Genomic DNA, 72,089 nt, shown 5'->3' with positions numbered 1-72,089 from the left:
GCCTGTAGCATATTTAAACATAATAGGTTGTGGTCCACAGATAGGCACATTAACACTTCTGGTCTCCAAAGCAACCCAGTTTCAAAATATATGAAAAGCTGAAAGGTGCGTTTTTATTTTAGAATCACTGTGATTTGGTGAAATTGTGATTGTGACTCATGTCATAAATTTTGAGACACTGCTCTCCGCCACGTAAGCTGTCTTTATCTTATAGGTTAAAAGTACCAGTATAGTTATTGGTAGTTATTGGCAATACTGGCCCTGTATTTACTTGGTAGCAGATCAATACCAAAATCTGCAGTATTGCACACAACCACTGAACAAACCACAAGACTTCTGGAACAATATCTTTTAAACAGATGAGAGCAAAGTGGAGATGCTTGCGCATAATGCACAGAGCCATCTATGAAGAAATCCAGACACGGCATATCAGTACAAACACGTCTTACCAACTGTCAAGCATGGTGGTGGAAGAGGTGATGATTTGGCCTTGATTTGCAGCCATAGGACCTGAGCACCTTGGACCCATTAACTCCTTCATACCAAAGTATTCTAGAGTCAAATGTGAACTGTCCAAAAGCTAAAGCTTGGCTGAAGTTAGGTCAAATGAACCTAGGAACACCAGAAAATCTACAACAGAATGGCTGAAAACGAAACAAATAAAGTTGTGGCAATACCCAGACCTGATTAAAATGCATTGGCAAGAGAGCTGTGCATAAATAAATCCCTGCAAACCTCAGTGTACTGAAGCAGCTGTTTAGTTTTTGCTCACTGCTTCTGCATTTACCTATTGATGTTTAGAAGAATTGCCAAATCAATTCTTGCAACGCCCTGACACATAAAACACAAATTTCCAAATTTGTGTTTCCAAAACACAAATTTAAAAGGTAAGGTTGGTGTAAAGACTACCCGTTACTGTGGCAGCAGTGATGAGACTAGAGAGATGGAAAAAACTTTAAAAACAGATGCCCGAAGATTGTCTCAGATCTTTTTAATTCAGGGTGATGGTGCATGACCAGTAATTTTTTCCTTGGGCATAGTACAGACCGAAATAAAAAAAAAAACTGGTAAGAATTGCCGAACTCTCTGTTAGGAATGCTTAGAAATCATTACAAATTTGTGTCCATGAACTTAAAAAAATAATCAAAAAACGCAGTTTTATATGTCTCTCCAAGTGACACCACTGCAAGTTCCAGAAAGTTTCAGTTTTTTGTTTTAATTTGACTGGAAACTGCTGTGCTCAGTCATTTTTATATTTGCAACTTTAAAAAGATTTATGGCTAGAATTGGATTTGAGGCAGAGTGCCGCATGTTGTGAAATGGACAAAAGATATTATAGACCAATTCTCATGAAAACAGTCTACAAAGAGTAAAGAGGTCAAATGTAAATTGGCTAAATAAGAATTTTCTGCTTCAGCAAAAACCCTTACTGGAAGTAACTGGCAAAGTTGCTTCTGTTGTAATCCATCAGGATGACATGGAGCCTTCTAGGATGACAGAGGGTTATTACATCACGCTGATCCGGTAAGTAAAGTCTGGAATTTTTGATTGATTTGTATTTCTTCAGTATTTAATCTGTGATAGAGATAAAGACATAAAACTGTCTTCTCGTTATGAGAGTGCAGAATTGAAGATTTTATATTTTGGTTTGAATTAAAAAAAAAAAAACAATATGCAAGTTTGGATTACAAAAAGCAAACAAAAAAAGAAAACGTCATCAAGGAATCGTGCAGACAGAGATAATGGTATAAGCACTACAGTTCTTCCGAGGAACTGGCTCCCAATCAACGTCTTCAGCTAAAGTAACTGATCCATGCCTGAGTGCATTTTCCGTACAGAGATGGTAAGGCCTTTTCTTGGGAATACACTGTTGTCCAGCAAGAGTCTTCTTGGAATTAATTATTATCTCTTTTCTAATAACAAATATAATTTAAATGCATTCCTCTGGGGGTATTTATGCTTTTCTTCTATTTAGAAACTTTCCTGTTCTCCTTATCGTGCTTGATTTTCCCAGTCCAGAGACATGCTGCATCAATGCATGCTAGGAAAAAAAAGCACATTTTTTTAATGTAATTCAATACAAAACCATACCATTTATTCTCCCAGGAGAAATTCCATTTACAAGGCTCTCACTCTCTCGAACATTTACAAATACTGAGCTGATGCAACCTTGTCTCTCTCTCTCTCGCTCTCTTCCCCTTCTCATGGCATCCTTTTCTCTCAAGCTTTTAGATCCCATGTCAGCAATGTTGAGTAGTTGGGGGGCCCTCCAGGAAAAGTGTGTTAGCATCAATTGCTCCCATGGGGAATGTCATCTGAGAAGAGCTCTTTTGCCTTCAAATATACAGCGTGAGTTCAGCAGCTGAATCACAAGACAGAAATGCAGTATAGCTTTTCAGGCATGCTTTGGGAGAATATAAAAGTCCAGTTTGTTATCTTGACCTTCAGAATGTGTTGGATCGGATGATGAGGCATGACTAATTGTGTGTGGATACCAAAGAAGACAGGGATACTGGGTGAGCAGAGCGCTGAGGTCAGGGGCTACTGTCAGGATGCTCTCAAGGGTATGAGATTCATTTCACTTCTGAAGCGCTGGGCATTACATCTGCTTACTCGTGTCTTGCTGTCCTTACCTATCGCTGCCTTTCAACGCTGTAAAATGAGCAAAAAGGGTAATTCTGCAGTCCTGGAAACCGAAAATTGGGATACAGTGAAGCATCCTGCCTGAATAAACAAATTCCACACTGTCATTTCATTTGTTTTCTGAGATTTCAGTACTAAACCAACAAACAATCCTCCACAGCTTTCACTCATCCCTCCCTTACTGACTTTGCTTTTCATGCAGATGTGGGAGGCATCCCAGAGTTTGCAGAATAAGGGACAGAATACTGAAATAAGCTTCGGTGTTACTAGCGTGCTGTTAACATATGCTCTCTCTCAGAGTCGGCCAAAGACAGTGATGTCTGGAGGCTCAAGGAGAGCCCCGGAGCCTGGTGTCAGACCCAGGCATGGTGCCCAGGACTCGCACACAGGCACTCAGTGGGATAATAATCTGATAATAGCAAACACACATTCGGAGTTATTACGCACAGACAAGAGTAAAAGAGAAAAAAACTGCTGGAAGATCAAAAGAAAAAGACAGCCAACCGAGTGGAGAAATAGAAGGGAACTGGCTCAAGCAGAGATTATTTCCTTCTTTTAAAATGTTGCTGAAGGCAACATCGAGAATAGTATGAGAAGCATATATGCAACACAAAAACAAATGTTGATATCAGTGCCTTCAAGCTTAATCTTGAAGTTTTCACACGAAGATGTACATTTCCTCTCATGCTAAGTCAAGACTTCCTTTTCTGCACATTTTCCTATTTACATTTTTTAAAGTTACAAGATTTACTGATGTCTTGTCATTCCCGCTTTGTGATTTTTCCAACACTATTATAACCGTGCAGCTTCTCAGCTCATGCCTGAAAGCAGCTGACCTGAACTAGAAAACAGTGGTCTGGCTTTTTTCAACTTGTGCTTGAGGTTGGTCCACAACACGCTGGCTGGATGTCAGATAGGAGTGTGGTCTTACTTTATTATTGTGTTGCCTTTGGAGGGTTAAACCACCTAATGGTCACAAATATGTTACAAATGGCTTCAGTGATTCACACAATACTGTGGCTAAGAAATATGCTATGCACGCTGTTAGGCTCAGATGCTTTTCAGCATCTGTTTCAGACAGACTGGACCAGATACACAGATTAGAGTTTTTATGGTTTATGTTCACACAATGTCTTTCATGTTTTTTGCCCGAGGAGCTCTATTTGATCCAGGCTGTTAAGAATCACAGTATTATTTGTAGTGAATAAGCTCACACACACGGTGAATGGACTCAAAAGTATGGTTATATGTGAAGGAGAGAGACATAAATTTTTCAGGCATAGAACTTGTATAGGTTTAGTCTGTTCCAGTAATGTAATTTCAATTTTATTTAATGTAAACAACACACAGAGAAAGAGAGAGCAAAATGGGAAACTTGATGGGTTTTTTTTTTCTTTTTGGAAGCTGGTTGCATGTTACATTTTTGCAGCTTCCTGTTCTTGTTATTCCCTGAAACAATTTGCCACAAATGCCTTTGACACTGGTGCGAATTTATTGCTTAAATCATTAAGTTAAATAAAGCTGAACAGTAGGCATTTGAGCTGTTTTCAAACTTCGGCAACGGTAAAATTAGATTGTTTTCTAACAGCAAAAATGAAACACGCAAACTTCTTAAAGCAAATAAACTGATGTGTTAAACCCTAAAGTCCCCAAACAACAAAGCCTAATGACTCTGGCCATGTCTCGCTAACAAGGCTTTGGACAGCTTGAAACGTTTACAAATTCAAGTTCCTTTGGAGTGAACTGTCAAAGGAGTTTGCAAAGAAAAGCGTCTGGACTTCTTTAAGTTGCTTGAAGACGTTTCACCTCTCATCCGAGAAGCTTCTTCAGTTCTAAGGTCAAATGGCCGAGAGTCCCAGATTTAAACCCAGTGGGAGTATCCCCCCAAAGAAGAAGCTTCTCGGATGAGAGGTGAAACGTCTTCAAGCAACTTAAAGAAGTCCAGACGCTTTTCTTTGCAAACTCCTTTGACTACGATGACCTGGATGACTGAGAACCTTCACAGACACTTTGGAGTGAACTGTATTAACTTTGTTTTTTATCTACTCCTGTAATAAAGCCAACAATTTGTTCAGTACATAATGACAAAAATGTTAGCCAGCCTCCAGCCTCAGCTGTACTTCACTGCTAAATACCCTTGAAGCACACTGACCTAATATGAATGATGAAAGAGGGATAAAATCTAGAAAAGGAACAGATTCCCGTAAACGGACATTTTGAGAAGTGATTCACAGCTAGGAACTGAGCTTACTAAGATAATATTAAGCCACACGCTGCCTTCAGAACTACAACAATTCTTTGTGGTAGCAAGGTCCTGGGAACATTCCTCAGAGACTTTGGTCCATATTAATGTGAGAGCATCACACAGTTGCTGCAGATTTGCTGTCTGTATGTCTATTGTGCAAATCTCCTGCTACAGCACACCCCAAAGGTAATATATGGGATTGAGATCCGGTGACTGTGGAGGCTATATGAGTAGAGTGACATGACATGTTATCCTGCTGGAAGCAACCTTCAGAAAATGAGTACACTGTGGTCACAAAGGAATGAACATGGTCAGTAGTAATACTCAGGCAGGCTGCGGGGTGGAAAAAAAAGGCTCAGTTGGTACTAAGGAGCCCAAAGTGTACCAAGAAAATATCCCCCACACCATTACACCACCACCATTTATTTCTGTGTGCCCTTAGTGGGTAGCCACTCTTGATTTTTGCCTGTTTACTTAAATGTTATCCAGCCATGACCTGCCTTACTCCCCTTCTGTTTCTCCATGCCTCAGTTTTTCTCTCTATTATTATAAGGTCTTTATGTTACAATTTAAAGCACGTTGTGATGATTGTTGATGATGATGATCTGGTGCCATGTGTATTGAATTGAATTGAACTGAATTTCAGTTTGTTGGATTTTCTGGACCTATCTACCAAAGCCTCTTTGTTGTTGTTGTTAAATCTGATGCTGCCATTTTGGATCCATATATGGACTCTGCAACAGGAAAATTTTGTAATAAGGCAGGGTGTGGGAACAAATAGTTAAAGTTCTGCTCAGGTTTTAAAGGTTAAGGTTTTGAAAGAGAAATGATAGGACCCTCTCTTTGAACTTGTTAAAAGTCTAGAGGTGGGAGATGGCCTTTTGGCTGGGCCAGGAACATGAGGAATTTTGATAACACGGGTTTGACGAACTGAGAGCATGAACAGCTCTTTCAAAGTTGGCTACAGATTAAAACAATAAAAATAATAAAGTTTCACAATACTACTAAGTTGAATAAAAAATGATGACTGGACTGCCCTGGTGAGCTGTATGTCAAAGCAAAGTTCAGAGTAATGATACTGCAGCCAGAATGTCTGATGTTGAAGGACAGGTTTCCAAGATTCTTTAAGTCATGGGTAAGCTCTGGAAGGACAAATGAAAAGACGTCAGATCTGGGCTTGTTAAACAGAAGTTTGGGAACATCCGTCAGTCAGCAGAACATATAGCTGTGTGCCATCTGTGTAACATTGGAAAATAATATTTCTTCTATGAGTTACATGATCCAAGGAAACAATATGAATAGAGAATAAACTGGGATCTATTATTGAATCTTGTGAGAACACTGCATGTAGAATAAGGGGAAAAAATCCCCTACTAAAACAAGAAAAGATGAGTCAGATAGGTAGGAGTAACACCATGCAAGAGAACTGTCCTTGATACCAGTGCCGAGTTCAGTGAGCTTTAAAGGATATCATACATATCAAATGCAGAAGGTAGGAGAATTAAAACTGAGAAATGACTGGAGTCAGCAGTGAGCAGTAAATTATTTGTAAGTTGAGTAAGAGCTGTTTTTGTGTTAGGTACAATACCAGCTGGGTATTTCATTATTGGTGTTATTCAGAGATGACGACACAACAACCTTTTGAATAGTTTAGGTAGCTGATGGGAAGATCAGGTAGCTGGAAAAAATTGAAATGGGAATAATCCTGTCTAATGTTTGCACTGAGATCTGTCTGACATTATTTAAAGAATAACAGCCTTACCATACCATGTCTGTCTGTCTGTCTCTTTCTTTGGCCGCCAACTCCTCCTACCCAATCAGGATTTGAGCAACCAAACTTGGCACACAGGTACAAACCAGCCAGAATTCTGGCTCCTGCAGATGGACTGCATTCCCATGTGGTATACAAATCAAAATCAATAAATCCATCAGTCAATTACAGATACTCCTGACCTCAGTTTGTTATATGTACAAAACACCCCTGTCCACAGAATAAAAAGGATGAAGATGACAACTGTTGGTGTGATGATTCGGAAATATAAACTGACCATCAATCTCCTCCGGTCTGGAACTCCATACAAGATCTTGCATCATGGGGCAAGGATGATCATGAGAAACGTGGTGGATCAGCCCAAAGCTACACAGAAGGAGCTTGTTGATGATCAGAAAACAGTTGGGACCACAGTCACCAAGAACACCATTGATAACACACAACACCATAATAGATTAAAGTCTTGCAGCCCTGGCAATGTCAACTGTATATGACCCAAAGAACACTGTCCCCAAAGTCTCGCACGGAGGTGGAAACGTTATGCTTTGGAGTTGTTTTTCTGCTAAGGGTACAGGACGACTTGATGGCTGAAGGGCCAATGAACAATATCCCTGATTTGTACATCTTATAAATTTTATATTATATTATATATATTATTATATTATGTAATTTATTGAATGTCATGGCAGTTTTGCACTTTTAATGATTTGTTTGAACTGTTGTGTTGGGGTGGAATGATTGTACTGCGTACATCTTTAACAACTCTAAAAACAAGAATTGATTGCACAAGATCGGATTTTTTTTTTCTCTCGTCCACACTGGTTCCAAATTATACATAGAGTCTCAAATATACCAATACATCTCCACTAATAATTGTCAAGTTGCACCTACAACAGCTGCTTTTGGTAGCCATCACAAAGCTTGTGGCATAATTCTGGATGTTTGGCCATTAAAGTAATTAAAGATGTGCCCTGTACACTGATTCCAGCCTGGAAAAAGAACAGTTCAAAGAAATCATTAAACGTTCAAAATTACCATGATGAGTGTACGTAAACTAGACCACAGCTGTAAATTCATCAAAACTTGGTACAACCCAGAGTTTCATATCATAAATTATGTGAAATAATAGGAACAGGGATTATTCAACTGGAATCCTTGTTTTATAACAGTTCACTCATAAATCTGATATATAACACGGGTTATGCCAAAAAATAAAATTCTAATGAAAAACAGACAACGAGCTGAATTGTTGTCTGTTTTTCTGAATTATGAGATGACCTATGTATTTCAGTTTTGAAACTGCTGAAATGATTATACTCATGTTATCTTTCAGTGCCTGACAGATATTTTTTAAAAATTGTAATAGTTGTCTAATTATCAACTATTATTTAAGCCTTCCCAGCTGTGTGTCTCCTAGGAGATCTTTAAACATTTGAACTGCCACTACCATAAAGGTTACCTTACAGTGGCATTTGCTAAAAGTACTCCTAAATTTGAAAGACAGAAATATCCCAGTTGTACCTTCCATAACTGAAAACATATCAGCTGGAAGATAACTGACACAAAAACCAAACTGCAGAATATTTGGTATATGTGAGTCCATTCATTGATGGTGCTGTGTAACTTATCTATCTATCTATCTATCTATCTATCTATCTATCTATCTATCTATCTATCTATCTATCTATCTATCTATCTATCTATCTATCTATTCTATCTATCTATCTATCTATCTATCTATCTATCTATCTTTATATATATATGTATGTATGTATGTATGTATGTATGTATGTATGTATGTAGGCAGGTGAAATGCTGCAAACAAAGGATGCTTTCATGATAAATGATAAATGTATTCTGCAGCAGGACAACGACCCCAAACATACAGCCAAAGTCATTAACAACTATTTTCAGCGTAAAGAAGAACAAGAAGTACTGGAAGTGATGGTATTGCCCCCCACAGAGCCCTCATCTCAACATCATTGAGTGTGTCTGCGATTGCATGAAGGGACAGAAGGATGTGAAGAAGCCTACATCCACAGAAGATCTGTGGTTAGTTCTCCAAGATGTTTGGACCAATGTACCAGCCGAGCTCCTTTAAAAACTGTGTGCAGGTGTACCTACAAGAGTCGATGCTGTTTTGAGGGCAAAGCGTGGTCACACCAAATATTGATTTGATTTAGATTTCTCTTTTCTTCATTCACTGCATTTTGTTGATTGATTGAAAATAAATGATGAACACTTCTATTTTTGAAAGCATGCTTTGTTTACAGCATTTTTTTCACCTGCCTTTAACTTTTGCACAGTACTGTACATCTCTAATGACTTTAAAAACAAGTGAACATTTTCTCCACAAAGTCACATCGACTTTGTGGAGAAAATGTTCACTTGTTTTAGAAGCAGGAAAAATGGGCAAGTATGGTCAGCATGACAACACCCACATGGTGATGGCTAGAAGACTGGGTCAGAGCATCTCGAAAACTGCAAAAATAATGCTGGTTCTGACAACATAGTGCAGTTTGTTTCATATAGGGCTGCATAGCTGCAGACCAGTCAAGGACCCCATGTTCACCCCAGCACCAAAACCAGCAACTATTGGGTGAGCATCAGAAATGGACCACTGAGCAATGGATGGCTGGTGTGTGTGGATCACTTACCTGGGAAACAACTGAGACCAAGATGTAAAGGCAAGTTGGCGGAGGTAGTGTGATACTTTGGGCAATGTTCTGCTGGAAAATCTTTGGTCTGACCATCTACATGGATGTTACTTTGACACATACTACCTAGCTATCACTGTTGTCGACCATGTAGAGTCTTTAATGGAAACAGTATTACCTGATTACCCTGATTACACAGCAAAAATAGTTCAGGAATCGTTTGAGATACACAACAATAAGTTTGAGTTGTTGACTTGGCCTCCAAATTCCGCAGATCTCAATTCAATCCAGCATCTGTGGACGGACAAACAAGTCTAATCCATGAAGACCCCACCTCGCAACTTGCAGGACTTAAGGGATCTGTTGCAAACATCTTGGTGCCAGATCCCACAGCACACCCCCAGGGGTCTAGTCCATGCCTTGTTGGGTCACAACTGTTTTAGCAGCAAAAGGGTGACACAATTATCTAATAACATTAGACAGGTGGTCATAATATTATATTGGATTTTTGCATGTTTTCCCCTAAAGACTTGCCAGGGGTCACCATCCAGTGTTTAGGTCCACTTTTGTGAAATTGGATTTCATTTATGTAAGCACAACAGGTTCTTTTTTTTAATTCAAGAAAAAAATTTGAAATAACAGGCAAATGCCTTTTCGCCAAATAAGGCAACGCAGATACGTTGCAAATACGTATTGCATAACAACGGGTGTCATGTTTACATACTTTAAGGGGCAGCTATGCACGCAAGATCCTTGTTTCCACTACTTTCAAACCTTTCATCTCTGTATTTAATAGAAGTTCACCAGTGGCAGGGATTACTTGTAATGAGCTACACATTGGAATGAAACTCTTGTTAATGTTATTATTCACACCTGTGTTCTTATTCTCAAGACTGCTGGCACACAAACCGCTTCCAAAGTCGCTTGAACAAATCTTTTTGAAAGCTGTTTGTTCTGTTGTTTATTAAAATGTTTATTATTAATATTATCATTATTTGTGAATTGGGTGAAAATTTGAAACCTGTTTTTCCAGTAATACTTATTCCTGTATAAGAATGCATTGCTGTGAAAGACGATGATAAAACTGCATCTTTATGCCTTTCCAGCACAAGTCTGTCACATGGTTGACTAAGCAATACTAACCTGCGGCTTCCACCCCTTTTCAACAACCAATAAATCTGTCAGATCACTCAGAAAGGGTGGTCTCCAGCAGCTAGTGGTGACTGTTTGCCAGAGGTCTCTGCAAACATTGCACAAATCCTAATTACATGGACACCTTCGGTCCCATTCCAGAGAGGTGAGCTAGTCTGGATTGAGGCTGGAATAATAGTTCCCATGTTGCAAGCAAAAATCATCATTCATGCTCACTCCTTGTCACTGTGCAGATTGAACCATTCTTTGTGTGTTTGTACATGATTTACACGTCTCAAGTCACTGAAAGAGCTGCTCTAAAGACTTTGATATTGGTAGGACTTCACCTGATTTGTCCTTCCATTAACTCAGAGCATGCATTATTCTGTTTGTGGAAAATAAGGGGAGTAAAGAGCTGGTATTCGGATGAAATGATTGTGGAGGCAGTTTTGCTAATCACCGTCACCATCAACCCTTAGCTATAAAATTATGATTGAAAAGTTTGCTTCACCTGAAGGCCTAAAGTCTTACAGGAAATTTATCTCACCCAAACTTCATCTTCCTTGACTCCGGCATCTAATAGCAAACGTGTATCTGTATCTTACATGAAGGATAACTTCTTTCGTTCCAGTCAAAAGGGAAGAAGTGGAGTGTGTGGCTTTGAATCCCTATTAGACTGAAAATAATATTGGGAGATATTGCATTTCAAAGGGGCTTAAATTTTTTTTTTATTTGACTTCACAAAGTGTCCCTGAGTGACACATTTATTTTTCATGCTGAGCAATCACCACAAGTTTTATCTTGTAGCGTACAAAACAGCAGCTGCATGAATTATTGTAACAACAGTGCATAATGATTTCAAAACAGGGCGTAATAACCGGTGTAATTGTGGCCTGCAGTAGGAGGAGCAGCAGCAGCAACTCTCTCGACATTTAAAAGCTACTTCCACAGCACCCAAAACATGCTCAGCATCTCCTCACACACTAAATGTCTGGCACCAAATTGCAGACAGATGCAGTAAAAAAGATTTGGTGGTTTGGATTATCTGACAGCGAAAGTACCTGAAATTTTCCTTAGGGATTACTAAACATGTTTAAATAAGCACAATGAATAATACATTTACATTATTTGGACATCAAGACACACAACCCTTTAAAAAACAAAAAAATGCAAAGTACCTTAGATGAATGGTTCTCGTTTTGAAGCATAACTCAAACTTGCAAAATTTTCTTCATTTTCTTTCCCTTTGTGCAGATAAAAATGTATTTTTAATAGTTACCCTTCTGATACAATGATGTATAGTTAAACAAGCCAATCTTTGTGCTGGCCATTTAAAGCAGCTTTATCAGGAAGAATTTTCCATTTCTTTGCCTTTGGGTTGCTTTTGCGGCATGCTTTGGATAATTACACAGTTCTGCAAAAAAAGAATTCAACTGCATGGGATATTTTAGGTAAATTTTATGTTTTTTTAGGGTGCTGAATCCAAAAATGATCTCCATTTCCCGTTTTTTTTTTTTTTTTTTTTTTGCAGAACATGAGTTTACTTTAAAAGAAGCACGACAGCGATTCTGAGATCCCTTACCTTTCGCTATTCAATTAAATTCTATTCTATTTATATAACGCCAAATCACAACAGCAGTCGCCTTAAGGCACTTTATATTGTAAGATAGACCCTACAATAATACATACAGAGAAAAACCCAACAATCATATTCAATTCAATTCAATTCAATTTTATTTATATAGCGCCAAATCACAACAAAAGTCGCCTCAAGGCGCTTTATATTGTACAGTAGATAGCACAATAATAAATACAGAGAAAAACCCAACATCATATGACCCCCTATGAGCAAGCACTTTGGCGACAGTGGGAAGGAAAAACTCCCTTTTAAGAGGAAGAAACCTCACGGCTGAACCAGGCTCAGGGAGGGACAGCCATCTGCCGCCCTTCCCTTCCCTGATCAGCTTTGCAGCTTTTGTTTAAATCTGAGCACTGAATCAATTCATCCTCAGCTGTCACATCATCAGTAAACAGATCCACCTGCAGACAAACTGTACATGTCACAATCCTGGGTCATTTTGAGTTTTAATGTATTTTGATGTTTATGGTTTATGTTTAAGTTCTTTAGGTTATCTAAGTTCATTTCTATTATGCCTAGGTTGCCGTTATTGTTCATTGTTTCTTAGATTCTTCACCCCTGTGTTCCCTCACCCTTCATGTGTTTCATGTCTGTGTGTCTTACGTTGTCAAGCTGGTGTTGTTATGTCTGCATCATTATGTTTCCTGTTTTATTTTGAAAGGGTCTGGTGTTTCTATGTTCGGTGTGTTTAGTTTTACTCCTCCCCTGTGACGTCGTTATGCTCATTATGTTCATTTCCCCATGTGTTTCCACTTCCCCTGTTCACCTCCTGTCTGCTTTTAGTCCGAGTGTTTGTTAAACTACCTTGTTTTCATGTCATGCCATGTCTCCAGGGTTATGAATTCATGTCAGGTGTCCACGTCCATGTTTAGGGTTTTATTATGTTTAGCTCACCCAGGTTAGGTTATGGTTTAGTTTTGCCTTTTGTTTTATTCTGTTTCACCGGCCTTGAATAAACGAGTCGTTTTGTTTAGCTCAAGTTTTTTGCTATTTTGTGTGTTTGCACTTGGGTCCACCTCCTCACTCCACACAGTCAGCTTCGCAGCCAGACTGTGACAGTACATGTTCGTGCCATACCATTACCTCCTGTTTGACAGATGTAGTATACTTTAGATCCTGGACTGTACCTTTCCATCTCAAGAGAGTTCTTGACCTGTTTAAATGCTGTGAAGTTGTTTATTCTAACTATTGAAATAATTCTGCACTTTAGTTGTATTCTGTAGTCTTTCAGACCTGTTGGGGTTGCTGAGCTGGACACTGCATTCTTTCATTTGAAGAATGTTGACTTTGCCACTCCTAAGGTTTTCACTATCACTCTGATAGGTTTACTTTATTTTTATGTTTTTTCAACCCAACGATGGCCTCCCCCGCACACACTGACATCTTTTTGGACGCCATTTAAAATTATCACGAAAAGCTATAAAATACAAATTCAGGTCTTTTAAATCAACTTCAGGTATGTGTGCTTCATTTGCCATGAAATAATAAGGGAACAGACCTCACCTGGCCATGTAGCGGCTTGTCAATCAACTGTCCAATTAAGCCTCTTTAAATGGGGGGATGTGTATAATCATTGGTGTCATTCATAGAAAGTTTATGCAAAAGTTTTCTTAAACCCCTTGAAGTGAAGCTGAACGTCTGCACTTAAGTAACATTTTGGCCGTTTGATTTAAAATCCACTGTGGTGGTGTACAATGACAAAATTACAAAAATTGTCTATCTTTCCCACTATTTATGGACCTAACTGTATGCAGTTGACAGAGATAGTATAAGATAAATGAGCATCAATCACAGTAGCATCAAACACTCTGAATTAATCTGTATTGTGTATTGATAAAACTCTTTTTTTTAATGAAAACCAAGTGCTTAAAATCACAGAGATTTATGCCTTCCATGTCAAATTATTCATTTATATATTTTTTTTATTTTCTTTCATCCTTTCAGACATGTTGAATATTTGCACAAGCACAAATCCCTTCCACATTTTAGATTGCATGGATTTAGAAAAAAAAAAAAACACTCCTAAACTTTACACATGCAGAAAGAGCTGCTTCTCCGTGCAGTTTTTCCTGTTTCTAGCATCACCCTCATTTTGGTGTAGAGTGTTTACACTCTATTCTTCTGTATGAGGAACAAATTTCTTATTTGTTTAGCTGTTTAAATCTGTAACCCCCTGCCAAAAAATGTAAATAATAATAACAACTGGAAAGTCTGCAATGAAGATACAGCGGTCATTTTTCATTTTGACAAGGAAATAAAGTTACCATTTAAAGTTTGTTAAATCTGAAAACCCTTTTGCACAAACTGCAATTTAATGTTCCATACTGGAGGAGTGAATTTGTGCAAATCAGGGCAAAATAAATAAATGACAAAGCCAATTTTTTTTGTAAATCATCGCTCTCCATTGCATGATAAGTGCATTCACAACATCTGGGAGTGAAATATTGCATGATGGTATTGTCAGTTTCATTTTGCCGACTTAAAGTTGGCCAATTACATAACCATTACTGGAACCCGAACTTACATCCTCTACATCTTTATAGAAGGTGTCAGTCAAGCGTGGTCTGTACATACCTGCACGGTCATCTCATCCGCTAGAGTAATTGAAAACACTGCTGTGGAAGTACGAGGACTTTAATAATGCCTTGCTCCACTGAAAATTACAATTCTTTCAAATTGTCAGATGAAAACACACATTTGGAAGGTTAAAGATAGTTTTACACATTTTCTCATTTCCAGTACAGCTGACCTTTGACCAAATGCTTAATTGATATCTAAACTGGATATGCAACACGATTGAATAAACACTGGAAACCATCAGCAATCAGCAGATGAAGTGGTCTGTTGACACGAGATTAAAACAATTCACAGGGTTGACTGGAAAACAGCTTGTTATGATTGATTGGTTGGAAGAAGGTTACGAATTCAAGGCCAAAGCTTTTCCTCTGCTCTGTACTGATATCCAAGCTATTACTTATCATATGATGACAACTAATACTTACATAGACAAAAAGACAAAAAAAATAACTATAACGTTTAGCTGGACTAAATAAAACTACATATGGTAAACACCATGGGCTGTTAATTCCAATAAAAGCTGCTGAGCCAGCACACAGTGTCCAAGAGTATCAGTAGCTGTCCAGGACCACCCAAAACAGATACACTTTGGGTGTGAGAAGATTAGGGTGGATGAATAGGACGATAAAACTAACAATTTTAATAAAACTAGTTAATAAAACTTTAACACTGTTCATTTCTGATTTCCAACCAGCAGTTAGAAATGTTGTTTCTTTCCATAGCCATTAAACTGGCAGTCTCCCTTTAAACTGCCTCTTTACCGCTAGTCTTTGCCTCTTCGGACAAAAGGCCTCTTTTTCTTTGGCTGTGCACCTTTTGCTCAGCTACCTGGGGAAAGCTGCCAATGGCAATACACAGAAAAACAAAAGTAATTTTGGGTAGTCAAGGACAGCAGGTGGTGGCAGACAGAGCTGCAAAGTGAAAGTCATGCTAAAAGGGAACCAAACTTGCCAATAATAGGTTCAATAGGCATTTAATTTATAATGAAATGTTAACCAAAAAGCCTTATTGTTTTAATATGCATTACTAAATAGACCAGGGGCAAGACCATTTGCATAACCTCTATGCCTTCTCTTTATACATAATATCTGTTTTTAAACTGTGATTCCTAACATCCACATTAAAGTGGCTGCGTAATATCAGAATACACTTCTCTGTTAATGTGTTTCCTTGACCTTGAGTAAAGATTTTCAGTTAAACTTTCATTTCCGTGGTCAAAAATGAACTTTCATGCTCAACTGCCTCTATATTGTTTGACACCGCAGATGTACAAAATGAAACAGAAGATGACTCACTGTCTCTAAATATGGAAAGCCATTCATTCTAGTGAAAGCACGTATACCACGAAAATGTTACAATCAGCCCCTTCTTCAGTGCTCATAATGTATGGTTAGTGTCTTTCTCTAGTCAAGCAGGCACAGAAATCAATTAATAGTCACATGTCTCCTGTCCCATCCAATCATTTATGTTCGTGATCCGTCTCGTTTATGTGGGCTCATTCATCTCTGTCTCATTCATTCTGCTTCCTTCAACGCTCGTGTTGATCCTCGGTGTTTCTGCTCTGCCTTCTCCTAGCAATTTACCACCCTCCACTTCCCCCGGCACCATCTAGCATTAGGTGTGGTTTCGGGAAATTTTTGTGTGTTCACTTTGATTAAAGAGGAACTCGACTGATTTTACAAAGTCTTTTGAAGACTTTCATGGTCTTGGGAAAGGCTTGTACAGATGTGAAAAAAAAAAAGTTGCACTGCATAAAGCTTAATTTTCATTAGGGGCTCCATGAGAAACTGTTGTGGAGACCTCTACCAGTAAACAGAAATCAGCTATTACTGCTAAGAGTAAATGTTACAGTTAATCAACTAACTAAAATTAATTGTTCACCCCTGGTAAACTGTTTTGTTGCTCCAGAGAAATACAAAACATCTCGAGTTGCAAAGTCAGAAAGATTAATCCAACATCTTCTAGCTTGGCGTACCGACATATCACACATCATTTGCTTTCAAACTGTCCACAGCTACATTTTGACAACAATCTGGAAGAGCTGATCTCAGGCATCAACTTCCTATTCAGTGACTGATGCTCATTGCTATTTCTTCATCAAGACTTGTTAAATCAATACATAATTTCACCAGCTAGGGTGGTCTGCGAAGATGCCCTATTACCCCAATCAGCCGCAATTTTAAACCCCATAGTACTGCCAAAACAGCTCTGACTCTTCAGCACATGGGGCCTCTGGGCGGCGTCCTATAGCGTCTGGCTCCATGTTGCTGGCAGCAAATTCTCTGGGATCTGTGAGTTGCAGTGGGTGGAGCCTCCGTGGATTGGTCTTTTTTTCAGTGCATGCCAAAAATGCTCAGTCAGATATGTACAGTGTGGAAGCTGGGTCACTGCTAAGAGATCTTTGCCTGCTTTCTCCAGCCGCTGCTATTACTGCAGTTAGTTCAGTGTCATCCGTTATCCTGCTGGGGGCGTCTGCTGCCATCGGAGGGTGTTGTTCCCATTTGGGAGTTTGTGCTCGTTCTGCAACAATGTTTAAGTGTGTGATACATGAAGCAATGTGAACAGGATCCAAGTTTCACAAAAGATAAACATTGCTAATCCCAATTTGTTTTTGCTTATCTGTGTGATTTACTTTTTTCTCCATGTGCCAGGTGATGCAGTGGTGCCTCACGGCACCTGATGCTTGGCTCCAGCCTTCGTAGAGTTTGCTTGGGCGCGCCACCTTCCTCCCGCGGCCTGTGGTAGATTAACTAGTGATTCTAAGGTGTAAATGTTTCACCTAAGAGTGAGTGGCTGCACATGTCAGTGTGTTAACCCGGGAAGGAGCTGGATGTATGGCAGCACGCTGCCAAGCTACACACATCATGTCCACTACCCCGCAGCAGTATCTGGCTCTAAATTTTGTGGTTATGGTTGAATCTTTTAATACATGCACTCAATGAAATGATATGACAATTTGCATGCATTCACGTCACGTTAAAGCAAAGTAAATTCCAACAATCTGTTGAAAGACAAAGGTGGAGGGGGAGAGATAAGGATGATGAAATAAAGAGAACAAGAATCTGTAGTATTCGGGCTCATGAAGGATCTATTTTATCTATTAGGAGGATTTTCTCTAACCAAAAACACATGGATGGAAGAGAAGGAAGAGAACCAGTTTCTAAGCTGGGCCTTTAACTGCAGATGTTAATCATAGTCAATTTTTTATGAGACGCCAAAAAATGGAAGTGAATCTCACCAAAATGGAATAACACATCTTCTGTTTTCACACCATTCAAAATATGTTGTTTCTAGCTCAGGATTCAGTTCAAGTAACCGGCATCAGTTCATCTGACCCTCATAAATAAAAAGATTTTCGACATCCGTCATGACAGCAGGGGGTTCTTTTGTGGCGGTGGTCAGAATCAGAGGAGATCTCACTCTCACAAGGCTGAGACAATGCCCTCAAGTAACACCTTGAGAAAGTTACATTTTCAACTTGGATCAGACATCAGGAAGAATGAGGCACATTTGCGAGAAGACAACCATATCCTCCCCTGATTAATTAATCATATCGCCTTCCAGAAGAGAAGTGTCACAAAGAGTTTAGAAGGAAGAGGAGAACAAAACTAATAATCAGTATGTTGAAACCAACGACCGCCGCACTCCACATGAGGCTTACGGCATGCCATTTACTTGAAATCACATGAACTTGACTCAACGACTTACACACACACCAGACAACAAAGTTTTACATGTGACCGTACCAGAGATTAGAAAGGTCATACAACTGAGAATAGAAAGTGGGTTAAATGAGGTTATGTGTCTATCTAAACAGCCATTCAAACAAAGAAAGTTGTGATTTCTGCTGTCGCCAGAATTGTGACACAAGACATGCTGACAGGAACTTTAAGCAGAAATGATTTCAAAACATTTCTAGCAGCAGTCCAAAGAATAAAAAATAACAGACTAAAATGAGCATCAAAGTGCCAAACAGTTATGCTTTTCTTCTGTTTGTACTTATCTGCTTGCCAGACCATTAACATAAAGAATACTGATACATTATAAAACATCAACCTTCCTTTGTACTTACCAGTCATTTAAACTCAGTTGTTTTAGTTTCTTTTATTTCTTTTCAGTCCAGACTAAAGAGACATTTATATCCCATCCAAGACCAAAAGCTTTAACATTTTTCATATTGGACTTATTTTCACCTAGTCTTTGCCGTACAGTGAGCTTGATGTAATTTGACTGATGGCGATAATCTGCTCAGCAGACATGGGTTTTGTGGTTTTGAGCATGTTGCTTTCCATGGTGGTACTTTGTTTTCCATTTGCGTGGAAAGACTTCAAGTGTCAAACCCAGCCAAGGAGCTGGCTGAGTGTTTGTTGTTCTGAACAAGAGTACAAATGTGAGCAACTTAACACTGATTTTATTTGTGCAGAATGACGCCCCCTGCTGAAGCGTTTCTTCACATTTCACTCACAAAATACTTATTTTTTAATGTATTGTAAGATTTGTTTGGATGATTGTTATATATATATATATACATATATATATATATATATATATATATATATATATATATACATATATATATATATATATATACAGATATACAGATACATATACATATATATATATATATATATATATATATATATATATATACAGATATACAGATATATATATACATATATATATATATATATATATATATTTAGTCTTATATGGGCAAAAATAGTTTTAGTTTATTTTGCATTTCATTAAATGTTATTATCAATGTTGGGCTTACTTGACATTGCTTAGTGTAGCGAAACTGTTTAGTTTTCGTGAGATCAAAGGCTGGACACTGCTCCAGATGTGCAGAGGTTTCTCTCTCAAGCGCACTTTTTTAGGGTGGATGGTCGTGTCATAAACTAAACACCTTTCCCTCCATTTCTTTTGATTATCGAACTTACTTCTTCCCTAAACGGATCAATCAGTTTGGCTTTAGAGCAGCAGAATCGGTGATCACGTCCTCCTTCGAATATAAAGGCACACGGAGTTGTTTTTCCCAAGCCAAACAGCTGTGCAGTGTCATTGGATTTGTCACTGCCTTTGAAGCACATCCATCTTCTTTCGTTTGTTGTTCCAATAGGATAGCTCATAATGAAAGGGAAATCAGTGTCCACTTTTGTCATAATTTTATTATAAATCAGTATATAGTTCATTCAAAGGAAACCTTTCTGCCGTTAAACAGGAAGGCATTACCGCTAACGAGCAAAGGACTGCCTGCTGGCGGAGGAGTTTCGGAGCTCGGTGACAGCGCGCACTGTCCTTTCAGCACCAAGGTTTCACTTTACGCACGGCCACAGCTTCACCCAGCCATGCAGTGAGAGCACCGAGTGGTCACTATAAATACCCTGCAACAATTAGACTGTGTGAAAGAGAGGAGATTATGTGGAAAATCTGAGAGTGTTTTTCTGAAGACTCCAAGATGAAAAGTTATGTTTTTGATTATCCACACACACACACACACACACACACACACACACACACACACACACACACACATTAACAACGCTTTCTTTACAAGTTGTGAAGCTGTATTTAGTCTTTTATTCTCAAGGGTATGAAACATAACGCTACACCCCTATCGTGTCTTCACAATATTGTGGGGGAAACGGGGGGACTGGGAGGGGGCGAATGGGAGCCACTTGCACGCCCATACCCATACTTTTCTTTTTTTCCCCCTTTTTTTAAAATGCTGTTCAAAATGCAGGCTAGTACAGACTAATCCCCAAAGAGGAGAAAACCTGCAAACCTCAGTAATCCTATTTACCGGACTGTTCTGACCAGAAACTATAGGGCAATAAGTATTAAAACCCGTTTGTAATTAATTTTCAAAAATAATCCTTAAACTGTCCATAGCCTAATTGCGTTTCAATTTCCATGATGGATGTAAAACGCGCAATGGCTCTAATGAGGTTATGAGCCTCAGAAGAAGGATATGGGAGCATTTCCACTAAGATGTCGGTATCTGCGCTGTATTCTGGGCTGAGTGGAAATTTCAGTGGAAGTAGCCTATTAGTAGGAAAAAGGCTTCCTGTAACCGCGTATCATACATATAAATGGAGTAAGGCAAAGGAGGGGGGCGCAGAAAACTTGACACAGCATTCAAGTGATGGTCACTCAACCCATGCACACTCACAGACATTGCGGAGTAACCTACAGCGGACAGGTCATCACGTCGGCGAGACAGAATAAAAAGTGAGCCCCACTTCTTGGCGACTAATCTGCTACTTCAGCCAGGACGCGCACGGGATCTGGGAGCACCGGACCACTTGAGCTGTTCTGTGCGCTCTCTCCCTGCAGTCTGCCGGTCTTCAGAGGATGACCACAGGGGCTCGGCGAAGATCCGTGACTTCACGAGCTTTGTTTTTGCATTAATAAAAGCAGCTTTTAAGAGGACATATTTTGGAGCGGACGAACTCCGAAGTTGCGCGCAGTTTGCATTTCTTACTGCTGTGTGCGCAGAAAGTCATCAGTGTCTGAAGACTTTATAAAGGTAAAAATAGCTTTAAATTGTCACTTTTAGAATCTAGATTTCTTTACTGTTATGTTTTTATTCTTAGTTCCTCTCTTACTGATGCATTGTTGCCTTTTTTCTGAGGGTGACTTAACTGTGTCGTCGGTAACAGAAGCCTGGATCAACAGGAATAAAACTTTTTAAACTACAAGACTGAAGCCACAATTAGGCAATGAAGACACTCAAGTTATTAAAAACATAAAAACACAGAGTAACTGTTTAAAAACAAGCAAGTGGTAAGCAGTTTTCCACAATATGGTTTCTTTTGGAAAGCGTATTTGAAGATAAAGTAAAATAGCGCGTGGGTAAGATTACTTAACAGTCCATCAAGCTTCGGTCAATCAATTATGATCCGAACTTGATGGACTATTAGGTGCGTGCAGTACTGTGATTTTCGCTTTGTGGCCCATTGAGAAACTCTTGTGTTATTGTTTTGCGGCGTTGGACGGATTTTAAGCAGCATTTACATTCGCTCTCGGCGGGGTGTAGCCTAATGGGAATCTGGGACTTGTGAAATTAGGAAATGAAAGGCTGTGAGCAACGCTTTTAAGATTCATACTCAATCTCTCCTGCAGGTGCCCAGAAAAGAAAATACGACCTCACTGTTTCCCCCTCACTCCCCGGGAGCTATGAGCGAACTACGCAGGCATTTCATTATGGGACTGGTGTTACTGATGTGCACGCTCACCGACCACTGCGGCGAGAGCGCGCCCTCCACGGTCCCAACAGGGGATGCATCGGCCGGCATGGACGAGCAGCAGGACTTGAGGCGGATGGTGGAGATCGTGAAGCAGGTGGAGGGGAGTCGGGGACGCCACAGTGCCAAAACAGAAGCGCCGGCGATATCACGGGAGACGAGCTCTCCGATGGAGCAGAAGGATTTTCGGGACCTCAAAGCATTCAGAGGGAATCAGGCTGTCGGTGAGTTTTCTTCCGGGAAGGAATCTTAAGTTGGATGTACAGTCAGGGATGTAGCATACGGAAGTTTCATAGAGAAGAACAATTTCCTCTCTATTTTCTCGTTAAGGCTACCAAGTGCATGCAATATAACCAAAACTATCTGGTTATAAAACCACTATCCTTACTGATAGTACTGACGGTTATTTGAGGGTCATTTGGGCGAATTGGCCCTTTAAAGCTGTCTTGCTATATTTTGTTTGATAAAAACATCCTTGTTCTGTGTGTTGTGATGGATACCTCCAGAGAGAGCTCATATTTTAAGGCCTCCTGATAAAAATATGCCATCCATCCATTTTCTTCTGTCTATATGATACAGACTAAAACTTGACACCCTTTCCTTATCTCCTCTCTTTAAACAGCCATATTTCCCAGAGATCTAAGAAAGAAGGAGAAGTTCATAAAATACTTAACAGGTAAGACATTACTGCAAATTCAATGTCTTTTAATGTGTTTGCTAAAAAGATTCCTACAAAAAGAGGCCAGGGAAGTCAGCTATATCACACAAAAGTGAATTACAGCTTCAGACAATGACTACAAAACAGATGTTAGTGAAGGTTGCTGCAGATCTGGCAACGTTCTTAAAGCCTCCTCTCTGTTCTTGTTTCAGGTCCGCTCTCCTTCAGCCCCAAGTGCAGGAAGTCGGTGTACAAACTCTACCACCACACGAGAGACTGCACAATACCTGCATGTAAGCTGTCATAGACTGGCTCTCTTGACACCATGAGTAATGATCTTGTCCGTCCAATGTCAACACACTAAACCACTCACTATCTGTCCATCCTATTTTCTTTCCTTAGACTTCAAAAGATGTGCACGGCTTCTGACACGGCTAGCAGGCAGCCCACAGTGCACGGAGGGGTAGCACACACCAGGTACGGTAACATGTTCCTCTGATTCAAACATGAATTTTTTGTGGGGAACAGCTCGTTAATGTGTCTCGTTGAACGTAGACAACAGAGCTCAGAGCACATTATAGACTGTGTGTGCATGTAACACAGTCATTAATGTTGAAGGAGGAAGTATGAGGTAGTCTTCAAGGTCATTTACTTAAGGAAAATTAACAAGGCCATGCGGTAAAACTGCAGCCACAAGTAAAAGTCTTCTGTGAGGACACATGTACTCTGAGCTGATTTGTTGTTACTAGAGTAGCATTGCTAATGCATGGATGGTTTTTGGTATCAGCTTGCTTTTATAGTTCTATAACTGTCACTACGTTATATACAGGATTGTAGTTATAATCTGCACAAACGCATTACAGCTTGTTTTGTTTGTTTGTTTTCATTAACGTAAATTTGATTGGTAACGTAACTATAAAGCAGAAAGAAAGAAAGGTATAGTTCTAGTGCCATTTCTCTCTTAAAAGTTGGCTAGAAGTACAAAATACTTGGAAACACACAGTAGCGTACTTCTTAATTTGACTTACCTTACACTCATTAAACATACTGTGTTACTTTCTACTTCTGTGGCACAGATAACTAAACTTCCACTCAAATATTGCACTTTATGATGCATTTAAACGTTAAATGAATGTCCGTTTTATGAATCTGTAGTTCGAGCCAAGCTCTATAATATATTAATACACGAATCTATAACAGTATTTATATTTACAGCTATTTTTACTATTTCCTATAAGCACTTAACTGTGTTTTCTTCTAGCTTGGCAGCAGAGTTCAATTATTACATTGAGCACTTAAAGCATAAAATTACTGCTTACATAGAATTAATTGATAATAATGATGTAATCATGCACTTAAATGCTCACTACACTAAATCATCAGTACTGCTAATAATACTTTTGCTTAAGTAAAAGACTAGATTCCGGATATTACCTTGTTGTGGATTTGTTATGTTGTGTGATTCCTATTTAAGTAACAATAAATTAAATGTTTGCACTGCACGAATTATCAGTGTCATTCAGAGTCAAAAACCTCTCCGGTTATGGTTATAGTGTAAAGGTTATGTTGTTTTGAGGCACTACTCAGACGTTTGTTCTCCGTGGTGATATGCTTGCTGTGTCCACACATACACGTCCTAACAGTGGCACAGCGAGAGCAAAGTATCAAATTTCTTATTATTTGTGATTCTTTCTGGAGAGGGGAGAATTTTTCAGGTGTTTTCAAGTTGGTCCTTAATATCATGTCTTCTTTGTTACAGGTCAAAGTCACACACGAGTCCTTCAGAAGAAAAAAAAACTTGGGAAAAAAGTGCCTTGGACAGTAAGGAAGCCTAAATCTGACCAGCCCCGACTGACACTAGGCACAGTATTGTCATTCACTGAGGTCTCCTTCTGCTAAGGCGTGGATGGGTGCCACCCACCACTCAGGCTGGGCCTTGATGGTTAGCTGTCACCACATGGGGGAGCAACCCAGGCAACAAAACCCAGACCAGGATAAAGACAGTGAAACTGAAGAGTGGAGAAGATAAAGAAACAAGCGGCTGAGACACACCAACCTGGGGCCTCTTCATGCTGGGATCCAAAAAAGATGTTGCTAAAACAAAACAAAAACATATTTTTCTTCATTTATTTTGCTCAAGAAAAGAGCGAAATCCAAATATGCTCAACCCTGCCTGTACTACCTTCTACACAGACAAGTTTTCACAGACCTCCAGCTGGCAGTCAGTGCATAGTTTCAGCCACTTGTGCTCATACTGAGAAAGAACTGTGATTAAATTATTAATTGCATGAATTTTTCTTTGCATCTTTGTGAAAAAGATAAAAAAAAAATAAAACAAAACAAGTGGTTGTTGGATTTTGGTAGAGTGCAGTACAGAGTATATTTATGTATTTGAGTCATCAAAAGGTAACATTGTACATAATGTAGGCCATCTTTAAAAGCAGGAGCAATATCTTCACGCTGTAAAGCGAAACATAAAAAGAAGCCACCTGTGTACCATAAATTAACATGACTGGCGTTTCCCAAAGGGGTGTCCTACATATATATATATAAATATATATATACCATAGCTATATTTAAAAATGAAATATATTTAAATAAATTATGAGATTGGTACAAATATGGATTGCCTTTCTTTTCTTGTGTGATATTTTGCTTTGCATTCCCATCTTGAATGAGGAATGATCCTCGAATAACCCTGTGACTGGACTGAGTCCTGGAACATCTGATCCTGTGAAGTTCCCACTGCTATTTCAGACAGACTGTTAAAAAAGGTCAACTGGCAGAGCTCAAAGTGTTCGAATACATGTTATTGCAACATGATTTTTATGTGATCACTTTCCAGATTTGGCGGTCAGCATATTTCACTTGCTTTGCAGCAGTCACATTGAGAAAGGAGTTCCTCTTAAAAGACTGAGTCACTCAAGTTTTCCTGTATATTTCTACTGGTATCTATTCATCAAAACCTTTTATTGTTAGTTGAGCAGGTTTTGAGAAGTCTCCTGCAAATGCACTTAAGCAAAGGTGAATGTATAGTGCTTAACAAATTTATTATATCCAATGTAGGGCCTAAATTAAGAATACTGGTTATTACCAAAAAGGATGAGTTACTAATATGCTCAACCTCTGAAATTGAAATATTTTAATGGTGAAACATAATTAATGTCATTATCAATTAATTTACTGTAAAAAATACTAATGCATGATATTATTTTTTAAGACGCAAAATTACATTTATTTACTGCCATCCCTGTAAATACAACAGAAAAATTAGTTTTAGTGGTTGAATGTTATGTTTCATTCATTTATGACTTCTCTGGCTAAAATCTGGGTATAGAAACTTAATTTTGTCACTTACTTTTGTAAGTAATGCAATTCGGTTTATTACTTACCTAATACATGACAATATATTATTAATTTTAAACAACCTCTTATGTTTTCTTCATTTTTATGGCAAATCTAATAAATTTATTAAGCACTGCAATATGTTTGTTTTTAAAAAAAAAAGCATTTTAAAGCAGGAATGAGACCCACAAAAAGCAACATCATTGTTACTGTAGATGTGCTACAGACCACAACAACTGACAGGCTTCACTGAAAGCAAATTGTGATAAAGAAATTGAATACACACCAATATCAATTACCAATTATGCTGACTAAAACTGTGCCAAAATATTCGCCTTTTGTATCACATCAATTTCGCGCAATTTTTATGTTGTCCTTGCACAAATGAGGAGATAAATAACAACAAGACAGAATAAATTAAAAAGTATACAATTCTGTTGACAGTTATATTATCTGTAAATCCACAACTGGTGCAAACATAGTCCCTACAAAGATCGAGTTTACTGCCACTATATGCAGATAACATGGACGACTGATTATCTAAAATACACCTCAAACATGGCAAAATACTACTTTTGAGTACTTTTTGGGTCATTTTGGGTGAACTGACCCTTTAAATAAGTGCATTGAGATAAATTTCTCTTAAGCCTTTTGCATGAAATTTGAACCCTGTACAGATGCAACTGCTGCAGACTGAATATTTTTGCAAGAAATTACTTTCGAGGGAAGCTTAATTTGTTTGGGTTTGATCCTAACCAAGACAAGAAAACACTCGCACTGCTTGGAGGACCTTGAGTTGAACTTCATAAAGAGATTAAAGTTGGCTCTGCTCTATTCAACTATCCTAGTGAGACAGTGGCAGTTAGCCAGTATGCATACATAGCAGAAGCTAAAGCACCTTCGTGGAATTAAGTCGTTCATTTTAAGGTCCTCTGTGAAAACAGACCACCGTGTATGTTTTTAAAAATTAGACTACTAAAATATCTCTATATTTTCTTGATCTTTTTTTTTTCCAATTCAGGGTTACAGTGGGGCTCCAGCCTATCCCTGCTGTCACACAGCAAGAGTTGAATAGATCACCAGTCTGTACCAGGACTCACACAGAGACAGATAACAATTTACACCTATGGCCAATTTAGAATCACTAATTAACCCAACATGCATGTCTTTTAGAAGACAGCAGGAAGTCAGCGTACCCAGAGAGTACACGCAAACCCCACAGAGAGGCCCCCCGCAGCTGGAAGATTCAAGCCAAGGACCTCCTTTCTGTGAGATGACGCTAACCAACCACACCACCCTAACTTAAACTGCCTAGCGCTTATTTCAAAGGATCATTTTATTCAAAGTGCCAATAAAATAAATAATAACTCTTTTGCTGCTTAACAAACTAGGCATTTACTATGTTAAGGGCAAATAATGCAATACTTTAACATTTCTAGATATGTAGAAGAATAAGAAGTAAATCTATTTGACAGTCCTCATACACTAATGTTTTGAATATTTTAGACATATACAAAGGAAGGATAGCGGAGCTAATAGTCTACTAGACAAAGGACTCTAAGGACAGAGCTGAGGAGGAGAGGAGGAGATGAGGAAGACCAAAGAGAAGTTTCATGGATGTAGTGGAGGACGACATGCAGATGGTTGGTGTGACAGAGGATGCTAAAGGTAAGGTGAAATGGAAGCAGATGATCCTCTGTGGTAATCCCAAAGGGGAGCAATTTAAAGACTAAGAAGAGCTCTTGTACAATAATATAATCCCTTTTTATGTAGAATAAGGTAAGGCTGATACCATTTCTGTTTTTACACTAAATAAGAGGCTTGAGCTGGTTAACTTAAATTACCATAAATGGTGGTAAATGGACTGATTCTTACATACCGCTTTTCTACTCTCCAGCAGTACTCAAAGCGCTCCATACATGCCTCATTCACCCAATCACACCCATTCATATAAACACTTTCCTCTATACTTTAGTGCTGTTTAGCTAACATTCACAGTCCGATGGATGCATCGGAGAGCAACTGGGGGTTACTATCTTGCCCAAAGATATTTGGCATGCAGACTAGGGGGAGCCAGGGATCACACCACCAACCTTCCAATCAGTAGCTGACCTGCTCTACCACCTGAGCTACAGCCTGTGGTGAAAAGATCCAAGTAAAAAAAAAACCCAAACAATTTCATCATCAACCTTTAAAGCTTATTATTTAGAATACAAGTTTTTAAATTGTACAATTTTTTTTTTTACTAAGGCATAATAAAATTAGTTGCAATAGTGACCTTTAGAAGTGCCGTTATCTAAATTTGTTTAGCTTTAGACAAACCAGCTCGCTCCCTATATTGACTCTCGACTGGGCTACTGAACTAGTTTTTGAATGTTACTTTGTATCTGGCATTTAGACGCGAGCATGTCTGAAATCTCCCCATTTAAGCCTAGGTAAGACAGCTATTAAATATTATTTCAAAACAATGTCAAACTACTCCTTAAGCTATGCCAGAGTTATTTGGTATGCAAATTAATTCCCTGGCTTACTTTCCCCAGCATATTTTATTTCAGTGCTAAATAAAACAGACTGGTCTTGCCTGTGTCCAAAAAAAGAAGAAAAAAATCATTAAGTCAGGAAAAAAAGCTGTGTTCTCATATTTGAAACCTAACTTAAAAGCTCCTAAGGTTTACAGATACACAGCTGTATCTACCCTAAAACTAGAGTCATCACCAACTGGAAGCCCTCCAGCCACCAGTTGGTTCATCTTTTCTTTCTACTCCACCCTTGTGTAATGATTTGCAGCCGTTTTTCCTTCATCTATCTCTATCTGTGGTGAAATAACTCTACCATTGTGAAGTGCACTTAGTGGTCATTTGTGTGGGTGATTTAGAGACCAATTTTATTATAACACTGTCGCCACTTCTGACTTAAGTGATTGATTGCTGTACTGAGAAGATTAAGTTTTGCGTCTATTAAAAAAATAATTTTTTTTCACTGCTGCTTTTTAAAAGAAAAAAAAATATACATGCCATGTTCTTTATACCAACCGAATATCTCCCAGTATATAAAAATAATATGTCAAGAGAATATCCCATCAACAACTAATGGTATAATTACCTTTGATCCCAGTGTCAGCATTTGACAAATACACCTCTATTAATTCTGTAGAGTTTTCAGGAAACATAAAAATTAACAATATGTGTAAAAAATAAAATAAAATTTAAAAAGGAACTTTAAACTGCCACACTCACTTTATTTGTTTTATTAATCAATTGAATGTACAGTCTGTTAACTTGCCCACACAATACTGTTCTAAATGTACATTATGCTTACACCAAAACAGGTAATCTCGTGGTATTTAGTGGTACTCACAACAGAGTTATACATATATTTGTGTAAGTATATTTAATTGAGAATCCATGTTTATTCATCCATCTAAGACATGTCAAGGTAGATGTTAGGAGGTCTTCTCCAGGAAAGCTTTGCAGCATCGTACACACTGCTCATAGACCTTTTCAAAGTCTTCATCACTTCCCTAAAAGACAAAATTAGGGAGGGGGGAGATTAAAATGATTTAGCCAACTATTCATAGCTCGCAATCACTGGAATTTGTTGTCTATTGCACACAGTGAAAATATACAGTTATATGAATGGAACAGAAGTGGGGCCCGCTCTCTGATGCAGGCTGGAAACACCCAAAAAATAAAAAATGATAGTTTGTTACTCAACCAAGAAATGTTCTTATTCCGAGAACCAAATTGTCAAGACTGAAGCCAAAAGGGTTTTTGAGCAATGAAGCCGACACTTCACTTTGGATTACAAAGCTTTGTGTAAAGGAGCAATGCCAAAAGAAAGAGGAATAGTTTTGAAATTCGATTCATGACTATTCAAAGTGGTATTTCTGGCTGAGATTTACGTTTAAAAAAAAGAATTTGTAAACATAACTTCATTGAGTTTTGTGATTCCCTGCCTTTTGTTATAATAATTTATTAGAAAAAGCAGTAAAAAGTCACTTCGGATCTTTACTATGCAAATTAAAGAATTTTTCCCCTTTTAGGCTTGTTTTCAAAAAGCAGCCATCCACTGAGACTAATATTTTGTATGTCTATATTGATCTTTTGATAGCTTCTAATGCAGACAATTTTTTTTTTTTGTTCATTCTACTTGGCTGGTATCTCTGACTTTGCATTTGATTGTTTTTTTTCCCGCCATTATCTGATAGAATTTTCTGTGTTAGGGCAAACAAGTCCTTCTCCCACATTGCCTCCCTAACTTATGGGGTTCCACAAGGTTTGATCCTGGGTCCACTATTATTTTCCTTCTACATTCCATTTAGCTGGCATCATTAAATCCTTTTCTGACATTTTGTATCACTCTATTCTGATGACATTCAGCTGTATCTGTGACCGTGGATGTGGACCTAAGCAGCTGCAGAGGCCACTGTTTTCCTGTCTAGGCTAAAATGTTTTCAGTGGCCAACATTAAATGCTTATAAAGTAAGTAACTGTGAAATTCATAGGCTACTTGGTAACCATCCCAACATTTCAGGTTATGCCTTGTCAAAAAAAACTATTTGAAATGATTTGTTATCACATCAATGACAATAAAAGTGTTTAAGTACGTAGAGTACAGTGATTGTTGCGATACTGAATTGGGTTTTTAGGCATCATGTAATTCTATTGTGTACTAACTACTAAAATTGCTGGTATTATGACATCCCTATACCAGTGATCCAGTACTGTATGAGTAGCAGCAGCATTTCTTGTGTATTATGTGCAGAAAGATGAATGACGAACACCTTCACATTGTATAAAATAAAAGAATCAGAAAGTTTGACCTTGAGTTAATTTAACCCATTATAAGTAATCCAAATTGTATTTAAAAAGTTGTTTTTCCAAAGCCTTAATGTTTAAAATGGCATACAAACAGAAGAGAGAAGCAGCAACCTGGTGGCCAGAGATTAAAGTAATTAAATACATTTCAGCAACTCAACAGGTGAAATGACCAAAACAAAGTGAGTTAAAAATTATAAGCAACTGAGGAAGCTAACAATATACGTGAAGGATATCCTTGACTGATAAAGGGTTACTAACACAACTGGAGCCTGTAATGTCCACTAGTAACCAGGTGTCAGTTCCAAAGTGACAGCAAGGAAGTCAATTATTTTACACATTTTGAGGGTTTAATCTGTAGTTGAGAAATCTGTGAGTCACCTCTGCCAGCCAGCTATCTAGAAGAAAATCTGTATTTTGTGAATGGAGCAGGCAATTCTTTATAACCCACGTGCTTCCAAAATACTACTCCTCACCCTAAACCGCAGTGATGTGCAATAACAGCGACTTTCTTTCTGATCTGATGCCCAGTAAAATTCAGGCTGGTATCGATGATATGATCCAATACCAATATTTTGTATAAAAACTAAATGTGTTTAGAAACTATCTACATTTAAAATTTTTCCATTAACAATCGCTCAATGCAACTGATTGAAAATAATAATAGCGCTAAGAAACATTTAATAGAGAAACGTTATCTGTATTTTAAATTTTTAAAGTTTACAATGGCTGTTTAACACGTCTTTTTCCTCCTCTTCAGTTCGCATCATCATGAACTCATGTTTGTGGTCTTGTCACAAAAACTGTGTCTTGGTTTCTGTAAATTCAACTGTTCAACTAGGCACGAGCTGTGACACATACCACATACTCCAAATTACTAAAATATAAATATTGGTTTCTTTAAATTCAACTGTTCAACTACACACGAGCTGTGACACATACCACATACTCCAAATTACTAAAATATAAATATTTTAATAATTCCATTTGTAAAGGTGCGTCTGACACGCACACTCTCCTATTATGTGTGACATTTGCGAAAGGGCAATTACGGACAATCCAGAATTCATGTGTGAAAACAACATAATTCTTTATTTATCCTGACACACCGACAGCGATTGTCCTCCTCCTCTTTGCCCGCTTGGCTGTCATGCTATGTGGTTGCTGGCGAGGTACCAATCCAAGTACTTACATGCCTCCAAAACCACACTGACTATAATGAGATTTGGTAAAATTACACACAAATACAGGGTCCAAAGCCAAAATCTCACAATCCAATACACTCAATACAATCACATAAACTGTGGTCACTCTTTCTTCTTCCAGCTGCATCGCTAATAATTCATGACTGTTTTATTTAAAGTCCAAGTTCTTAGGGGAAAAACAAAGAAACAAGAACTATACAATATAATTCATCTAAAATAGCTCTAGCCACACACATTTTTCCATAAAGACCACATATGAAAATTATTACTTATTATAAGATCCCTTGCCATTTATTTAAATAAACCAACCATGAAAATATATTAAAGTTTAAATGGCCACAGGAGGTTAAGATTTTTTTTTTTTATGTCTATTGTCAACACTCAAACTTTCAAAGCCTTCCGAAAGTCTCTGCCTGCACTTTTCCAATTCTTGCCTTTTTCACTCATAATACTCAAGACAATAAAAACCATCCAAGAACCCATGTCCACATCATCTGGCAGGACTCAAAACATGTAGGGAACAAAAAGAACTACTGAGCCACGGACTGTGAAAAGCTTAACCAATATGAAACCAGAAAACATCTCTTATGGTTGCGTAAAAGTAATATATTATGGTAAGTGTTGGTCTGGAAAGGCTGAATACCACTTTTTTGTGAGAAACAGCCATTTTACTAGCAACCGTTCATTGTGTTTTGGCGCTCTTTACTGCATCAATTGTGTCTGGATTTCTCCCTGCAGACAACTTAACTCTTCCACTTGCACCTGAAGACTGATCCGGTCCATCCAAAACCATAAATATACTTCAAATGACTGCTCTGTGTGACATTTCCTGTCCTTTATCTTGTCCATAAAATTTTTCCCATGTAATCCTTTGAAGAGAAACACAAATGTTACAGTTGGGCTGAATGTACCCTTTTTTGTATCTACTACAATTACTGAAAGAGTTTTTAGTTTTACTTTAAAAGCCCGAAAAAGTAATTCAGTCAGGATTCTTATTCTGAAAAAATGTTCTTCCCGCTTTATTGTCTGTTGTATATATTAGATTTCATTTTTTTTGTATGTTTGACTTAAAGTTCCCCCATTTCACATTTAGCGCACAACTGAGTTCACTTAGACACCTTATCACTAATAGAAATACTAGATCTGATTTTTGCCTGGGTAGAGAGTGTAAAGGTCAGGTCAAATGATGCCCACTCACACATTAGACCAGGGCTATAACAATTCATCGAGTCACTCAAATAACTCAATTAGAGAAAAAAAAAAAAACCTCAATACAAATTGTTTTAATTCAGTGCTTCATTTAATCCACAGCTCGGTAGCACTCATTTGTCACCATGTAAACGTGATCATTTTACCAGCATTTGAGACTAAAAATAGACGTGCAATAGTAATGTATCTAGGGCCATGCATGTGAATAAAAAGTATTACAACATTAAGCCCATGCAGCCCCCAGTTTTTAAATGAAAACTGATAACTGATAGCACAAACACAGCAGTCAAGATGATGTCATAGTTTAATGTGGAGCCGAAGTTTGTCTGCACACACGGAGAAGAGCAAAAAGGCTCTTCTCCGTGTGTGCAGCCATCACCCATTACTGAAATGGTGAGCTCAGCTTAAGTGAAAGAAAATGTTTTTTCAAAACAGCAGCCCATGTAACGGTAATCGCCATAAAAACCTTTATTAGGAAAAATATGGCAGGACTCTTTAATCAAATCATCTGTTCAACAGAAGAAAAACTAACTTGATAGATATAAGCTAACTTTATATATACAGTTAGGTCCATAAATATTTGGACAGAGACAACTTTTTCTAATTTTGGTTCTGTACATTACCACAATGAATTTTAAATGAAACAACTATCCATCCATCCTCATCCGCTTTATCCGAGGTCGGGTCGCGGGGGCAGCAGCCTAAGCAGAGAAGCCCAGACCTCCCTCTCCCCAGCCACCTCCTCCAGCTCATCCGGGGGAACACCAAGGCGTTCCCAGGCCAGCCGAGAGATATAATCTCTCCAGCGCGTCCTGGGTCTGCCCCGGGGCCTCCTCCCGGTGGGACATGCCCGGAATACCTCACCCAGGAGGCGCCCAGGGGGCATCCTTGTCAGATGCCCGAACCACCTCAACTGGCTCCTTTCGATGTGGAGGAGCAGCAGCTCTACTCTGAGCCCCTCCCGGATGGCCGAACTTCTCACCCTATCTCTAAGGGAGAGGCCAGCCACCCTTCGGAGGAAGCTCATTTCTGCCGCTTGTATCCGCGATCTCGTTCTTTCGGTCACTACCCACAGCTCGTGGCCATAGGTGAGGGTCGGGACGTAGATCGACCGGTAAATTGAGAGCTTCGCTTTTACACTCAGCTCCCTCTTCACCACGACGGACCAGTGCAGCATCCGCATCACTGCAGCCGCAGCACCAATCCGTCTGTCGATCTCCGGCTCCCTTCTCCCATCACTCGCGAACAAGACCCTGAGATACTTAAACTCCTCCACTTGGGGCAGGAACTCATCCCCGACCCGGAATGGGCACTCCACCCTTTTCCGGCTGAGAACCATGGCCTCAGATTTGGAGGTGCTGATCCTCATTCCTGCTGCTTCACACTCGGCTGCGAACCGTTCCAGTGCGAGCTGGAGGCCTTCACCCGATGAAGCCAACAGAACCACATCATCCGCAAAAAGCAGAGATGAGATTCTGAGGCCACCGAAGTGAAAGCCCTCCGCCACTTGGCTGCGCCTAGAAATCCTGTCCATAAAAATTATGAACAGAATCGGTGATAAAGGGCAGCCCTGGCGGAGCCCATCACCCACCGGAAACGAGTCCGACTTATTGCCGGCAATGCGAACCAAACTCTTACAACGGTTGTATAGGGATGAGTTAAACTCTTACTGCAGCAGCATTCAGTTGCTGTTTTTTTGTGGGCCTTTCTGTCCGAATTTAGTCTTCAACAAGTGAAATGCATGCTCAGTTGGTTTAAGATCAGGCTATTCATAGCGAATAGCTTGGCTATTCAAGAATATTCCACTTCTTTGCTTTAATAAACTCCTGGGTATGCTTTGGCTGTACGTTTTGGGTCTTTGCCCATCTGTATTATGAAATGCCGCCGAATCAGTTTGACTGCCTTTAGCTGGATTTGAGCAGGCAGTATGTCTCTGAACACCTCAGAATTGATTTGGCTGCGTCTATCCCATGTCACATCATAAATAAACACTAGTGTCCCAGTGCCACTGGCAGCTATGCATGCTCAAGCCATCACCCTGCCTCTGCTGTGTTTTACAGATGATGCGGTATGCTTTGGATCATGAGCTGTTCCACACCTTTTTTTTTTTTTTAAGTTTCATGGAGTCTTCTCTTTATGGTAGAGTTGGATATTGATACAGCTACCTCCTGGAGAGTGGTGTTCACTTGGTTGGCTGTTGCGAAGGGGTTTCTCTACACCATGGAAATGATTCTGTGATCATCCACCACTGTTGTCTTCTGTGGACGTCCAGGTCATTTTGCGTTGCTGAGTTCAGCAGTGCTTTCTTTCTTTCTCAGAATGTACCAAACTGCAGATTTTGCCACTCCTAAAATTGCTGCAGTTTCTTGGATGTTTTTGCACCTTAAGGATGGGATGTTTCACCTGCATGGAGAGCTCCTTTGACCCCATGTTGTCTGTTCATAGGAAAATCTCCCAAATGCAAGTACCACACCTCAAATAATTTCCAGGCCTTTTATCTGCTTAATTGATAATGATATAACGAAGTAACTGCCCACACCACCACATGAACTAGCCTTTGAGTCAGTTGTCCAATTACCTTTGGTCCCTTTAAAAAAAACAAAGAGTACACGCTAAGGAGCTGAAACTCCTAAACCCATTATCCAATTTGAATGTGGATACCCTTGAATGAAAGCTGCTACTCGGCACATTATGTACATGTCTATTATATAACTATAGTTGGAATATGTTTCAGTAAACAGGTTAAAAAAACAAAAAAAAACAAAAACTTGTGTCAGTGTCCAAATATATATGGACCTAACTGTACTAGATAAGAGATAGATAGTCAGGAATATACACTTTTCCCTAGCAACCTGTGGTTGCTGTCACTGAGTAACTAACAAGTCTCTGCGTCAGCATGAATTGGGCTTTAGCAATCAATTTCACAGCCAGCTACCACTCACCAACCTTTTAGAGCAGTGGTTCTTAACCTTGTTGGAGGTACCGAACCCCACCAGTTTCATATGCGCTTTCACTGAACCCCTCTTTAGTGAAAAATAAAATATGATTTTTTTCAAATTCAAGACATAGATATGTTTTTTACTGGTGCACAAAACGAGCCATGCATGTCACCAACTCACCGAACCCCTAGGGTTCGATCGAACCCAGGTTAAGAACCACTGTTTTAGAGAATGCACATTTTCCCTTGGAACCATTGGTTGCTGACAGGTCTCTAGGCCATTGTGGTTGAGACCTTAGCATGGCACTTATCTTAATTTAACATGCCAAATGGTATAGATATTTAAAATGAGTTCTTGTGTCTCCCTTAAATGTAACTAAATGCCTCTAAGTGTTGCATCTTGTAGTTTTACTGGCTTTGGCTTCTTCACTGGACCATCTCGCTACAACATTAAATTAAACATATCCTCTAAATTTGAGCAATAAAGTTGAACACAGGGATGTATTTGAATACTTACATAATAAGGGTCTTGGATGATCAGCTGCTTCTGGGGGTCATAAGAACCAAGAAGCTCAATTTTTGCTGTGTAGTCTTTCACGGACTTTGCCTTCCGTTTCAAGTCACTGCAAAGGTGAGAGAAAACAAGTAACTCCAAAAGAACAGAGCACGAAACAAGGGAGGTTTGAGCACCTCTGGATTAAAGAGGTCACATGCTTCTAATTACACGAGATAATGTTGTATGGTGTTTACTGTCTGCCACTTATTCTAGCATTCCTCTAATAATAATTACATTCATCTCATTAACTTTAAACCAGTGATAAATAATCAAACAGTGTAGTCTGGAAACATGCAGAGTACATAAATGAAAAATAACACCTTAACATGTTTAAGTCAATCCCAGACAAAAGCAGCACAACAGTAGGTCAAAGAATTAATGAATTCTCAGTCTGGCCAGCTTAAAATTTGTAGGAAACAAAGTATGCAGGGGGAAAAGAAAAGACTGCCCAAAGAGCAAAGACGAGGCATCCAAAGAACTCAGTAAGCTGCTTACAGATCAGATCTGCCGTGGGCATGTGATCTCAAAATGATCCTTAAACGTTCAAAGTAGCAAAAAATATCCCTCCCCCTGACCTCTGCAAAGAGCTTAAGAAAGGATATTGGTCATTAAAGGGAGGCATTCTCCTACAAGGCATTTATAGCTCAGTGTCCCCACCATTTTTATGTATGCATGTGAAAGAACAGCGCAGATAAACGTCATGACAGCAGGACACACTAGTTTGGCCCGTTTCAAGACAAATGTTTTTTGACACTTAACACATGACACCAGCGTTTTCGGCGTCTGCGTATCCAACCGTGATCGACACTCTTAGAAAAAATAAACACTGCTGCTGTGGGCTGAAATAACTGTACCTCAGATTGCTCTCGTCCATGCACAGAATGTGCTCAAAGCTCATGAAATCTTCCTTGGTCACCTGGAAGTGGGTAGAAATGAAGAACAAAACAAATATTACTTTTGGCTCTGTGTGGAAATACAGTATGACCAGCAGAGACTCCCTCTGGTCGTTCAAAGAGGGTTGAATGGGTTATGCAGCTAAAAGAAAAGAAAAAAGCAGCCTTTTCACTGACACATTAAAACTCTTAAGACAAGAAAAATAAGACAACTCAGACCTTATTAAATCATTCATTTATCATCTGCCTTTTTAGTAATAGCTTTTGGATGTAGTTATATTATGTCAATACTTTTAATTACGTTTCATTGTTCGTGATGGAGGCCAGCATCCATGTGCTGGATTCCAGCTGCTGTTACATGCACAAAGAATTTAAAAAAAATAATAAAGTAATGTTGCATTTTCAACAAGTCACAAAAGCCTTACAGTATATTTTCCCATCCATTTCCTCCTCCCTCCTTCTCCTGCTCAATGGCCAACTCATTTTAACGTGAAAAAACAAGGTGGCGTTTATAACAACTTAAATTCTTGATTCTTGACCTAGAGGAAAACCAAGTTAGGGAAAGGAGCACATCTATGCATGTGGAGGGGTTTATACAGTTTTCACTGCATTCTGTGATGATTTAACGGCACAAGAAGCAATAAAAACAAAAAGAAAAAAAAAGAAAAACAGGCACCACCCCGAATACTTTTAAAGTATTTTGAGAGTGGATTTATAGGAATGCCAAGGAGAAGCTAAGGGCAGAGAGAAACAAATGAGAGCACAGAGACATGAATAAAACTCCCGCATAGCTCCAGATGTTGACATATGGACACAATAACAGTGACAGCTTGTAACAGCAGACGGGTAAAAAGATGTTCATTACAACTGTTTTCGATTATATTCACGCAGCGAAACGCTCCAGCCACTGCAGTCTGATCACTGTATTTCACTCTTTCTCACACTCTCACACCCTCTCTCACACACACAATGATAATCTGTGTTGATCATAATCTCAGTGCCTGCTTCTTCCACAGTGTAAATGAAGCAGTGGTAATCCTCTATCAAAAAGTCTTGTGCAAGACCTCCTCACAAAGTTGACAGAGAGCTTAGTTTGATATCTGAAATCTTTGGCTAAGAATGAGCAAGGAGGTTTTTATGGAAAGCAAAGAAAGAGTCAGGAGACACTCATAGAAAAGTTCACACTAAGATAAAATGTGCAAAATAAAACCAAAGGAAAGCCAGGAAGGGATGTGATTGGAAATCAGTAAAAGTTAATGGGTCTTGTTAACAACAAAAAAAAAAGAATTTGACATGTCACCGTGCATGTTGGTTTACCGTCATACTTTAACAAAATAGGTACTTGTTGGGATGTGATTCAGGAAAGCTGTAAATTTATTTTGCCCTAAATCTTCACTCAGCAAGGTTCTTGTATATGAGGGGGAAAAAAACCCCCGCACGCCTGGCCAGTCAGCCACTGAAATTTGCCTCCTTGGTGACACTTCGGACATTTGCGTCTTTAGCGTCTTAAGTGTTTAGTAATGCTCTTGTGAACAACTCTGGGGTATATGGAGTACAGTCTGAAGACACTTAATATGTTTATACACTTTATATAAGGTTATGGGTGATGGTGAAAACGTATAAAATATTGTAACATTTCATTTATTAATATTTATCCAATTTCGTAAAGGTTTTTTTGCAAGTGGTTGCCACTGCAAAGAGCTCTGTATATCCGGTATGGCACAGATTCTTATGCCCTTATGCCTGTCCTTTCCGATGCAACCCTCCCAGGGATTTGTGTGTTCTCGCCTCGAACTAAGGATCTTTTACAGGTTAGGTGAATGTGATAACTACTACACTGTAAAGCCACCATTGATCCTATTTGTGGAATGAATTAACTGAGAATAAAGGGGAAAAACAAGCAAGTAAAGATGGAAGTAGTTAAGAGGCATAAAAGGAAAAAACAATCAATATGGATAGAATAAAACTTTAAAATGACACATATAAATGGATAAAGAAAACAACACAAAATAAAGCCCTAAAAATCATATGGATCTGTGTGATATATAGTATACAAAACTCAATTTCTTATCAAGAAATAGTAGCAGAGTGGTTTTTTTTCTGTTTTACTACTCTGTGGGGAAAAACAGTCTTAGAAAACACAAAAAAACAAAACACTAAAACACTGCTGTAAGCAGGCACATCTGCATTTGTAGTTAATTATCTGTTTGCACACCAGCTTTCACTTGTGTTGTTGATTATAGTTCTAGCCAGTAATAAAATATAATATCTACTTACAGTTATCATTAATGTGTGTTGAAGAAGTATTCCTTAAGAGTTATCCAAAAAATAACCATTTACAGATAATTAATGAAGAAAAGATCTTTATTTATATCATCTTAGCTTATGTTTGCACTTTTGAGTAATGGTGGGAAAAGGACGAGAATTCAGCTTGTAAAACTTATCTGCACAGCATCAATGCTGAACTGGTGACAGGTGAAATTAATGTGATTACTGCAGGATGATGGTATTTTGGCTAAAAGTGTTCATTCCTCAAATGTTGGTTTTACGATAATCAAATTGCAACTCTCTTAAATCTGATGCCTGGTTGTCAATTTTTGATTAGATAAACCCTCAGTTACTTGCTATGGATCACTTTGAAAAATGTGTGTTTATTAAATAAATACACATTTGTTTATTTGGGGATACACTGGTCTTTAAACAAGCTCCCAACTGGCCAGTTTGCTTGGACACTGGCCACGCCAGGCCTTCAGCAAAGTGGGAGGGTGGGTTATTAAAAAAGAAAAAGAAAAAACTTGTGGCAGAAAGGAGTGATAAAGAAAAAGAGGAAAAAACAAAGACTTGTCAAAGCTCATTGTGTGGATTTGGTTGGGTTTAAGCCAAGGGTTGAGCCTTCCCATCCCTGCTTTGAGGAGATTAGATGAGGGTCTGACAGAACTGGTTTGCAGTGAGCCAAAACAAGGAGATGGGAGATCTTAAGTCCAGGGTGAAACACCGGAGATCTCTTAGTGTTTAAGGACACTGGGGAGTAGGAGTTACTGTAAGGAGAAGCCAGCGCAGCATAAAGCCTGAAGCCATACATGGACAAACATCTTGGTGTAATTTTAGGCCTCTTTAAGGATTAGAAACATCTGTGCAGTGATGCTTGCTCCACTGGCTTCATCAATATTTCACAAACGTCACAGGTGCCATCAACTTGAACATTAGTCTAGACCAGGGGTCAGCAACCTTTAACACCCAAAGAGCCATTTGGACCCAGTTTCCACGGAAAAGAAAACACTGGGAGCCGCAAATACTTCTTGACATCTAAAATGAAGATAACACTGTTATTGCTCTTTACCTTTATGCTTTGTATAAACACCTAAAATGTGTTGCTTATGAAATCCATGAAGTGCTAAAAAAAAAAAAGTCTGAATAAATATTTATTTTACGTGGTTAAAGTGTGTGTCGGGGCGTGGTCTGCAGTGCCGCTGCAGAGGAGGCGGACACACCTGAGCGGCATCCGCAATCAAGCCTCGCCGGCTTAAAGGCTGTGCTCTCTTTGCTGTTGTGTTGGTGTGTGTCGGGCTGTGAGCTGGAAAGCTACAGCTGACTGTGTGGGTACAGCAACCATGTGTGAAAAGTGGTCAATAAATAAAAAAGCTTGTACATGCAAACATCGTCGGGTCTGCCGGGGTATGTTTACACTGGGACTTCTGGTCCCGAACCTCTGCGCACAGCGTCTGCAAATCGGGGCTGTACGAAGTCACTTTTATCTTTATGCAGGACTGTAAGCTGTCATCTTTGAGGCATGAGCGGTGTTTGTTTTTACCATAGTTCATATTGGAGAATAGCTGCTCACATATGTAAGTGGATCCGAAGATCAATACTTGGCCTGCCTGGGGTTGAAAGTCTCCATAAATGCACGGCATTTCAGCGGGTATGGTTTATGCGAGTGTGATGCTTATTTTGAGCAATGAAAAATGATAACATATAATTTTATTTTTATATTTCAAGATCACAATAATCTTCCAATTTAGAACTACAAGTTTAAAAAGAACTAACACAAATAAAATACACTTCAGTTAAATACTTATAATTTTTTTTCCAAACCACGTGGAGCCGCAGTATAAAGACTAAAGAGCCGCAGAGTTGCCGACCCCTGGTCTAGACCAAGGAATGGCTACCAGGTTCTTTATTACACTCGAAAATACTACCCCAATTCCTAAAAATGTAATACAGTGTGTGATATGTAAATAAAAACAGAATATTTTCTGAAATCCTTAAGCTGAGCCATTTTAAGCCATTTTGAATTGATGGTGCAACACATCTCAAAACTCACGACAAGTTCGTGTTTACCACCGTGAAACATCTCCTCTTCCTTTAACAACAGTCCATAAAAAACTGGAAAATAAGGAGACCAGCTGCTGATCTTTGGGTAAAGGATTTTCTTTTATTCTTGTCTGCTATAAGATTCTAGCTGCTCCACAGTCCTGAGTGTTCTTTGTCATATTTTTGGTTTCATGATGAGCCAAATGTTTTCAGTTGGTGAAAGGACTGGAATGCAGGCAGGACAGTTGGGCTCTTCTTCTATGAAGCCATGCTCTTGCAATAGCTGCAGTATGCAGTTTAGAATGGTCTTGTTGAAATATGCAAGGCTTTCCTTGAAAAAGACATCATCTGAATGGGAGTATATGTTGTTCTAAAACCTGTAAAATAGCTTTCAGCATTGCTGGTGCCTTTCCAGATGTGCAAAATGTCAATTCCAAAGGCATTAATACACTGCTATATCATCAGAGCTGCAGGCTTTTCAACAGAACGCTTATAACAAGCTGGATGGTCCCTCTCCTCTTTACTTTGAGGGATGCAGCATTTTTAAGAAGAATTTTACATTTTAATTTCTCTGACCACAGAGCAGTTTTCCGCTTTGCCTCAGTCCATTTTAAATGAGCTTAGCCCAGAGAACATGGTAGTATTCTGGATCATGTTCACGATTGGCTACTTCTTTGCATGACTCAGCTTTAACCTGCATTTGTGGATGGCATGATGAACTATGTTTACTGATTCATGTCTATTTTTCATGCAGTGCAACTCGAGGGCCCAAAGATCACAGGCATCAAATACTGATTTTTAACTTTGTCCCTTGCACATAGAGTTTTCTCCAGATTCTCTGAATCTTTTAATGATATCTTGTTCTGCAGATAATGAGATATTAAAAGTCTTTAATGTTGAGGAACATTATTCTTGGCCCTGGCCCAACATTTTTTGAGACATGGTGCTGCCATTAATTTCTAAATGAGCTTATATTTACATTAAAATGGTTAATTTTCCCAAGTTTTTATGTTCTATTATGAATTACATTTTGGCTTACCAGATATGATAATTAGTGTATTGGGTTTATACAAACAATTTTTTTTTTAAAGGATTAGATAGCTAGTGCCTCAAAAAGTGTTGTTTGAAATGTTGGCCCTTTTCCAAACGGGTTTCAAATTCACTTCAGATAGTTCTGTGGAAGATCCTGTTCTAGCGCATCTCGTTAACTCGTGAGCAGGTTAGCTGACAGTCTCCTTTTCAAAAGAAAACCAGCTTAGCAGCTATCCCCAAGCAGTGCAAACACGTGTTTCACTTTGTTCATGCTGCTGTTCGGGCACTATGTCTTGCAGCTGCCTCTCCAGGCAGTCTCTGATGTCTGGACAGGCTCCAGCTCTAGTCTTGGATTGTAATTAGCAACAGTCGCCCTTCTCTACTAATTGAAAGATCCAAAGAGAAGAACAAACAGCACAAACCAAAACTTCTAGCAGGTGGAAAGTTGGTTCTTGTGATTAGAAAGCCTACTAGACAGACCTGGAGAATAGATTTCTAGGATGACAGGCTCCCTGGTAAGCAGCTGACTGGCATCAAAGACAACCACAATAGCTATTTAACAGTTCTTCTGTAGACAGAAGAAAGCATGATGGAGCAGACAAACAGATCAAGACCTTCAGAATAAAATCAAAGTGAAACATAGAGTGTAGCCCAGTAACACTCAGCTGATCTGTGAGCAACATCCATGCTACCACAAGAGGCCAAGATGCCTGCCAATCATCCTGTAATTAAGAGAGAAGACTGCTACCTACCCTTCTTACTCACTGTTCTAAGTATGTGACAATATATTTTTAAAAATGTGATTGAGCAGCATTACATTCTCACATACACACGCACACACACACACACTTTCCACTGCAGTGACAGCAGCTGTGGGACGTCTGGTTGTACCTGTCGCGCCCTGTGGTCCGTGTCAATGCCATGCTTCCTGAGGCAGGCTAGACCGCGGGCATCCGGTAAGCTGCCTAGATTCCAGTCTGATGTGGCACCACTGTCTATGATCCACTGCAACAGAGAACAAAAAGGGGGCGCTAGCTACGTCTTGAGAGAGGTGGTGGGTGATCATACCTGCCTGGCCACATGCCTCATGGGCACGCCATGCCTCTTCATGCAGGCTTGACCACGGTGGTCTGGAGGGTTTCCTATCTCATAGGTGGAGGTGGCAGCACTGTCTATCCTCCACTAGGCAGAACAAAGCACGGGAATCAGAAACTCAACAAAACTGAATTATAGTCTCATAAAGAAAGAAGTTTCTGTACAAAATAAAGGGCAACTCCACAGGTTAAATTGAAGGTAAACGTTTCTAATCATCTTTAGAGACTGTAAGCAGGTCATTATTATCCGAATTGAATTCTGTGAGGAATTTTTAACTTTCACTATTTTTCATTTTAAATCAATGCACTGCAGTTAGCATTTAAGTAGCAAAAGTTAATTTCATATAGTTTCTCTCCAGAGACCAGAACTTTCAAACTGAGAAGTTATTACTGCCAAATTAAAAAATATATATTATTAACCAACCAGTATGAAGAAATAATTTTCCTCACTAATGTCAGAGGAAACATTTTTGAAACTAGTTCTTGATGTTATTCATATGGTAGTATTATACGTAATATGTAAAGGGCTCTTCAAACATGCAGCACTGAACAGAACATTTAAGGTGAGTGGCTGACACTTTAAAGCATTTCTGTTGTCATTTCCATAGTTGTATCAAGTGGCAGAGCTAAAAACAGAAAAAATGTGTACAACAGATCTGTAATACGAAATGAAAACATATGTCAACAATGACTTTACCTGATCAACGACGCCACCATCAGTTGCCATCTTCTTGAAGACTGCTTCAGCAATGGGGGATCTGCAGATATTCCCTGTTCAACACCACAAACAACATTACCACATTAAAGGGATAGGGATACATTTATAAAATATAAATTATTTACTTAATGCCTTCACAGAAAACTGCAATATCCCAGTGGTAATACACATAACTTCAGTATATCATAAAGATATATGTATGATACTTTAAAATACAAACTTTTCTATATAAATGGATGTCAACTGCTAAAACAAAAAAGAAATGTATCGTGAAACTGACTAAAGCTCCATAGTTTACTTTCGGACTGTGTCAACAACTCAAATGACTTAAAATCTTGAGTCGAGGCCAGATATTGATTAAGCTTTTTTTTTTTCTTATTCTGTGCACTGTGATTGCTTCCTGGGACAACATTTGAGGCATAACAGACGAAAAGGGGCAAAACCTTTACAATATTTTAACACCTGAAAAAATATTTCTAAAGCTTAAGCTCATATTTTAACATTTAGACCCATGCAGAAGTCCAGCACATTACTGGCAACATCCAAAGACAATGGATTTACTGGGCATGTATAAAACTCCTATTTGAAATACAGTCGCGAGTTTTTGAACAGTGACATTTTTTTTAAATGTCTTAAACAAAATCTAGAATCTAAAAAGGATCTAATTGAAGAGCAGACTTTTGGCTTAAATTTAATGTATTTAACATAAAACAAAATAATTAAAAAAAATCTTACATTTAGAAACTGTCTCCTATTTTCAGGGGCTCAATTAGTCAAATTGAATAAATCATAAATCAAATGTTCACAGCTTTTGTCTAACCTACCTAATTATCTGTGTTGTTTTACAAAAGGTCAGTACTACTCGAACCCTTCCTCCAATTAGGATGTCAACAGCACCAGAGGTAAAGTATGCGCCCCCCCCCCCAAAAAAAACTAAACGGGATGTTTTAGTAAATGGCTAAAAGAACAACTAATCTGTTAATGTCCAAAATATATAACATAAAATCTATGTGTGTCTCAGCTTCTAATGTTTAAGTTACTGTTTTGGCAGTTGGATCAAGCAGTTTCTAAAATGTTTGATCATGTTTAGTATTTTTTCAGGAAACAGTCCATTAGTAAAGTAAAATCCTCTGTAGAAGCTTTAATGAACGTGAAACGGATTATAATGAAAAATCTACCACTCACATTAATAACACAGCCAACCTACCCTCTGCTGCATCTTGAAAACTATTTCAGAATTGGACGCACATGCTTCAAATTATCTACAGTGACGTTTCCGTGCTGAGTTCCTCTCAGCTTTCACTTTGGATTTGGACACTTATCTCTCCAGTTAAACACGGACACCTTGCTTGACGTTTACACATAAAGCCACAGCTGATTAGATACCAAATATAGACACATGGAAGTAAAAAATTTAAGAGGCTTAAGTGGAAAGTGTGTTTGACAGCTCGCAGCTTTGCGTTCATTGTAAGGCAGCTAGTACATAGTTAGCACTCTGAGGCACATCTAACGAAGCTCAGTTCATTTCATTTATTAAAATGCGATGAGTTGACCTGCTGACAGAATGACATGTTTGCTTTTAAGCAGTAACACATGTAAGTTTTAACTGACGTTTTGTGGGTTTAAAAGACGTCTCTTACCCAAACAAACGAACAAAACCGACTTTGTACCCGTCGCCGCCATGTTGAAAGGTCCTGTACGACGCCGGCTAACGTGGCGGCCAAGTACTGCCTGAACAAAAGTATAGCACGATGACAGTGCTGAAGGGTTCAAGTATGGACCACATGCGCCTTAAATTTAAAGATTATTACTCTCATTTATCAGCATTAGTTAGCATTTACCTTGGAAATTGTAAGTCGTACGAGATGTTTGTTTGTGTTATGTTTTGTTTTGTTTCTAGTTACAGAGTTATATTAACATAACCCAGCCACAAGGGGCTAGGATAGGCAATGTAATCCTACTGTCAGTTTTAAACCCATATAATTGGGGACAGTAGTATCAGGAAGTCCATCTGGTGTAAATCTGCCAATTTGACGTGATGATCATTAATGACATTTCAATGCAGTGAAATGCAAGGACTATGACTGACAGAGGCAGACAGCTGGCTCATCTCATTAAGAGGTGCGAAAGTAAAGAAAACAATATAAAAGAAAAGAAGAAGAAAAACAATATAAGAACCCTATGTACACTATATACACGATGTCTGGGTTACAGGAACCATTGCGCGGGGGTGTACAAGACATCTACAAAATATAATAAATAAGGGTGCAAGGGCTATGGTCGTTAAGGATATGTTGAGGGATGGTAATTGAACATCTGCTGAAATATTCACAGAACAAAATATTGCACGAAAAAAAATAAGCATAATCAATAGCAAATAGCAGCAACAGTATGATTGTATGGGGGAGATCTGCTCACACTCTTAATTTGCATTTATAGTTCTGACAGCCACCGGTAGAAGCTGTTCTATAAATATACTAATGAATGAAGAGAGTATGACTGAAAGATAGAAGGAGTGCTTTGAGAAGCTGATGAATCAGAATCAGAGAAACTTTATTAATCCCAGAGGGAAACTGAGTTGTCATAGCAGCAAATATACAACAAACAACAAGCATGCATATAAAATTAGTGTAGAAACAGAGTTATGATAGATAAATATTAAGATAAATAGATAAATATATTGATATAAGTATAAATATACATATAAATATAAAAGGACAAGTATGTGTGGAAATATGTTGTGGTGTACAAAAGTGACAGGGTGCATTGAGGTGTGATTAATTCTGTTCCACATGTGTGGACCTGACCCAAGTGGATGAATTAAAGAGTCTGATAGCAGCAGGAAGGAACGACCTCCTGTAACGTTCCCTCACACAGAGAGGTTGAAGGAACCTGTTGCTGAAACTGCTCTTCAGATTGTCCAGTGTGTTATGGAGGGGGTGGGAGTCATTGTCCATGATTGCCAGCAGTCTGACAGCATTCTGTCACTGATCACCTCCTCCAGGGTGGCAAGCTTCATGCCAACAACAGACTCGGCCTTCTTGATGAGTTTGTTCAGTCTGTTTGCGTCCTTTGCTTTGATGCCTGCACCCCAGCATGCCACAGCAAAGAAGATGGTACTCGCAACAAGAGACTGATAAAACTTGTAGAGCAGCCTGCTGCATAATTTGAAGGATCTGAGCCTTCGTAGAAAGTAAAGCCGGCTCGGACCCTTTTTGTAGGCAGCGTCCGCGTTGGCAGACCACACCAACTTGTGATCCAATTGAAACTCCCAGATACTTGTAGGATGTGACTATTTTGACATCAGTCCCACCAATGCAGACAGGGGAGGGTCGGGATCTGTTTCTGCCAAAGTCCACCACCAGCTCCTTTGTTTCGGCCACATTCAGCTGCAAGTGGTTCACCTCACACCACCTCACAAACCAATCAATCAGTCCTCTGTACTCCTCTTCCCTTCCCATTTCCATGCTTCCAATAATGGCTGTGTCATCAGAGAATTTCTGGAGGAGGCAAGTTTCTGTGATGTACTTGAAGTCGGCCGTATAGATGGTGAAGAGGAAAGGGGACAGAACAGTTCACTGGGGTGCTCCTATGTTGCTCTTCAGACTCTGACACACAGCTCTGCAGTCTCACAAACTGCAATCTGCCTGTCAGGTAGTCGAATGGAGAAAATGAGAGACAGGAGCACTGATGGAGTAAAGTTTGTGAATCAGGAAGTGCAGAGGATCAGTAGGAAGGGAACTGAGGGTAACTTTAAAGGGAATGACGAGTAGAAAGGCAGTTGTCCAGATGACTTACCTGTGAAGGTGTGGAGGTATCTAAGAGAGAGGTCAGTGGACTTTTGAAACGGATTGTTTAACACAGTCTTGAAGAGTGAGAGGATGCCTGAAGATGGTAAGTGGACTGGTTCTTATATATCACTTTTTTACTCTGAACACTCAAACCACTTTACACAACTTGCTTCATTCATCTGTTAGGACCAGCACTTTTTTATGCTATTTCTATGTAAGTGCCTTGCATCTAACATTCACACACATTCATACTCCAGTGGATGCATTGGAGAGCAACTTGGGGTTAATATGCAGACCGGAGGGATGGGGATCGAACCACCAACCGATTCCGATTAGTAAGGTGACCTGCTCTACCACCTGCTCTACAGCCACATGACTCGTTGAAGCCAGTTTAAGAAGAGAATCAGCAATATGATTTCATGCTGAGAAAGAACACTACAGATGCAGTGTTAGCAAAGATTAACGCTGTGGTACTGCATGAGGAAGTCAGGAGTGGCAGAGAAGTATGTGATGGTAGTACAGGACATGTATGAGCACAGTGAGACAGCGGCGAGGTGTGCAGTAGGAGTGACGGATGGGTTCAAGGAGCTGGGAGGTGGGATTATATCGGGATACATCGGCTTTGAGCCCATTCTTGTTTGCAGTTGTGATGGACAGGCTGACAGATAAGGTCAGACGGGAGTCCCTCTTATGTCTTATCTCATGGACTATGATGTTTACTGACAACATTGTGATCTGTAGTGAGAACAGGGAGCATTTGGAAGAGAGCCTGGAGAAGTGGAGATATGCTCTTTAGAGAAGCGGAAAGAAAGTCAGTAGAAGTAAAACAGAATACGTATGTGGATGACTGCGAGACAAGTGGAAAGTTCAAACAGCAAGAAGCAGAGGTCGAGTGTCTAGTTCTGCTGGTCATTATGAGTGGAGTGGAGAATTCAGAGTTATAGAAGTTCAAGCAAAAGACAAACCTCAAAATTAAAAACTAGAAAATCGCAGGAAAAATGGAAGCAAGAAATGTAATGATAAATTTGAGGCAAATAAATGCAAAAGACTATTTAATTCTGGTCCCAAATAGTCAGCTTCAGACTGACTAAAAGGGAATCATTAGAAGAGCAGGAACCGAAGGGAAAAAGCCTGTGTTACATCCCCCAGGAGGATGTCTCTTCTCCCTACTAACCCTTTGTTTTGTCCAGGCTCCACCTCCTGTCCTGATTGGATGCTGCGCAGAGTCTGGCTAATTGGTAATCAGCAGAGCACTATTTAAGGCCTGTGGAGCTGTGCTTCTGTGCCCTCTGGCCATTTTGGTTGCCATACTTGTGCAGGCTTGCATGCCTTTGTATCTTGTATGAGCATTGTTGTTTTCATGTTCAGACTGCTGTAGGGGAGAGCTGCCTTTTGCTTTGACACCCTGTTTTCTCCTGTTTATGTGTTGTTAGGTAGGTTATGGTTATAGGTTGTATATTTTGTTTCTTTGGGAGTTAGGTAAGTTTCTTTTATTTCTACATCAGGGATGTTTTGTTTGTTATGTTGGCCTTGGCTCTCCCTGATGTTACACCTCAGTCTGAACCCAAATCTCATCACCAGAATTAAATAAACCTTCTACACTTACCATCTTGGCTCCTCCTTCACTATCCACCTTTATGTCCGTCCCTTCAACCCCCTAGACTAGCCAGGGGACGTAACAGCCTGTAACATGGCAAGAATCTCAGTGTTATGTACTGAGATCTGAAAATTTGCTGTCCCATGCTTTTTAATCTCTCTTTCTGCTTCTTACCCTCACCTTAGCGAGTGATGATGACTATTGCTAACTGAAGGGGAGACACTAGTTCTGAGAAGAAGCTCAAAATGACTTGGGTAAATAGACTGTTGAATGATAGATCAAGATATTACCTTGAAGAACAGAGAAAACATTTTAAAGAGGAACCTACCAGGAAGTTGTCGAAAAAAAAGTTAGTTTTAGTTGGTTTTCTTAAATATGTTGCTATTTAAGATAATCTTCAATGTTTCATTAAGTGAAGCAAGTTTAGGCCTGTGATTCACCTTTGAGGAATGTTTAAGAATATTTTTTTCTTCTTTTTTTAATGATGTAGTAAGTGGAAAACCTAGCAATTAGATGCAGGTGGTATATCTTCTATAATTATCTATATCCACCACTGGCCCCAAGCCTAATCCCCCCTTCAATGCCAACTCGAATATAATAATGAAGCATCAAAGCTGTGTAAGTTCAAGCAGATAAACAAAATTGTCTGGATAACTAATTTTTGAATTTTTGTGAATCATTTATAGGTCAGTGTTAAGTGACTTGAACAAACAGACAAGAACCATTCCTCTGAAAATGATCAGGTACAATGACTGGACTGAAAATTATTGAAAAAAATCAGCCAGTATCCAAAGAAAACCTTTGAAAGTCCTCCAGAAAGGCTGGAGAACTATTGCTCAAGACCACGTTAAAAGCTAAAGGAAAGCCTGCTCCTTGGAAGAGCTCAATGAAGGAAGGAGCGGTGTCTCATCACAAGCCCAGCGTGACCCAGGCGCTGCTTCCTCTTTATGCAATTCTGATGTTCGTGGTGAAATTCTGTGATACTCTTACTCCTATTGTTCCTTTCATGGTGTCCAATATAAATCTTTATGTAACTACATATGTATCCCCTTCAGTATTATTTTTAGAAACACACACACTGTAGTATTAACAACTGTGATCAAAAGAAATAAAATCTGTAATTATCACACCATCAAGTCTCCCATTAAACTGTGATGAGCAGTGGCTACATTTCCCTATTAATTCCACAAAAACATGTTCACATTACATCATCAAAGTGTAAAAATGTAGTGTTTTCCCTTATTTCAACATTTTCCAATTATCATTAATCACCTTTAGCCCGATGAATTATATGTTTCAAAAACAATAACAGTCATGTTTTCTATGTAATAGTTTCAAATAATTATAGCATTTAAGTGATTCTCAAATCATTGCATTTTTAAGATATTTACATTTTAAATTTGTGGAAATAGAGCTGTTGTTTGCTCATTTCCTCTGGTTCGCCGCTGTATTAAATATGCTTGTCAAATGACATAACTAAATTTAAAACACTGAACTTGAGAAATATTATTCCTAAAACCATGTTAAAGGCTGTAATACAAAACAGTCTTTTTTTGGCACAAATGTCGAAACATAATAAAACTACATTAAATTTAAAAAATGGCACAGCAAGCACTCTGCAAGTTCAGACAGTATTTATTATAAATATTTCAAAAGAAATGAACATTAGTACAAAACAAGGCTGTTTGGGGAAGAATGGTTTCAATGCATTTTAATGGCTGGCTTAACTGTTCTGGGAGCATGAACTAATTCCTGGAAAAAATGCTCCTAATTGACTGAAAAACAGCAGCTTTTCATTATTGGCCATAGCATGCGCTCATTACCATAATCACATTCTTAAAGACTTTAATCAAGACCGCAATTGTTTTTTGTGGGCTAAACTGTGATTTGGCCTAGAAAATATTGCAATGGTGCTTCTAATTAAAAGAGATTCAACACATGAATACTGAAACTTAAACTGGTGAATGATTTATGGCAGAAGGAAAGATGTGGCCAGGTTGTAGTCACACTACTTTTGTCATTGTGAAACTCACAGAGCAGCTCAAGCACAGCTGTGACATATTGTGCTCATGAAGAAAAAAGAAGTTAGAAGGCAAAACAGCTGATGCCCTTAGTTGTTACTAATTTGAATGCACACTTAATTATTATTTTTGCTCACATTAGCCAGCAGAATATGTTCTTAATACTACTAGCTCACTTTGAAATTAACATCTGGATTTACTGAACATGATACTAAAGTGGGTTTATGGTTGGTAATAGTGTTTTAAAACTTACACCCAAATCCTTGTTTAACTATTGAACTCTTAACCCACCGGAAATTCTTGGGACTGAAAAATGAATAAAAGCAAGCTACTTCACACCAGAAATAAAACAAGTTCACAGCCTGGTAAAAAGTATTAGTTTCTATAGCTAATTTCTGTCATTGTGACAACAGGTGAACAGGTTATTATAATAATTATTATTATTACATAATTATTTTTAGTTGAAAGTTTAAAGCTGATTATTGTGTAATTGCCTCTTCCAATAAATTGATGCATTTTGAAACTTAGAAATAATCCATTTAACATGCAAAAGAGCAGGTTTGTGGAAGCTGTCATGTTGCCCCACAATCTTGAATACAGTGGATAAGATCTACATCACTACATCACTGCCTAATTACATTTTATGTATCTGGCTATAGACTGGCCACATACATAGTATGCCAAAGGTGGAGGAAAAGGAACTTACAATTGTTCACTTGCTGTGGAGGTACATTTAAATTTGTGCCTGCACCTTCAGACTCAATATATGCATTAACATACCTGTGTTTTATTATCTGAGAAGGGGTCCCATTCACTGAAGATGAGAAAACATAAAGGAAACATCCTCTTCCTCGTGATCTCAAGCATCATCTCCTAAACTGAAGTCAGGGGGCTCTGCCATACAAAAAATGTCCTACAAATTAAACTTGCCCTCTGATAAACATTTTGATTAAATTCTAACATCATATGATGGTTTTTTTGTTAAGTGTCCAACTCCACCAATGTTAGATCTGCTTCAAAGCATGTTTCGGTAAAGCTGCCTTACAGCAGCTAATGGCAGCTAACAGGGGCTAACAACAACTAACAGTGGCTAACAGCAGCTAAGAGGAACAAAAACAGTGCTCACTAACAGCAAAGTTCAGCAAATCCTCAACAGCTCACCTCACTGTCATCAAACAGAAGTGAGCTTTACTGGCCTATTGACTCGCATTAGACTCCTTTACAAAGTTTTACAGGCTCCTCCAGAGTAAATTGATATGGACACATGCTAATAGCTCAGATAAACATTGGACTAACAACCTACACTCACTACAAATGAACAACAGTAAGGGTTCCTTGCCCTACGGTGGCCATCATAGCTTAGATTATACACTTAAAATGGGAGTGGTAAGAGAAAAGTATTCAGTTGATCGTAATCTATTGACATCTGGAGAGATTTGTGAGATTTTATACACTGCACACTGTAATGTTAATGTTGTGCTCGACCAAAGTGAGCAAATTTGAGTCCCTGAACTAGACCTCACAGACATCTTTGAGGTGTTGGTGCTTTTTGAGCATTTTAAATCAGTTGTCTGACAAATAGTAAGTTTGGCTCTGTGGTTGATGTGTAAAAAGGCTGTGCTTTAATTTTGGTGAGTATTTTATTTCTACATTAGTTAACACTAATTATCAGGTCTGTGTCTGAGTGATTTACCCAATCAGTTTAGGGATACGCCTTGCTAATAATGGCTGCTGAAAATTTAGTACACCATCCTCTCATCCAAATTTGATGACTTGTTCTACTCACAAAATGGTCACAGCCATAATTAAGGTGACCTTGAGAGGTCAAATGGACTCTTAGTTACGAATACACCAGCAAATACCAATAAAAAAAAAAACATCAACTGCAAAATCACACAAAATATGTCAGAAGCTGAATAAACAAATTAGAAAAAAAATCTCAAAAAACACAGCAGTAGTGTTTTCGGGCAGATGCTAACATGACAAAGCAGCTGCAGATCCTACAGAAACCAAAACTTGTTAAGAATTGCACAGAGACCGAGTTTTAATTGCATGACTTGCATGTAATGCTGTTAATATAATATTAATGTTTGCTATTAACTGTTTACTGTTATCTTGTCACTTTCGCATCTGTTTCGTCACCTTTTTGTCTCCCCCAAAACACTTCTGCTGTGTTTTGTGTGCTTTTGCAGTGTTTATCCTATTTGCTGGTGTTTTTTCATGTTGCAGTGTGTTTGTTCTGTCAGGACCAGCGTACATGCTGCTAAAACTGAGGCTTTGAAATGGTCCTGTGGAACATCACATTGTGCATTTTTTACATACAGTCTATGTGATTCACAGGGTAGGGAGGGGGGGAAAAGATTTGACATGAAAAGAGTTAAATACTGATTTGATTTACAATCTTATGAAATACATTTAAATAAACGAGTATCTAAGATTAAGTTCAATAAACACTAGTGTGATAACAACAGATTGAGATCTTGAATAAAGATCATTTGAAAAATAGTTAAGAAAAAGTACAACGTTTTAAGGATTTAAACTGCTGAGCTGAAAGTTATACTTATTCAGATTATTTGAGTTACATATTAAAAAAAACATTTCTTTTATGGAATTCTAAAGAAGCACTTCAGTAAGATAAATCCAAGTTTGTTGTGTAGTGAGATTTATGGTGGACTCATGAGGAGATATCTCCAGAGAAGGTGGGTAGTTCAACATGCCATGAAGAATCCGATAATGAGCATATGTATGGGTTCAAGTGTGTTTGAAAAGCATGTGTCTAAAGGTGATGGAGACGATAAGGTATTCACTTAATGTAATTTATGGTGGTTAAAGTAAACTGTGGTCCATTCATGCACATGATAAAGCCTCAAAAACTTAATGTAATCCTTTTTTGGTTTCTAAAATTAAAATAATAGTCCATCCTTCTTATCCTGCTGATCATGCAAAGTCACTTCATCAGTGTATGAGATAATTAATCTATAGTTAATCTTCAGTTTCCCACTTTTATAGTTTCAGCAATTCAGGTCAAAGGTCAAAGGTCAGGTCAAAGGTCAGTTTTAGCCCATTCTTGTGGATTACTGGCTTCTGCATAACTGCTGTATGTCTCAAGAGATAGCCACTGTTGTTCAGAATCTCTAATAAACTGTAAACATTGAGCCTTTACTCACCTTATATCCTTAAATTCCTGTAATCATTCTATCTGCATATCTAATAACTAGCAACAACCTCACCAGAACTTCAGATTGGCCTTAAACCTCCTTATTGTGTTGATCCCCATCCATGATGATTTACAGCATCAGTTAGCTGAAGCAGAAGAAGCCATTTGGGAGTTCTCACCTGGCAGAAAGAAAAGGAAACACTACTCCCATAACAGAAGTAACACCCACCTCAGGGGCCAGCTTTCATGGACCTAGATACGACCATCTTGTTAGCCTTGTCCAACATCCAGTCTGTCATGCCAATTGCAGACTCCAAAGCCTAAAGTCCAGTTTATTCACCAATCGACCGGTCTTCCTCTTGCTCTTCCTCCTCGTTAGCGAGGCCAGGCCCCTTCTTCGACGTTGTCGATAGCGACAGAACCCTGCTGTGACTGAAAAGTGTAGTCCCAGCCTCCACTTTATTTCCTCCCACTGCTGTAGTGTTTTTATTTTTTTCTCCAATCCATGAAACCAAATCCTAGCGGGGACTCTCCTTTCTTTTAATGGATTATTAGCTTCTAAGTAGAATACAGACGAGGACTCCAGGGGTTTTTGCGTGGGTTTTTCCAATAATCAGTGCTCTGCTGACCTACAGCCAAAGAACTGTCACCCTTGCAAACTCATGCTTCCTCCAATGCTGGCTCATGTGTACATGTTATGATATAACCTCTTGAGTTATGTTTATAAATTCTCTCATTGTGTTACCTCAAAGCAGCAAATCTGTGAAGCTTCAGTTGGTCTTACTACACGTCATACAAGTCTGTTTTCCTTTCCCACGATTGCTGCATGTGCTCTCTCTACCTTGGGTTTTCTACATGTGCACATCAGCAGGCATGGAGGTTTGCCCAGAGTAGTTGTTTTTGGGGGGGGTCTCTATAGCTACACTCCCTGCTTCAGGCTTTCATTCTACTCACACTGAAGGGCTTATCCACTCCATGTAGGTATAAAGTGGATGTCCGAGAAGGGAGCTGTACTGCCTTATATAAAATGCTGCAGATAGAAATGATTACCTTTGACAGTCAGACAGTCCTGACTGATTGAGCAAAGTGCTAGCCTAGGCAGGCCATAAAGTAAAACTCAGCCCACATTCCCAGTGCATCAGCTGATTTTCTTTCCAGCCCACATCAGCTGATGGCTCAGCTGATGCCCTTCTAAGCATGCAGTTGGCAAATCTAATATATCCTATTAAAGCTGCTTTAGCCTGCCAATCCAAGCTCCAAGCTGCTTCCTCTACAAACTGCTTTGCAACCCGCCGCCGACCCTGCTCCTCCTTTTCAAGCTACGCCTGACTTAGTCAGCTGTCACTGAAGCCAGCTCTGTTCTGTGCTCTATGGAGTTTAGGTTGCTGCTCTCCCTGCCTTATCATTTCTATGTATACACACTGAAGAGCAGGGAGAAGGGCAGGGCCATACAGCCAAATATAAAAGCCTGCAGATGGAAATAATTTTCCTTGACTAAAATGATTCTGACTGAAATACTATGATTTGGTTTGCAGCATCTGGCAGGGCTGCTGGATCATGATATATAGTATATGGTTCAAATGTTGAAAGAAGACTTTTTTTCTTGCTTTTTCAACAACACAAAACGTTGTGCAATATCTGTGTGCACACTGAAATTCAATATTTGTTCACAGTGAAAACAATGTGGCCTTCTGACATTTTGACTTGTCATCCAACATATTGCTTTTCATCTGCTCCACACAGGGGATTTAAAGGATGCACATCATTGTATTGTTATTACAGTTTTATCAACGTATTCGGTCATTAGCTACAGGAGAATGTGTTATATAATATATTTACATGTGAATGGAGGTGTATTAGCAATGTAACTATTGCTTTTCTTTAAAGCAATCATTAAAACTTGAATATGTTAGAAATTGTATGAATCCATTTCACAGTTATGAGATCTAAAGAGCTATGATCCAAGAGATATGTTACCAATTACAGTTTAATTTCTTGTTAACTACATGATTTAAGACGTTAAATTTTATTGCTGTGCGTAATAAAGACATTATGAAAATCAAATTTTCATTTTAAAACATTACAAAAAACAAAACAAAAACATTTGTTTCATCTGTAGCACTACTTACTTTCAAAGTTATGTAACGAGCTTATATCCCTTGTGTGCGGCAATTTTGTGTCACAGTTGACGCTCATAATCACTTCAGTATGAATATGGCAGAAAGAAATGCACTTGGAATTTTTCAAAGAGAAGTCCACATGTGCAAAAATGAAAAAGAAGGATTTACAATGTTTGGGGGTTTGAACTGACTAGAAAATTATTAGCTAGTGTGGACTAAACCAGACTGTCTGACTACATTCAAATAAATGTCATTTGTTTTGTCTTCATTAGGGTTTTTTGACTTTTATTTATTATTTTAACAGTTTCATGCTAAGCTGCGGCTTCTGAAAGCACAACGCAGATACAGATGAGTACTCCAAGGTTTGCCAGCGCACTGTGACATCACCGATTCTTACAGGTGCAACAAAGCGAGCCACCCATCCATCCTTTGTGTAAATAACATGTTCGTGTCAGATGATTCTGGAAATTTAAAAAAGCTGCTGTTATGCTGTTATGTGCCTAGTACCCATGTGCATAATACAAACCAAAAGGAAAAAACAAAACTGTGAAACTGTGGAAACTATTCAGTGGAAAATAATACAAGTAGTTTTTCCCAGAAATTAAATTCCTTTTCCCAAATTCAGACACTGTGAAGGCCAGTCTGCCCACTGTCTGCAAGCCTTTTAGTTCATCTCATCTTTTGTTAGTATAACAGCATCATTTTCAACTTTATTAATCCCTCGGGTAAGTCCAGGAAATTCAGGTTCCAGTAGCAAAACACCGACAGAAATTTGCCTAGTAATAAAAATTAAAATAAAAAATAAAGGGGAAAAATGAATATGAATATAAGCATAAATATAACATATATACACACATATATAAATGCAGCATATAAAAATAAGCAATGTAGCAGCCAAAATATCTATTGCACAGTATTTTGTTGTGCATTCAGAGATACTGTTCTGCATACATTGGTTGTAACAAGTGGTTATTTGAGTTTAAATCTATCAGTTCAAAGCAGCTTCTCTGTGAAGGTTCTCAGTCATCCAGGTCATCGTAGTCTAAGGAGCTTGGAAAGAAAAGCGTCTGGACTTCTTTAAGTTGCTTGAAGACGTTTCACCTCTCATCTGAAAGCTTCCTCTCAAGAGGTGAAACGTCTTCAAGCAACTTAAAGAAGTCTGGACGCTTTTCTTTCCAAGCTCCTTAGACTTCAAAGCAGCTTGACCAGCAAGGCATTTTTACACAAAAAACTCAATAATCTTTTTATTTCAGGCCATTAACTGTAAACACTAAAAAGTTTGTGCAGGAAAATCCAAGTAGATTAGCAGTTTCTGAAATACTCTCACTTTAGTCGCCTTTCTTGCTCTTTCTGGAGCTCAGTTTGAACTTTAGCAGGTCATCGTGACCAAGTCTATGAGCCTAACTACATTAGGTTCTTGCCATGTAAACAGCTGATTGGATATTCCGCTAACAAGTAGCTGAGCAGGTTTAACTAATAATAATGTGTCCAGAGAGTGTATTTTCCACCCCTTGTTAGATGTAAAGCGAGTCTGTTATTCATCTCAACCCTAAGAAAAAAAAAAATAGGTAAAAGGGAAAAGGAAAAAAATATTTCATTTAATGAGGAAAAAAAAACATTGCATCATTAATCCCCTGAACGGTTGTTTTCTGAAGAATTGTAAGATGAGCCTTTGATTAACAGACACTGAATAATTGAGAGCGAGGTGACCTTATATTGATGACAATTAACACTGTTTGCATAATTAGCAATTATCAGTTACTTTACATAACCCTCTGACAAGAACTGCAAGCAAAAGATGGCTGCGGCAATAATATTTGACAATTTGCGAGTCGTTTTTAATTGAGTCAACAAGTTTCATTCACGTCTCGGGATGGATGGTAATTGTGAATGGCTTAATAAAAACACATTTAGCAGACGATACAGTGTCACATTAAAATGCAGAGTGTGTGTGTTTTTTTTTCAACAAGCGGCATAAGTTTAGAATTAAATAAATGTGAGAGGACTCGGGGGGAGAAGTGACTAATGGTGTCAGTGCTCATGTTTACTTTGCTTCCTTTCATCCCACCCTCAGTTTTTCGAATGAGAAACAGATTTCAGCAATTACTCAGACGACATGTTAAATGATTGTAAACACTGTTGCCTGCAATTAGTTTTAGCTCTAATGCTTATATCAAAAGATGTGACACAGGTGTGTTTGAAGTCATCCACTTGCAACCCTGAGCCAAAGGACAGAGGGCGGTGTACGCGCTGTCGTACATCTGTCTTTGTAACTCATTTTGGCCGCTAGTCACTTTGGCCGAACCTTCAAAAGAGTGCAAGTAGTTTTTAAGCATTTTTCTATTTTCCTCCTTTTTTGTGTTTATTGGAGAAACGGCAACAAATGAGAGGGAGAAAAAAGAGGTGGGAAACGACTTACAACAAAGACTTTAAAGCTCTAACCATCGAGGGTGCCCCCAGGGGGCTGACTGAGAATGAATTAGGTTTGTGTGGAGGTGATGTGCAGAAGTCTCAAGCAGCACCATTTCTTTATATTTTGCACAGAAAACGTGAAAGAAGTGTTGCAATTTATTGGAAAATGTCCAAACATAAATGGAAATCAAGCATACAGAGCATACAGAAACAGAGTTTGTAACATTTTAATGACCTTGAAAGTCAATATTTGGTGTGACTACCTTTATTCTTCAACACAACCTGAACTCTGTTATGCAAGCTTTCTTGTCATTTCTTTAAGTAGTCTCCGGGAATAGTTCTCCAGGATTCTTGAAGGACATTCAGAGCCCTTCTTTGGATGTTAGCTGCCATTTGTTCTGTTCTCTGTCAAGATGATCCCACACTGCTTCAATTACAGCGAGGGCCAGGCTCAGAGGAGGCAAATCCATGACAAATAGTGCGCCATTGTTTGTTTTTCTATCCAGGTATGCTTTCACTGCACTATCAGTGTGTTTGGGATTATTGTCATGCTGAAAAATTACTTTGTTACCAATCAGATGCTTTCCAGATGGGTATTGCGTGGTGGATCAAAACCTGATGGTACTTTAATTCCATCATTTTTTGACAAGATCCCCAACACCACTGAAATGGAGCCCAAAACCATAACAGAGCCCCTGATTGTTTTCTGATTGGTATAGACATTCATTGTTGCGTGTTTCTCCTGAACTCCTCCCTTCTTGCTGCTGAAAGTTAAACTCAAAAATTTCAAATTTGTATTCATCACTCCATAAGACCTGTTGCCACATATTTTCAGTAGAGCTGTTGTATAATTTGCCATTTTTGTTATCCACTAGTCCAGTTTCTTTAGTTTTTTAAGGACGCACTGCTCACCATGCCAAGATATGCTATGTTTTCAGGTAACAGCTGTTTGGGAATCATCTTGGAAAAATGTAGTTTTATGCTTGTCAACCTTTATTATCTTTGTTTTTTGTTCGACTAAAGAATAAGATGGGACTAAATCATGCGTTGTTAGACGTTGCAATGGGTACCTAAAGATGCAATTGGTTCAATGTTATCCGTTATGTGTAGACACAACATTAGTTCATCCTTTGAGTTAGGTGCCTTTTTTGTTTGAACGATTCATAAGTCAGTGTTAAGTGGCTTTAACAAAAAATACAAATAATAATTAAATGAAAAGGACTGGACTGGAAATGAGTGAAAAAGCAGCCAATATCCAAAGTCTGGAGAACTATTGCATAAGACTGCTTTAAAAGTGAGAAATCTAAGGCTCCTTGGAAGCAAAATATGAAGAAAGAAGGAGTGGCTCAAAACTTTTGCACAACATTATATTTTCGCAGAGCATACTGCTTTATTTTACAATTTAATCTTATATTAATACAGAGCCTTTTACATCTCTGCAAACTGAATAATGTACATCTAATATTTACTCGTTGTTTGCTCTGTTTTTGTCTTCATCATCTAACTGAATATGTGGCATAGAAAATGCAACTTTTCCATCTTCTTTGCTTTACAGACAACAGAAACTTAAACAAGTGAGGTGAATCCTCATAAGATAAAAATCTGTACAAAATTGGTCAGAGCCTTTGTTGATATAAAAACTATTTATTACAGCCTGCATGTCTGTGATAATGATATACAAACAAAACCTTTCTTCAACATGTGTGTTAGCCTCATACTCCCAGTTAATCGTGTCATTAATCATAATGACATGTCTTGGATACCTCTGAAGTTGACATTCATTTGAAACGGGGGTCAAGAAAGTATAAAATACAAGTAAACAAAGCTAAAAATTGCATGGCTAAGAAATGTAAATGTCAACATGGAAAACAGATGTGGTATGAAAATTATGTACAAACATTGAGATGTCAGTTTAAATGATCTGAATTACAGCTTTGGTTTCCTTTACTTAATCTAACATGCAGTAAAATAGCATCTTCCTCTTTTTGATGTTTAATGGATGCAATAAGAGATGCTGCATGTGCTCTTTGCTCTTGAAGGAAAGTCTTGAAGTGAGGATATGAATCAGATATAGTCTTCTAAGCTAACTGCATGGTAGACTTGAGGCTAATGGCTTCCATGCTATCCATTCCAGTGCTGCCCTCTGCCTTTTGAACAAATAATCCTGGTGATCTCATGGAGAACTGTTATCTTTCAGGTTCAGTTTGTAGACGCATGCTTCACTTTCTGCTTTAATTATTGTTTTCAGTTATATGAGGAAGGAGAAAACAGGGAGTAGGTTTTCATTCCAGGTTTTGCAATAAGAATTGCAATGTTTCTGTATACGTTCAAAACTTGATCTTGCAGCTATTATAAGCTTAGAGACAACAGCTGAGTGTTGTTGTGTTTAATTTTATCAGATATCAGAGATGAGAAACCAGCTTGCATAGATTTTCATGTCTGAGCAAGTATATCTACCACACAGACTACATATAAAGAATGTGCATAGTTTCCAGGTCTAAGAGGTAAAGTCAATGCAGAAGGGCCATAAACCTGCAAATCTTTCAAATGGCCAACAGGAGGCATCTTGTTGCAAAAAGATGTCCAACATATATAAATCTATGAGAAAATAACTCTACAAGTCACTTTATTTGGGATTTAGGACCCAGTGTTTTGATTTTCCTTAACTTTGTTTCTGGTTTCTTTATTTCAGTTTATGTTTTATTGTGCCCTTATGTTAGGGAAAAGGTAATTCCTCAGTGTTTAGCCTTTCTTGTTATTCTTAGTTTTCTTTATGTCAGTGTTTCTAGTTTAGGCCACCTTAGTTTTACCTATCTGGGTTCTGCTCTCAGTTAAGTTTGTTTTTATTCTATCCCTTGCTTCAATTATCATGCTTCCCCAGTGTTGCCATGCGCTGTCTAGTTTTTGTCTGTCCGTGATGCCATGTTTAGTAAATTCCTGTTTTATTTTGCTTCATTTGTCTCCCTTGATTGTTGTCAGCTGTCTTCTTACCTGTTGCCCATCCTCTTGTTAACTTATGAGTATTTATTGTCTGTGTCACCCTTTGTTCATTGTCACATCCTATTGTCATACCTGTGTGGTCATTGTTTCCTGTCTTCCCTAGAAGTTTATTTTCTCTATTAGTGTTTTTACAGTGGCTTGTCTTTGCACATGTTAAACAGCCAGCAATAGAGGCTTTTTTTTTTTCATTCCACTTCACAGTTCTGAGTTCTGCATTTGGGTCTGCAACCTGCCTGTTATACAGCACTACATGGTACACTTGATCTCTGACTGCAGTAAACACTTTTAATGAGGTGAGTTTATGGGCTTAGTATAACCAAATACATCACAAAGTTTATTTTGTAAAGCATGGTACTCATTATAGTTTAAAAAGTACTATAAAGCAGTGTATGCTTTAGGGACACCATATTTTGTGATTGACAATCTGCTATTTTCTGAGCACGTAGAGTCCCTCGGTTCATTAGTCAGACCCACTCACTCATTTCAAAACTTCACTAATCACTAGGTAATGTCATGCGGTTGTGTCCATCTTTTGTATACAGTCTACAATCTTCCCATGTCCTTTGAAAGACGTGGCCTCATCATACTTTAAAATAAAAAAGTGAATGAGAAGCGCTCTATGGTTGGCACTTGATCGATTATTCCTCAAACTATGGTTCAGAACATTTTGTTTCAGTAGCACCATTGCCTCTGGGTGCCACTTATTTTGCTGTGGGTAAGCCTGTCAGTAAGTTGCCAAACACAGTCACTTACTCATACACTGACTAATAACACTTGGTGGAAAGTGTGTGAATCTGCAGTGCTGAGCAGAGCTTTGCGGATTTCTCCACTCCTGCAACAAGTCTGTTTCCAAAGTTCCTGTGTAGATTTACCATAAATGAAAAATCGTATTTTTAAATGACTTTGATATGTATATGTATTTTATTTTGGCTATTTTACACTGGCCTTGATGATTGCTTAAATACTTATGTTTCAGTGGACATTCTGTGATTTATTTTTGGCTACATTAATGCATGGATGAAAAGTTCTGGCACATAACACCGAGATATATAGTGTCAGAAAGACCCAAAATCATGACACAAAGCAGGTGTGTAAAAATAAGATCAAAGTTTACTTGAACCAAAAAAAAACCATTACCTTGCAAGAAGGTAAAGATTCAGGCAGAGTTAAAAAGCAGGCAGAGAAAAAACAGATTAATACTGGAAGACAGCCTGGGGGGGGGAATCAGCCGTGAACGTGTGTCGCAATGACTACGGGGACCAGTTGGTTAAGTTGATGCAGGTGAGCAAAGAAGCTAGAAGGAAAGCAGGGCAGGTGGGAATGGTGGGTTTGGAACAACAGGAGGGAAATGAATGGGAACATAAAAAAACAAACTGCATGAAGACCAATATACACCCAAAAATCATCTAATATATTTAAAATATGCATGTTACAACTATACTTTTTTCTGCTTTTATTACTAATTGTACCTTCTTTAAGAAGAGATAAAGGAGACCATATAGCAAGACAACACACAAATGATGGGAGAGAAGGCAAATTTGAATATAGTAGTTGTATATAAACACCTGGTAAGTGAAAATAGGTTAGTGGAGAAGTCCAGTGCATCATGGGAAGTCCCCCAGCAACCTGAGCCTATTGCAGATCTAGCTCACACTATAAGCTTTATCTAGAAGTAAAGTTTAAAGTCAAATCCTCAATGGAGACAGGTCGTCTGTCTCCCGAATCCAAACTGGAGGCTGGTTCCACAGGGGTCTGACAGTGGAAAGCTTTCCCTCCCATTATACTTACTACTGGGAACCACAGGTAAGCCAGCAGTCTGAGAGTGAGGTGCACTGTTTGGATAATATGGTACTGTGAGGTCTCTGACACATGATGAGGCCTGATTATTCAAGACCTTGTATGTGAGGAGAGGAATTCTGGGTCTAGCTGTAGCCAGTGAAGAGAAGATAATGTGCTAGAAACATGATCTCTCTTGTCCCAGGCAGTACTCTCACTGCCATGTTTTAGTTCAACTTAAGGCTTTATAGGGAATTTTTAGAACTGTCACATAATAAAGAATCAAAATAGTCCAATCTACAAGTAATAAATGCACGAACTAGTTTTTAACACCACTCTGAGACAGGATTTTTCTAATTTTGGCAACTTTGGGAATCAATCAGTCATTCAAGTGATACCTACCTCATTTATATTTAGGCGATCTCCCGCGCAAGGTCATCTTCTCAGAAATGTCCAGACAGCATCTGGTTTTATCATGCTCCATAATTTCACCACAGCCCTCAAACTTGCACAGAGAGCAAGAACATCAACTTCTGTTTCAAATAGACCTGAATTTTGTGTTAAAGTTCATTTCTTCGTATGCAAACAGACACTTTTCAAGCCTGAGGAAAGAAACCAGTTTGTTTACAATTTTTTTTGCCAACACTTGTCAAATTACACAGTCACAGTCACCACACTGAACACAGTGGAGAAACTGATTTTTTTTCCCGAAGTATAAAAAGCTATAACAATTTTTTAATGTTTATGCATTAGTGCCACCATGCTTTAAAAAATATCACAGTTTCATACCTACCTCCAACAATCCAACTGTTATATTTCTTACACATTCTCCAAAATTTAAGGATGACTAGTTGAGGGTAAACACTTATTGCACAACATTTTCACTATAATGAGCACCAAGCCCATATGATGAGTCAGATTTAAAGTCACTAAAAATTATAAAATGTTAATGATTCAGAAGCCAGTTTTCCTGAATGTTGACAGTATGAAACATCCTGTCTTGTGTAACAAGGCTAGAGATCCACATTTTCACCTGAAAGACTGGGAAACACACTCTGCAGAAGTGTCACCTTTCATTGTTCTTACTTGCGATGGTATCAGGTGTACTTTGAACAGGCTTGTGTGTGGCTAAAACTACCCTTGCGCAGGATGGGTGGGGTAATGTGGTGTGTGTTTAAACAGACAAGGTAAGGTCCCCCGTCACAATACGTGCTCAGGCAAAGATCGGGCTTGAATGGAATCTTTTACCTGTAGCTCTGGGGAAACTGTACACTGAAAGGTCTACACCGAGATTTCAGTGCCCGTCAAAACCACAATGGAGACAACTAATGATACCACAAAAATCCTGGGGAAAGGTCCTGAATACCTTCGTAAACAAATGGATTTGGAGAGTGAGACAAAAGGACGCATGAGTGCTGTGGAGAGGCTCGCCGCAAGTAAACCAAAATACGTCAAAAGCCAACAGGTGGTTAACTCAACTCAGGAGCCAGTGATTAGCCTTGGATCGGCCTCTGTGAGTAGCACTGGGTCCTCTAACCGAAGCTCACACCGGGATGGGAATCTTCCTACAGGGAGTGACTCGACAGGGAATACACTCACTGTGCATATCTCTTCACCAGTGCAGGCACATCGCTCCAGCGCCAAAAAACGACCAGACTCTCTTCTAATTTACAGACAGAAATGTGAGTTATTGAGAGGGCCAGCAAATGAACGGAAACACCATATAACCCGTAAGTTGTTGCTCAACCCTGTGAATAAAAATGCCCCATTACCCGAGGGGACAGATAAGGAATGTGAGTCTCAGGACAACATGGAAAAAATCACCACACCTAAGGAAACAGCAAAGGAATGCTATCCACATGTAGTTATCTCTAAACCGGAGAGCAATGGAGTGACAGAAGAGTGCAGAATCAAGAACAGTGACTCTGGTACAAAAGCTAAGGCTGGAGTTGTAAATGCATCTAGTGGTCTGACAGTTCCTGAGGTTGAAAGGAGGTCTGGCAAAGGAGTCAGTCGTTCTCACTCTGATATCAGCTCCAGGTACTCCAAAAACTTTGCAGACTTTGATGCTTTTTTCAAGTACTGCGGGCTGGACGGTGAGGTCATTGAGTCTTTGGGGAAGGAGAACTTCTCGGCTCGCTCAGATGAAATTGCAATAATGGTTCGGAGTGTCAGTGTTTCCACGTCAGATGATGGCTTCTCCAGGAACAGTAGTGACAGCGATGGGCTCATGGAGGAAAAGCTGCACGAGAAGATACGTCAAGAGACCTCAGTTATTGAGCGCAACGCGCGGATTATCAAGTGGCTGTACAGCTGTAAAAATGCTAGTGACACTGGAAAAAAGTTACGAGATCTTCACTGATGGCGCTTTTTGTTTTTACCAAGTGATGTTACATAAAAGTTGTATTTTGAGTACAAAGATGGAAGTAGTTTCTTGTTTTTGGCCTTAAAAACATTGAATGATAGCCTACTTGTCCAACTGTACCAAAATCTTAGGTTATGTATTGTGTATACTGCATGTGTGTGTGTCCTTTACTGATGACTTTTCTGAGAGCAAATGATGACTGAGTGATTTCTTTTCTTTTTCTTTTTGTTCTTTTTTTTTTTTTGACTTGCACAAGACTATCTATGATCTCAGTTACACTGGAAACAGATGAAATACAGTGTCATAAAAGCTATACAAAAACAAAAAGTATTTACATTATTCAGCTTCAACATTTTTATGATTACTGGCTTATCTATCTATATAATATCTATCTATATAATACTTTTGCGTTCTATTCAGACTCTATAGAAAACATTTCTGTATTAAATATGGTCAAATGTGCATACAAGAAGGCAAGCAGTGATTCAAAAGAATTCAGTGAAGTGCTGTGACTAGTACGAACCAGTTTGGGATTGTTTTCTTTTTCTATAAAAATAAAATACTTTTAAGTTCAGTGATTTTGGTTGTGAGCCTTTTTAAAGTAAATGGGCCACAGTCATATATAATTACATTGTTTATAAATCTATACTGTATTTTTATGCAACTATAATTTAAAGCTTTTGAAAATGTACAAAATTTGTCAACATGACATACTTCCTGCTAATGATAAATCAACGTCTAACAATGCTGCAGCAATTCTAGCTGTAGCTTTTTGATGAGTTGTCATCAATGTTACATAATTCATCTACAAAACATTAGTGTGTTTATTTATTATTCATTAAAATGCAATTATTTTATACGATCACGTATAAAATGTACTATTTGTAAAGAGTTATTTTAAGATAAAAGGCTTACAGCTCATGGCCTTTTGATTCTTCTCAGGAACATTTAAAGGAGTCTCACACTGATGCTCATAAATTCTGCTCCTCTGCAAATACCTTTAGGCCACCTCAAACATGAAAGCATCCCTAAATCAGAATTTGTATAACCTGCCTTTTAAGTTTATAATCCAATAATGTGCACTCCCATTTCTCTCGGGGTGAAAGGTATGCATTCCATCACACCAACACACATGAAGACACACACACCCACACACAACCTGGAGACTTACTCTGAGTTTACCCATAACTACTGCCTGCCAAACTCTGACTATAACTTACCCTAAGGTTAAAAGAAAGCTTTACTTTAAATTTGAATGATTTAGATCATGAGGATTTGTTCCCTTGTCCACATACAAAAAATAAATGTGCATGTAAGTGTGTAAACAAATTTAGGTCACAAGTGTAATACCTGCCACCCTGCAGACACTCAAATACAAACCACAGCGACTGATACAAAAACATTTCCGTATAGAAGATCTGCTTACATTTAACAGATGTATGAAAAAACGTTTGAGGAAGTGGTTATTTTCCTCCCAAGCCTTCTCTTAGATCTGTGTGAGGGGAATGTGCTTAATAATCTGATCGGCTTATGTCCAGTGACCCGTTGTTGTTGTATCTCTCTCCCAAGCTCCGTCTGCTTTGTCTCTTCATCGCTTTCTCTCTCTTTTTGTCTTTTAGCCAAGTTTTTTTTTTTCTTTATTCTTTGAAGCTCAGTAGCTGAACATGAGCTGGGGGAAAGCAATGGAAAGACTGCGCTTGACGCAATACGTTAAATGGTATTACCACCTATTCAGTTTCACTCATTCTCTTCTTACAGAGAAAGAAAGAAACAATATGTAAGTTTATGTGAGTGGGCACAAAGTAGTTAGCTGGTGCAGACACACCTTCTCCAAATGCCTGACTGACTGTTTAGTATCAACAAGCCTCCACTTGTTTGTTGTCAAAAGTAGAGGTTACCTGTTGATAATGATTTGTTGATTGAAAAGGAAAACATATATATATATATATATATATATATATATATATACACTCTTGCTACAAGTTTGCATTTAATTTTGTTTTTTATATGTAAAACTTTAAATTTTTGTACTCCTAGATAATTTGTATATCTTTACCACCTTTTGCCCAGTTTTACTGCTACTGAAAATGTAAAACACAAATAAACCTGTTTTTACAAGTAAAATGTTGCGTGGGTATACTCACAGTGGGTGCAATGGAATTGTTTGCTAAAGTTTAAAAGTTTTAACCCAGGGTGAAAATATTGTCTTCGAATTACTCCCCTACGACCCTGATAAGCGGAAGGGAATGGATGGACGGATGGATTGATGTTAGACTACTTACTCTTTTATTAGTTGTTCTGTTGGTTTTGAGAATTATCGATTACCTATACACTGCCACTTCATCAGTTACACATTGCTAACACCGGGTTACCTTCAGAGCCGCATTAATTCTTCTTGGTGATGTGATATCATTTTTATTATCATATCATTACATGACGTTGCTGCTGATTTTTCAGATGAAGATCAATTATGAGAATCTCCTGCTCCACCACATGCCAAAGGTACTCTAGGCATCTATTAACTGTTTCTTATATTGTGTTTTTCCACTGTACTTGAGCCCTCCAACTGCTTTATATACAAACACACATTCATCAGTGGCATGCCGTGACTTTTACAGAAAGGCAAGCAGAGACAATCGTCACCCCTCACACCCACTACACACACAAACAAACACACCTTCTTCAAAAACACCAATTTAACAAGATAAACTGGAGATTAAGATTAAAACATGCCATTTGTGCTGTCCATCTGCACATCTTCACGTTTCAGCACTCATTCCTGGCTGAAGAGATGTAAAATAATGCTAATAACTTAGTTAATAAATATCTACCATATTCCCCCCAGTTTTTTTTATTGTTAGCTGACAATGACAAGTGGTGGAGGAACTTTTCAAACCAAAAAGCAATAAAACACTATGGAAAAAACCTTACTATACATAAAACTGTATTATTGAAAAATTGTGTATAAAGTATCAAAACTAAAACTATTCTGCAGAAAAATGTCACTAATCAGTGTTAGATTTTATTTTATCACTGCTCCATATGTTTAAGGTTGATCACATTTTAAACACTGTATTTCTGTTTAATTTTCAGCATCAAATTCTATAAATCACACAATTGTTGTGGCTGTCCTAGCTGACCGCATATCTATGAAAAAACAAATCATTTGTTCGTTGCCTCATCTTTTCAACATCACAAATGTTCGCCAAGGTGGTTAGTAAGACAACACTCATCTTTTACAATGCTATATTACTGAAGCTCATTTACTTGCTAATGCTAGTTGTGTTTCCATACGAAGCATATTACTGATCTCAGAGCAATGAAAGCTCCCCTCAGTTTACCATGAAAGACCAATGGTTTATCCAAAAAGGACATGCACAAATCACCTGAAAACAAACTGCTGGCCTCCTAGCTCCAGTCATTGTTAATAGGAGACAGACACGCCCTCAGAGATGGAAACAAGTACATTTTTCTGTGAGATGAAATAAGCACAGCTTTCAGCGACAATAGCTAACTGCGGTCACAAGATAGCAGTAATGTAAAGGACAGATTAACTGACAGGAGGAGCTTTATGATGAGGGATCACTTTACTTTGCTACGTTATAATTTACGTTTATTTTTAGATTTGACAAGGCAAGCCCTACTTGCTTTGCTTGTCCTGATGGAACATCACTGACACTACCAGTCTAAAGTTTGGACACACCTTCATTCAATGTTTTGTCTTTATTTTTGCTACTTTCTACATTGTTTCTACAGACAAGTTTTGTCAAGTGACACTGCAGAGGTTCTTGTCCATGCATTTGTGTCTTCACGTATTGACTATTGTAATGCTCTTCTTTCTGGGCTACCAAAGAAAAGTTTTAGAGGTCCACAGATGGTGCAAAATGCAGCTTCTTGCATTTTAACAAGAACTGGGAAATTTGAGCACATTACCCCTGTACTGAGATCTCTTCATTGGCTACCTTGTCAGGTTCGAGCAGATTTTAAGGTCCTGCTGCTCACCTACAAGGCTTTAAACGGATTGGCACCTTCATACCTCTCCGACCTTTTACACCTTTATGTTCCATCCCGTGCTCTACGATCTTAGGACTCTGGCCTTCTAAAGGTTCCTAGAGTCAGAAAAAAGACAATTGAAGAGCGTGCTTTTTCTTTTCGTGCCCCGTTTCTGTGGAACAACCTCCCTCAAGATATTAGGCAGGCATGCTCTGTGGAGGTTTTTAAAACTAAGTTGAAGACACATTTGTTCACCCTATCCTACATGTCTTAATTCTATGGCTTTTAGTTTTTAAATTTTTACTGTTTTGAACTTGTATTGTGTTTTTTACCCGTATTGCTATGTATCTCTTTTATTTTATTTATCTTTTTAGTCAAATAGTTGTACAGCACTTTGTTTGAAAGCGCTTTATAAATAAAGTTATTATTTTTATTATTATTGTTGTAGATACATAAACAATGTGGGCTTTAAAGATAATTAAGAAACTTTCTGGAGGAAACCTGGGCTTGTTAAGAGAGATGCCATCCATCCCACTTTGGATGGAGAAGCTCTCATTTCTAGGAATCTGGCCAAATTTATTAAGCCCCCCCAAAACCTGACAATCCAGAGTTGGGACCAGGAAGCAGAGTTGCAGTCTTACATGCCTCTCTGCAGCTTCTCTCCTCCCATTATCCCCCCAAAACCCCATCCCCTTAGAGCCTGTGTCAGCTCCCAAACAGACAAAAAACAAACTAAAAACTGGCAAAAAACAACTGAAACATAAAAAAACACAAAGAATGAACAATCCTCAACAGCACCAAAGACTAAAACAGTGAAATGTGGATTGTTAAACATTAGGTCTCTCTCTCTTCCAAGTCTCTGTTAGTTCATGAGTTAATAATTAATCATCAAATCGATTTACTCTGCCTTACAGAAACCTGGTTACAGCAGGATAATTATTTTAGTTTAAATGAATCAACAACCCCGAGTCATTCTAACCATCAGAAACCTCGAAGATCAGGTCGAGAGGGCGGTGTAGCAGCAATTTTCCACACCAGCTTATTAATATACCAAAGACCAAGACAGACTTTTAATACATTCGAAAGCCTGATGCTCAGCCTTGTCCACCCCAGCTGGAAAACTCAAAAACCAGACTTATTTGTTATCATCTATCGTCCACCTGGGCCTTAC

General features: G+C 38.6%; 3 protein-coding genes across 6 annotated transcripts; 2 read left to right on the top strand and 1 right to left on the bottom strand.

The window, feature by feature from the left end:
- The first annotated feature begins 20,342 nt into the window (after positions 1-20,342).
- On the top strand, positions 20,343-24,990 carry alkal2a (ALK and LTK ligand 2a). The gene is made up of 6 exons (XM_005454688.2): positions 20,343-21,192; positions 21,789-22,134; positions 22,533-22,586; positions 22,781-22,861; positions 22,971-23,045; positions 24,328-24,990. The coding sequence occupies exons 2-5, from the start codon at positions 21,843-21,845 to the stop codon at positions 23,033-23,035; spliced, it is 492 nt and encodes a 163-aa protein (XP_005454745.1). The 5' UTR covers positions 20,343-21,192; positions 21,789-21,842; the 3' UTR covers positions 23,036-23,045; positions 24,328-24,990.
- A 4,147-nt stretch (positions 24,991-29,137) lies between these two features.
- On the bottom strand, positions 29,138-46,436 carry acp1 (acid phosphatase 1). 4 transcript variants are annotated; one of them, XM_003449851.5, is made up of 6 exons: positions 46,327-46,436; positions 44,666-44,739; positions 43,943-44,056; positions 37,493-37,554; positions 36,600-36,705; positions 29,138-29,433 (listed from the first exon to the last, which is right to left on the bottom strand). In XM_003449851.5, exons 1-6 carry the CDS (start codon positions 46,367-46,369, stop codon positions 29,356-29,358), a joined length of 477 nt encoding a protein of 158 aa, XP_003449899.1. In that variant the 5' UTR covers positions 46,370-46,436; the 3' UTR covers positions 29,138-29,355. The 4 variants fall into 4 exon arrangements, with proteins under 4 accessions (XP_003449899.1, XP_003449898.1, XP_005454746.1 ...); XM_003449850.5 differs by lacking the exon at positions 43,943-44,056 and adding an exon at positions 43,766-43,879; XM_005454689.4 differs by lacking the exon at positions 46,327-46,436 and adding an exon at positions 45,872-45,913.
- A 17,868-nt stretch (positions 46,437-64,304) lies between these two features.
- On the top strand, positions 64,305-68,760 carry fam110c (family with sequence similarity 110 member C). Its single transcript, XM_019345456.2, has one exon. It carries the CDS (start codon positions 65,876-65,878, stop codon positions 66,920-66,922), a length of 1,047 nt encoding a protein of 348 aa, XP_019201001.1. The 5' UTR covers positions 64,305-65,875; the 3' UTR covers positions 66,923-68,760.
- The last annotated feature ends 3,329 nt before the right edge of the window (positions 68,761-72,089 follow it).

Source organism: Oreochromis niloticus, linkage group LG15 (assembly GCF_001858045.2).
Source record: "Oreochromis niloticus isolate F11D_XX linkage group LG15, O_niloticus_UMD_NMBU, whole genome shotgun sequence".
Lineage (NCBI taxonomy): Eukaryota > Metazoa > Chordata > Actinopteri > Cichliformes > Cichlidae > Oreochromis > Oreochromis niloticus.
Note: the sequence above shows the minus strand (reverse complement) of the source record. Positions and strands in the feature narration are given on the sequence as shown.

What these genes read in the sequence shown, in the direction of transcription:
- alkal2a (XM_005454688.2), top strand. Translation starts at nt 21,843, where the DNA reads ATGAGCGAACTACGCAGGCATTTCATTATGGGACTGGTGTTACTGATG. An exon ending in CAGAGGGAATCAGGCTGTCG is followed by an intron (nt 22,135 to 22,532) that starts GTGAGTTTTCTT and finishes CTCTTTAAACAG; the next exon opens with CCATATTTCCCAGAGATCTA. An exon ending in AGACTGCACAATACCTGCAT is followed by an intron (nt 22,862 to 22,970) that starts GTAAGCTGTCAT and finishes TTCTTTCCTTAG; the next exon opens with ACTTCAAAAGATGTGCACGG.
- acp1 (XM_003449851.5), bottom strand. Translation starts at nt 46,369, where the DNA reads ATGGCGGCGACGGGTACAAAGTCGGTTTTGTTCGTTTGTTTGG. An exon ending in ATGGACGAGAGCAATCTGAG is followed by an intron (nt 36,706 to 37,492) that starts GTACAGTTATTT and finishes TCACCTTTGCAG; the next exon opens with TGACTTGAAACGGAAGGCAA. An exon ending in TCATCCAAGACCCTTATTAT is followed by an intron (nt 29,434 to 36,599) that starts GTAAGTATTCAA and finishes TTTGTCTTTTAG; the next exon opens with GGAAGTGATGAAGACTTTGA.
- fam110c (XM_019345456.2), top strand. Translation starts at nt 65,876, where the DNA reads ATGGAGACAACTAATGATACCACAAAAATCCTGGGGAAAGGTCCTGAA.